Genomic DNA, 72,089 nt, shown 5'->3' on the forward strand with positions numbered 1-72,089 from the left:
GAGCAACATGTTGGCACTTTCCCCAAGTGCAGTTGGCTCTATCCTACGTAATTTACTGCCCATCTATGACCCTGTTTCCCCCCACCTCCCAGGGTGTGTCATAAATCACATTCTCCAACGAAGCACTTTCCCAGGCTGTGGAAAATATACCTCTCCGGCTGGGCTTGGTAACCTGAGACACAATCTGGAGAAAGGTATGCATGGAATGTGCTTCTGGTCATAGCAATGAACTGCTCCATCAGATCTCCACCCCCCTTCTTATGGCAACTCGAGAGCAAGCCAGGAATGCTTTATGAGTTGACACAAGGTTGGAGACCCCTGGATTAAACAATACCCCAACTCCTCCCTAATGGCGAGTCCCCCATGCACATTTTGCTCCCATCCTCCCATCTGGTCAGTTTAATTTTAGCTGCCTTTTAAATTTCAGACGTGTTTTGCAGTGTTTTAATGTTTTATATGGCTTTTTAAATTGAACGATTGTAAGCTGCCTCGAGTCGCTTTGGGCAAAACGGATGGCATATAAATTTAATAAAGAAATAAAATTTGACCATCCTGTTGTACTTGGTTACCACAGTCTGGCAACAAAACCGAGTTTACCTTCCAATGTAGCCTTTCTCACCAATTCTCCTTTCAGTTGACTTGCACTTAAACAATAATACCCTGTTTCCCCAACAATACGGCCTCCCCCAATAGGAAGTCCCAGCATGCTTTATAGGCATGAAATGAAATTAAGCCCCTCCCCCCAAATTAAGGCCTATATTAAAACATGCAAAATGGGGGGGGGGAATGGTGGGGGGGGGCTTGCCGTTAGGAAGTACTTTTGTTGCACACCCGGATATGGTTCTGCCTGCATTGACCCCCGATACAAAGTGCCCCACCAACGCCGAGGTCAACATCCAAGCTGTCGCCGCCCACCCGCCTGAAGATGCAAGGGGGGGAGAATTAAGTCACCCCCAAAAAAGACAGCCTAGCCATTTTTTCGGGGCTCAAAAAAAAAAAAAAAGACCCGGCCTTATTATATGAGAAACACGGTACCTACCCCATAGTCAAAACTAGCCTGGTTGAAGGGTTATGGGACTTCAATCTAAAAACATACGGAAGAGAACAGAATGAAGGAGGTTGCAGGGTAAACCTGCTCCCACCCAAGCCTTAAAGATTAATAACACTTGCTTTCTGCACACTATTTCATGAATGAATCCAAGGCAATTAGCACCTTTCTACAGTTTCAGCTGTACAAGCCCCAGCTGGGATGATAAACAGCAGCTCCTTGGTTGATTGATTTCCCAAACAAGCGATTGCGCACAGAGTATTTTGGGTGGTCATGGAGTTTATTCAAGCTGGGGGAAAAAGTGTGAGTGATATCAACTATGAGAAGACAATAATGAGTGTAATTTTTCAAGTGACAGTTCCCTGATCTCTTTCTCTCTTTAAAAAAAAAAAAGTAGCATACGGTGTTATTGCTGTGGAAGCTGGATAATCGCAGGCGGTGTTATGGCATATATAAAAGATTACAGCAAATAAAGTTAGGCTGATTGTAAACAAATGGCTGCTTTATTCATCAAGGGGATTTCAGTAGGGGTAGAATAGCAGATTTGGAATTACTGCTTAATTGGAAGATGATGACAAACGCACTAAATTTTTAAAATGTGCAATTAGTTGTGTGCTGTGGCTGCGCTTCTTCTTATTAAATATTATTAGTAATTTGCTTCATTCTTTGAGTGGAAGGCTTTTTAATTATATTCACAAAATCTCCTAGCTGTTTTATGGGAAGCTTAAAGACGTCAATTTTAATTGATAGGCAATTTGACTTCCTCTTTCATTCTTCACCTAGTATTTTCATTCTTCCTTTGCTCTGTGCTGATACAGTTCTACAGATTTTGTTCAACAAACTAATTTTTAAAAACTCTTTATGTGGGTTTATATTTAACAGATTATTGTTACTTTCTATGAAGTATTTACAGGTTGCCTGGAGCAAAATCCATTTAAGGAAATCTTATTTTCAAATTCTTCCCATAACCACCTTACAGCAGCTCAAGCCTTCCTCAAAACCCTTTCTAGACCATGGAAATTCATCTCTTGACTTCAATAAGCGATGAGTCAGATCTCAATGGAAGCAGGAGGAATATATTGCCTTTTCAATCTTGTTTCTGTTTTTTTTCTTTTAGTTTTCTTAGAAATCATTCTTGATCCTGTCTGCTGAACCTCTTTCACTGAAATAATTATTCAGAATTTCTTTTTATTATTTAACTTGATCTCAACACAATCCTTACTATATTTCTTCCCCACCTGGGTTGAAAACTACGTGCTACTGCTTGCACAATTTTTAAACAATGGAAGAAACAACGGTACAGGTAGTCTTCGGTTGTATGATTTCTGTTAAATGAGACATTTGTTAAGTGAGATTTGCCCCATTTTATGACTTTTCTTGCCACATTTGTTAAGTGAATCGCTGCAGTTGATAAGTTAGTAACCCAGTCGTTAAGTGAATCTGGCTTCTCCATTGCCTTTGCTTTTCAGAAGTCGCAAAACGGGATCACATTAGCCTGGGACACAGCAAAAGTCATAAATAAGAACCAGTTGCCAAGCAACTGACTACATGATCATGGGAATCCTGCAAAGGTTCTAACTATGAAACATGGTCATAAGCAGAGGTGGTATTCAGCAGGTTCTGACCAGTTCTGGAGAACCGGTAGCGGAAATTTTGAGTAGTTCAAAAACCTGCAAATACGACCTCTGACTTGAGATTTTACAGTATCCTTCCCCTGACACATCCAGCAAGCCACGCCCACAGAACCGGTAGTAAAAAAATTTAAATCCCATCGCTGGTCATAAGTCACATTTTTCAGGTATAACTTTGAACAGTCACTAAATGAACTATTATAAGTCGAGAACTACCTGTATTCCCTAGAGAAGAATGACTGGAGAGTAAGCCATCTGTTTACCTTTCCAGACTTTTAAAAATGAAATTTTCCAAACTCCAAGCAGAGTGTCATTACTTTGGGGGAAAACAAAGAGTTTGACTTGTCCCTCCTAAAGTCCTTGCAAAAATGGCTGTAACACAATGCACACACTGGTGGATGTTCTACTGAAGTAGCACGTTGTCCATGCAATGCCAAATTGGGAAATGATATATTTATTTATTTATTTTTATTTATTTGATTTGTCAATTGTTTACAAGATAATAAGTATAAGTGTATACATAGTTGTGAATACATGAGATGGGTACATATAAGAAAAATAAAAGAATAGAGAAACAATAGGACAGGGACGGTAGGCACGTTGGTGCGCTTATGCACGCCCCCTACAGACCTCTTAGGAAAGGGGTGAGGTCAATGGTAGACAGTCTAAGGTTAAAGTTTTTGGGGTTTGGGGAAGAGACTACAGAGTCGGGTAGAGTATTCCAGACATTGACTACTCTATTGCTGAAGTCGTATTTCCTGCAATCAAGTTTGGTGCGGTTTACTTTGAGTTTGTATCTATTGTGTGCTCTTGTGTTGTTATGGTTGAAGCTGAAGTATTCATTGACAGGTAGGACATTGCAATGTATGATTTTATATACCATGCTTAAGTCAGACCGAAGACGGCGTAATTCAAGGTTTTCTAGTTCTAGAATTTCAAGTCTGGTGGCATAAGGTATTCTACAACGAGTAGAAGAGTGGAGAACTCTTCTTGTGAAATATTTCTGGACTTTCTCAATTGTGCTAATATCAGATACGTAATGAGGGTTCCAGACTGATGAACTGTATTCGAGTATTGGTCTAGCAAATGTTTTGTATGCTCTGGTTAGTAGTGTGATATTGCCAGAGAAAAAGCTACGAGGATTAGGTTAACAACTCTTAATGCCTTTTGGCTATGTAGTTGCAGTGGGCTCTAGCACTCAGATCATTAGAGGTGAGTATTCCAAGGTCCTTTACAGAGTTTGGGTCATCAACAAGGTCTTGACTATTCAGCTTGTATTTTATTTTCTGATTTTTTTTGCCAATATGTAAGACAGAGCATTTATTTGTTGAGATTTGAAGTTGCCATTTGTTTGACCATTCGGATACATAGTCAAGATCTTTTTGTAGGGTAGCAGTATTGTCTGTAGTATTGAACAGCTTTACATCATCAGCGAAGAGAACGCAATTGCTCTTAATATGATCACAGAGGTCGTTTATGTAGAGTATGAAGAGAGTTGGTCCTAGAACACTGCCCTGAGGGACACCACTATTGACAGGTACTGGATTTGATAGGACTCTCCCGATTTTGACCATTTGTTGTCTGTTTGATAGAATGCTTCTATCCAGTTATTCAGTTGTCCAGATATACCATAGGATTTTATTTTTAGGAGTAGTTTGTCGTGTACCACTGAATCAAAGGCTTTACAGAAGTCTATGTAGATTGCGTCTATTGCTTTGCCCTGGTCGAGTTGTGTCGTCCATATGTTTTTGCAGTGTAAGAGTTGCAGATTACAGGATAGTTTTTTTCTGAAACCAAATTGTTTATTGGAGAGTAGGTTGTTTGTCTCTAAGTGGAGGATGATGGATTGGTTAATAATTGATTCCATGACTTTGCAGGTGACGCAGCATAAGGAGATTGGTCTGTAATTTTCAACTAGGCTTGGGTCTCCTTTTTGAAGATGGGGATGACTGTGGCTTGTGACCATAGGTTAGGCAAGGAGCTGGTCCTGAAAGATTTTTCAAAGATTATGCTTAGAGGTTTGGCTATGGCAGTGGATAGCTTTCTTAAGAAGTAGGCACATATTCCATCCGGTCCAATAGATAGGGATGGTTTTAGATTGCGTAGTGCTTTTTCAACATTGTCTTCTGTGAAATCGATATGTATTAGGTCATTGTTGTTATCTGTGGTACGGTTAGGAAATACTGGGCAAGATCCATTGCTGTTTACAAATACTGAGCCGAAGAATGTGTTAAAGATGTTGGCTTTAATGGTGTCGCTGTTGCAGTCTTTACCATCAGGTCCTATCAAGGGAGGGATGGACCTTGAGTCTTTTAGTTTGTTGTTTACAAAATTGTAAAAAGCACGGGTGGAATTGGTGCTTAGAAGGTTTTCTTCTTGTTTAATGTGATAATTGGTGCATTCGGTCTTTATCTGGTGGCATAAGTTTTTGTATCGGTTTTTGAAATTGGCAACGTGACCAGATTTGTTTTTCCGCCAGAGTGACCTCTTTTTGGATTGAAGTTTCCTTATTGATATGGGTAATCTTCTTTTTGTTTTGTTTTGGGAGTTGTTGTTGGAACATATAGTATGATGACTCTTTTGATTTCAAGTAAGAATATGTTGTAATGGTCTTCAACGGTATTGCATCCAGAGAATAGAGATTGCCAATCAAGGGATGAGAGGTCGTTGTCTATAAGATCATAGTTGCCTTTTTGAAGTTATAATTGGGGATTACATCATTGAGGTGAGTTTTGTGTGGACGTATGTTGAGACAAAAGTCAATCATATTGTGGTCACTGCTGGAAAAGGGTTCTTTAGTTTGTATTCCGTAAATTAAATTCAAACTATTGCAGAAGATGAGATCGAGGCAGTTGTTTAGTCTAGTGTTGTTGGTTACTAGTTGTTCCAGTCCCAGATTTGTAATAGCATTGTAGAAGGTTGTGTGTATGGTTTCAGTTGTACAATTATTTAGGGTCCAGTCGATATGAGGTAGATTGAAATCTCCAAGAAAGATAAAAGGGTATGGGCAGGATGTAGCCCATGTTAGTAATGTATTTAGCTTGTTTACATGTTCGATGTCATAATCAGGTGCTCTGTAACATAGTAAGAATCGAATTGTGATATTTAAGGATAGTTCACAGATGATGGTTTCAGGAAGGGCAAGCTCCTGGGTAACTTGGATATTTTTAGATGTAAGGATTTTTTATAGAATATAGCAACACCACCTCCTCGACGATTTTCACGATCTGATCGGTAAACATGATAGTCTCTTACTGTGGTAATGGAGTCGGGAGAGATGCATTGAGCCATGTTTCACAGACAAATATAATGTCAAGTTAGCCGTATTAAGGAGGATGAGAAATTCAGGTATTTTATTCACGAGGCTTCTTGTATTGAGTAGTTTGCATTTAAGTCCGGCAGTAGTTAGAATTGAGGTAGTTGGGGCGCGCGTGCCTAGTCTTGGGTGATGGTGGATGGGTTGAGGTAGGGTTGTGGTTGAGGGTAAAAGTTGAGAATTGGGTTGCGTGGCTTACTTTTGATACAGTCAGCATGGTAGTCAATGTACAGGTCCTTCTCTCCATTGTCTAGACGGTTTTTGAGTTCGAGCGGAGTACACGGGAGCGGCACGTTGCTGTATGGTTAGGTCAGGGCGGCAACGGAGGTTCTTGTGGTTGGTGTTGTTTTTGGCGAGTGAGTTTATAGTATAAATGAATTTACGTTTGCTTGATTCGTTTTGCAAATGACCCTGCACAAGCGTGGGGCCACAGAGCCGTCTCTATTTTTGAGCTCTCGGTCGATGCGGAAATGTCAAGTATTTCATCAGCGGAGATGGTTGATGCTTGATAATCTCTGATGATGTTTCGGACAGTTGTGATGTCATCATTGACATTGATGTCTTCTAGTCCAAATAAGATGGCGTTTGGACGTTTCCGTTCACGCTCAACAGCTTCTCTGATGAGGATTGGGATATCAATATTTGTCTGGGTTGTGTTTATTTGTGGATTGGGTTTTGGATTGGATTGTGGTTGATGGGTGGAGATGTGGTTTGTAGCTATTTGATGTTCAGGTTTTTGCGTTGTGTCTTTTTTTTCAAGGTTGGTTATTCTTTCTTTTACGGCATCCAGGGATGCTACTATGGTGTTGAGGGATGTTTTAATGGTTTCGATGATTGGGGATGTTTCAATGGTTTCGATGGTATCATCTCTTTCAGACAGATCCAGTTTGGGTATGCATGATTTGCAGAAATATGGATACTCATTGGATGATTCTAGGTATTTAATCATTTGCTCAGGTAATCCCAAGCAGTCATGATGAGTGTATTCTTTACACAGAGAACATATGATGGAGTATTTATTATCCTTTAGATTTTTGTAGCATTTAAGGCATGTGCAGGAGTCTTGTGGTTCATTGGTGGGGATTATCTTCTCTTTAGGTTGTGGTTTGACGTAGGATTTACTTTTTGGCATGGTAGGATTGGTAAAATAGTACGTTGATTGAATTAATTAAAGGAACAATTTTGGGTAATCTATATAGCCAATATTACATCAAACAATATCAAACAATCAATTGTAGTAATCTCTCAAGTCAGATAATATTCCTGAGCAACAATCAGCCTGATCAATTAATTACTCTAATCACTAATCAATTAATTACACTAATTATTAATCACACTGTTCATTTAAATTCACTAAATCAATGATTTTGTTATTCAATTAAATTACATGAATTTTGATATTTTAATCTAGTCAGTAATCACACTGTTTGCACTAAACACTCTAATCACACTAATCAATTAAAAACAATAAATTAATAAAACCATTAATAAAATATTTTATAGAAATTGATTATCTAATCGTTGATATAGGTGATGAGGTAGAAAAGTTGTAAGTTTTGAGGTAATGAGGTAGTATTAGGAGTCTGCAAGGAACGGGTTGATTGTTTTACTAGCAGCTGATGAGAGGAATTTATCGCTTTTTGAATAGCAGATCGCTATTACTCTGTAAACAGGAAGTTGTAACACAGTGTTCTCACTCAGCAGTTGAGGGAAAACTCTCAAAGTTGGGGAAAAAGCCACGTTTGGAGCGTTCTCGCTCAGGGAGCGATTCACCCGGCCGGCGCTCCTCGGGCTTTCCTCCTTCTGGCGCTCCTCGGGCTTTCCTCCTTCTCTCTCCGGAGCGAAGCGGTAGCAGTGGTAGTGGCAGCGGTGTCTCCTCCGAATTTTTCCCTCCCTCACTGCCCGTCGTCTCCCAACCAACTTCGGGACAGAAAATTCTAACTTGGATTTACAGCGGATCCCTTGCAAGAACGAGCCTTGCTTTTACGCGGATCCGCCGCTTGGATTCTTCTTTGTCTGCGAGGCTCGTCCCGGTTAAAATGGCGTCCCCCTCCACTCCCGGCCTTCGCCCGCTTGCCTTTGTTCTTGCTTTGATCCTTTGCGCCTCTGGGCTGTCTCCGGGCTGGCTTGATCTTTATCTTTCGCTTCTCCACGATATTTATGGTGCGGTAGATGCTGCACGCTTAGCGGGAGGGTGGGGGTGGGAGGTAGCAGGAACCGTCGCCGGCAATTTCCACGGCAAGGATAGATGCCGCCGCCGTCCGAAGCCAAGCGATATTCCCACGAGAAAGCGGCGAGGCAGGACTCCTGACCGGGCGCGCAAAGCGGATATATATATATATATATATATATATATATATATATATATATATATATATATATATATATATATATATATATATATATATATATATATATAGCCAACGTGTGTTGGAGTCCAACATCTACAAATTCCCTGGTTGGAAGGGAAGTGAGGCTACCATCCTTCCTGAAGCTAATGAGCCAAATGCCTCTGGGCAATTCACAAAAGGTAGCATTTTCCCTTTTGTGGTTCTCCACATTTGAAACTGGCAGACTTCTCCCTAAGCTGACAATTTCTTTAAGCCAAGGGTTGGACATAGCCGTTGGTGCAGGGGAAGCATCTTACTCCAAAGTTTAAACTCCTGATAGGAACCAGACAAGTCCCTTCAGTTTTCTTGGTCATTTTTTTGGGAAGTTGCTGCCCTGTCTTATATTTTTTTTAACCACCAAAAAAGGCACCAGGTCTTATTTTCGGGGAATGTCATCCACTGACTAACCTCACTTGCGCGCATCGCCCTCGGCTTCCTTTTCGCCGTCAGAGGCCTTCAGGAACTCCTTCTTCTACAACTGGCAAGGCTTTCCTTAAGGCCTCTGCAGCTGATAACAGAGCTCTGGATCGATCTGGAGTTTTGTTATCGGCTACAGAGGCCTTCAGGAAAGCCTTGCCAGCCTTGCTGGCTGCAGAAGAAATGGGCTGGCAAGGCAGGTATCGGGGTGTGTGAGGCCTGGCTACAACTGTCCAAAGATAAGGAGGACAGCTCCACACACCCTACCCCCCCCCCCCCCAGCTTAATTTTTACCTGTGCACTTTGGAGTGGGCGGGATCTTAATTAGGGCTTATTTGGGGGGTAAGGCTTATATTGGGCGCATGTGTAAAAATCAAGCTAGGACTTACTTTCAGGGTAGGTCATATTTTCGGGGAAACAGAATATTGCCCACTTCCTAGGGCTGAAATTGAGTGACTGGTCCAAGGTTTTGGGTCTGGCTTTGGGTCTAAGATCATCTTCTGGTTTATTTCTTTAACCACTGCACCAAATTGATGCATCTCAATCGGATGACTGCATTGTATTTTAATATTACTGCTCCTCCTGTCATTCACAATAACAATATAATTCACAGCAACTTTTGGAAGAGATCAGGAACCATACTTAAGGCTGTACATGTCTGAGTTAGAAGCACTGATGGGAGACATCAACCAAGAATAGGGCCAGGAATCAAATGAAGCCATACAATCCAGTTCAGCTATCCCACTAAGTAAATCAGAAGCAACAATAAATATGGATTTAGTTTTAGTTTACTTTATTGTCATTGCACCTCATACAACGAAATCAAACACCATCTTCAGTGCACATCATGACCATGACCATGAGCATGAAAATAAACACAAACACACATCCTTCACATTGAACTGGAAACCCCCGACACCACACCAACACTGCACTATACAGCAGAAATGATCTAAGTGCTAGAGCCCACTGCAACTACATAGCCAAAAAGGCATTAAGAGTTGTTAACCTAATCCTACGTAGCTTTTTCTCTGGTAATATCACACTACTAACCAGAGCATACAAAACATTTGCTAGACCAATACTCGAATACAGTTCATCAGTCTGGAACCCACATTACGTATCTGATATTAGCACAATTGAGAAAGTCCAGAAATATTTCACAAGAAGAGTTCTCCACTCCTCTACTCGTTGTAGAATACCTTATGCCACCAGACTTGAAATTCTAGAACTAGAAAACCTTGAATTACGCCGTCTTCAGTCTGATTTAAGCATGGTATATAAAAACATACATTGCAATGTCCTACCTGTCAATGAATACTTCAGCTTCAACCATAACAACACAAGAGCACACAATAGATACAAACTCAAAGTTAACCGCACCAAACTTGATTACAGGAAATACGACTTCAGCAATAGAGTGGTCAATGTCTGGAATACTCTACCCGACTCTGTAGTTTCTTCCCCAAACCCCAAAAACTTTAACCTTAGACTGTCTACTATTGACCTCACCCCTTTCCTAAGAGGTCTGGAGGGGGCGTGCATAAGCGCACCAACGTGCCTACCGTCCCTGTCCTATTGTTTCTCTTATTCTTCCTTTAATTTTTCTTATATGTACCCATTTCATGTATTCACAACTATGTATACACTTATACTTATTATCTTGTAAACAATTGGCAAATCAAATAAATAAATAAAATAAAATAGAATTCAAAAGAGCTACTGCCCTGGGATAGAAGCTGTTTTTCAGCCTATTTGTCCTTGTTTTTAATTTTCTGTACCGTCTGCCAGATGGTAATAGTTCAAAAAAAGGGTTCCCAGGATGAGATGGATCTTTGAGAATGTTTTGAACTTTCTTAAGGCAGCAGGAGGTATAAAGCTCTTCCAAAGAGGGGTGAGGGCAACCAATGATCTTCTGGGCAATGACATTAACCCTCTGGAATGCTTTCCTATCTGCCACTGTGCAATTGGCAAACCATACAGAGGTGCAGTATGTTAAAATGCTCTCTATGGTGCAGCAGTAGAAGATCACCATTAGTTTTTCATTCAGTTGTTGTTTTCTGAGAAGTCTCAGGTAGTATAATCTCTGCTGGGTCCTTTTGACCAAGGCTGCAATGTGGGCACCCCAGGTCAGGTCCTCTTTTAGGGTAACACCCAGAAACTTAAAACTGGCCGCTTGCTCCACTCGGTCTCCATTGATAAGCAAGAGCTGGATGTCTTAAAGCATTGACTTCGTTTAAACATTATATTAAATTAGAAACAAATTATTTATGACTTCCTAAAATGTTTGGCTTCAACAGCTGTTGTAAGGTATAATTGGCTTCAATTAGATAAGTCAAATTTCCATAGTTAATGCCCTCTTTAAATGCTACTGGTTTTCTGAAAGTCAGGAGAAATCTCTGTGCTCTGCTGGATGATTTGCCTCAAATGAATTGTAGTACTTCAGTAGAGATGACCTATTTTGCTTCAGCTGCTTCATACAGAGAGAAAAAGAAATTATCCAGAGTCAATGTTTATTAAAATGCAAATTGACAGATTAAATCAAATTAGTTTTCCCGTATTTGATTTATGTTCTCATTTACATAAATGACAAAAAATGTGAATTATTCATGTAACTCTCAGCCAGGTCAAATGTTGGTCTGGATACTGGACTTTTTATTGGGAGTGTTCACAAAGAAGTTTTTTTAAAAAGGGCCAGCTCTCTTTTTGCCTCATCCCCCCTAAAAGAGTAGCACACAATTTCTGATGCTCAAGGGTACCTTAGGGCAGGGGTCCCCAACCGCCGGTCCGCGGACCGGTACCGGGCCGCGGAACAAGCCTTACCGGGCCGCTGGTTGCTGGGCGCCGCCATCTTTTTAAAAAAGCGCTTCCGGTGAGCTTTTCCGGGTAGAAAGCTCACCAGAAGCGCTTTTTCGTCATAAAAAGATGGCGGCGCCCAGTTGACGCCGGTACCGGGCCGCGGCGTCGAAAAGGTTGGGGATCCCTGCCTTAGGGTTTGAGCAAATGTCACAAGACAAAGAGGATGGGAGCACTGGTCATTCTTGACATGGATACTCACATTCCGTACCAGAAAATGCCAAGCATGTCAATGTTTGGTCACTCTTGGGTGGCTCCAGGAACTATAAAATGATTGGTGGCCAGAAGTTTCTAGAGTCTGAGGAGCACTTTGGCAGCTGTGCATTGGCTCTTTGCCTGGCACACTGAACGTGTCTATTCATTTATTAAATTTATATGCCATCCATCTCACTGTTTCATCACTCTTACAGCATAATAAAAAAAAAACAATACAAAATGATTAAAAATTAAGGAATATTACATAAAGATTAAAAACCAAGAGGGCAAATTAGATAAACGAGGTGGGGATCGTTTATTTACCGTCAGCCAACCCCAATACTGAGTGTCCCTTTTGGAGCTCAGGTCAGCTGGCAGATCTGGGTTTTAAGCAGGGTTAGGGTTAGGGTTAGGGGTGGGCTTCAGAAAATTTAGCAAAGTGTTCTCTGCCCAGTTGCTGCGTGGGCATGGACTAGTTGGCCTCCTGCACCATCACGGGGGGGGGAGTGTTTTTGCCCTCCCTGGGCTCTGGCGGCTTTCCTCAAGCCTCCGGGAAGGCAAAAACAGCCTCCCCGGGATCTGGAGGCTCTCTGGAAGCCAGAAACGGGCCCATTTCCGGTCTTCTTGAACTTCCAGGAGGCCCGTTTTTTGCCCTTCCTGTGTGCGCCCTGCACTTACCTGCATCCAAAATGGACCACGTGGGGACCCCTGGGAGGGGCGGGGTGGATGGGGCCAGCCAGGAGTGGGATTTGGGGGTTCTCTGAACTGCACAGAATCTTAGCTACGGGCTCTTCCAAACTCCTGCAAACCCCCAGCAGCCCACCCCTGGTTTTAAGGCTCTTCCGGAAGGTCAGGAGTGTGGGAGATGACCTCACCTCCGGGGTGTGGGGAGAATGTTCCGGAGGCTGGGGGCCACAGCAGAAATGGTTCTATTCCTAGGCCCTGCTAACTGAAATTCTTTGGTAGACAGGATCTGAAATAGTCTTGTTCTAATGGAACAAGTGGGATAGGCCAATCCCTTTGGGGCCATTTTTTTTTTTTTTTGCCCTCATCTCCTTTTTACTCCCTCCACAATCTGAGCTCCCTTGCCAATTTCTGAGCTCCCTCCCCAATCTCCCTTCAGCCACATGCAAATCCCTTTCAGCAGGGAGGAAAGCTTACCCTAATCTATGTTTCTTTATCCAAACTAAGAAAAAATACTTCTAAATTAGAAAGAACCCATGGCTAAGTCCTAGTTTGAAATTTAGCATGCAGCAAGTTAGACGAAATGTAGATCTTTTTTTTAAAAAAGTCAGTTTTATAAATACATTTGTCATTTTGTTTGGAAGATTGTTTTAAATCAAGTGTTGTGCAAAACTGCTGCTTATAAGAGTGAATAAATTTGGCATTTTTCCATTTGGGAGAAAAATGAAGATGGCATCCAGACAAAAACTCGATTAAATTGTTTAGTCACCATTGCTTGCTAGTGTTAGGAGTCAACTCATTACTGTAAATTGTTTGCTGTCTTTCTGGGAAATTCTTTGCACAGCATGGTGTCTGTTTTATTGAAATAATGTCTCGGCTCATGGCTTGCTTATATTATCAGAGGCAATTGAGCTTCTTTCATGGTTTACATTTATAATGACATTGGCACGCACCATTTTTCACTTAACAGTTGTAACTCTCCAAAACATAGGCAGGAAGACTTGGGGGTGAGGTGGGAGAACACATTATAACTTTTTTTCATTGTTGAAGGTCACAAAGGACATGGCCAATGTATAATAATGTTACTGGAATGAGTTGAACTGAAAATTTTAGCTTGAAATTTTAGGAGCAAAGTAAAAAGGTATTTTTATTGATGAAAATGGAGGCTCCATGTAAATTGAGGGTACCCACCCCTGTCCTGAATTTAGGTAGCAGTTCATGGTCAGTCTGTTTCATAAGTTGTTTATGGAAGACAAATCAATTCATGGTACGATGTTGACAATGTGCAGTCTTAGATTCAGAAGTGGCGCACACATACTAGCAGTCAGTCAGCTAGAGGGGGGGGGGGGGGGGGGGGGGGGAGGTTTTTGGTGGGGGGGGGGGGGGGGGGGGGGGGGGGGTTTTTGGGGGCCCGCCCGGAGGGGGGGGGGGTTTGTTGAGATAACATTGGGGGGGGGGGGGGGGGGTTGTTTTTTTAATGGGGGGCGCCGGCGGGGGGGGGAAGGGGGGGCGGGGGGGAGGGGGGGGGGGCCCGGGGTACAATATGGCACCCACTGGCATCAAAATACTTGCCGATACCACCTAGAGGGGCACCGTATATCCTTATTTTTTTTTACTTTTTTTACTTAAAGTAAAAGTCAGATCCTTGTTCCCAAATTATGATGCTTGATCATAAGCCATAAATGGATAGAGTAAGTTGTGACCACTGTGCCCCATCCTTTCCCATTATTATTTTTTTTGCAATGTTAAGGAATCCTAAAGCCCAGCTTTCAGTCTTTTGTGGAGCTGGATGGGGAGATGATAATGAGCAAAATAGGTTCCTATGTTTTGTAGAGTCACTCTAAAATGTCAATTCCCTCCACAAAATCGGCCTGTTTTCCATGCCTCTCTCTCCAATGATATCATGAATCAACACCCCTCACCCCTCCAATGTTAGCCTAAAATATATCTTTTATTTTACTTTATGTTGGTGGATGCCTTTTTAAAGCACACACCCCACTTAACAGTTTTCACAAATACATTGCAGGTAATCCTTGACTTGTGACCAGTCATTTAATGACCATTCAAAGTTAACATGGCCATGGAAGGAGTGATTTATGGTCCGTAATGCACCCCCCCCCAAGCACCGTAAATGGGCATGCTGCGCTCCCATGGTCACATGACCACAGGTTTGGCATATAAGCTTTATGACTATCACAACTTTCTAGCTGAATAGATGAAGACAGGTGGTCTTTCATTTGCAATGTTTTGCATACACACACACTGTGGATTTGGATATGTACATTATACTGAAATGATGAAAATAGTAGTTGCTATGTTTTCCTTGCACTACATTAGGTTGCACAAAAAAGTGCTGAATGTTAAAAATCAAAATGTTCTAAAGTTCAAAAAATAAGCCCAAAATTAAAAACCAAGATCAAGTGTATTTGATAATGTTGAATTACTCCCACTGTTCTATTATTCAGCAGAAGTTCTAATGCAACAGCCTCAATCATTTTCTTTTATTCTTGAAAGCATTTGTCTTCGTATTTTCAGGTAGGAGGAAGCATGGCTCGCTTAACTTTGACTTAGCATGGTGCGTGATCCAGCCAATTGTGATCAAGCAGTTATGCAAGCAGGAAAGTTCTTATGAAATGCTCAACTACATTTAGTAAGGCTGTGCAGCTCTTAAGATTCAAATGGAGAAGATGATTCACAGCACGGATGAGTGCATACGTAACAGTTGTCGAGAATACCTTAACTAAAGGCATCTTTTCAGGGATTGTGACAGGACCGGTACAGAGTGCCTTGGTTTAGCAACTGCCTCAGACGGCAACCATTTGCAGTTACACTGGTGATGAAAATGTAAGCTTACCATCAAGGTCCACATTTATGATCCTTGTAGCATCTCTTCCTGAGTCACATGTTCAACATTACAATCAGTTGGTACACATATTGCCCTGTACCCAGTTTTTCCCCCTCCTTTTTCCTTGTCAGGGTGGAAAAATTGCTTAAACAAGGTATCACTTTGTGTGCTAAAGGCAATTTAATAAGCTCAGTTCAGTGATCTTAATTACAGTTGATTATAAACTTCCATCCAGGTACCAGGTATTGCCTGAAATTGACAAGACCCTAATCAGTTTCATATTAAAGGGTTTTAATTTCTTCTTAAGCAGCTTATGGAGGATCAACTAGGCAACCAGCTGACCCTAACAGATTTGATGTGTATCCAATGTGTATGTGCCTGCTTACTAAACTCTTGCAATAATTTCCTCTCCAATAAATGCAACCTCAATTATCTTCTTGTTAAGTATCCCAGGGACTAGGTGAGATTTCGAAGGGTAAGGGAGTGGGGGGAAAAGGACTATAAGATTTGCTTTTTTAGCAGGCATCCTCATGAAACAAGTTCCAGAAACCTTCCTTATTTGGGGTTAAATCCTCCTGATGCTGTAACGCAAGGGGAAGTAAAATCATACACATTCATGTGATTTTTCACTTAGAAATCACTTTGCTTAACAACTGAGTTGCTGGTGCCAATCCCTAAAACAAGGGTAGATGATTTTGCCTAACCTGAACAGATTCTTCCTGACTAGTCCTAGTGAACAGAGTGCCTCCTGGTTCCCATCTAATGAGAAGTACGAGTAGGAGGGGACTTAAAAGTAGGATTCACACCTCTCAGGTAAGGATAGCTCCCATTTTTAACCTAGTAAATCATGGCTATTCTAAAACCCAATGGCCCTAATTAGAAGGAAATAAATGATGCCTAGATGTGTAAATATTGTCATATTATTATATTTCTATAAATGTATTGTCGCATTGGATTGTTGCTGTTGTCCTTGTGAATTGCAGAGAATCTTTTAAGGAACAGGTGTCAAACTTGCTGCATCATATTGCTGTCACATGACATTTCACAACATTTCCCCCATTCGTGGAGCTTGGGTGGGCATGGCCTGTGTGGGATACATCCGGCCCACCTGTTTTCAGTTTGTCGCCATTGCCTGTTGTAAGGCAATGTGAATATTTTATACATAAATTGTGAATAAATGAAAGGCATCTATGTTAAGGTATAGATGTCAGTGTCCCAAATGTTTCCCTTTGAACACGACGTACTACATAGCTGTATAATTTAAAATTACTTGGATAAACTGTAGCAGACCTTCACCTTGAATTCTCTATGGATTGAGCAGAAACTCCTACTTTCATTTTAGATTAATCATCTCTTAAGGTATGTAATATAAAAAAAACACATGTAACTAATTTTAAACATGTCTGATGAAACTTGTGAGTCACACACAGCATTTTAAATTAAAGTTATATAGAATCATTCCAAAATTAGTTAATCATCTTGATTTCCAGCAAAGAGACAGCTGAGCATATTGTTAAGAGATAAGCAATTTGTGTGATATTTAGGATCACAAGAGAGCCAGTTTGGTGCAGGGATTAAGACTAGAAACTGGTAGGCTGTGAGTTCTAGTCCTGCCTAGGGCATGAAACTAGCTGGGTAATCTTGGGCCAGTCTCTTACTCTTTCTCTGCCCTAGGGAGACGACAATGGCAAAAACTCCTGAAATCTTGCCTAGGAAACTCACCAGGAGTCAAGACAATCCTGAAAAGGTGCAATGGGTCAGTGGCTTAAGGACACTGGAGATGATCTCAGTTCTGGTGGTTTGAGCCCAAAGCATTACATGGTAGATTGAACTCCAGTCACAGCTTCTGTATACCTAACAGTTCGAAAGTATGTTCTATGCAAGTAAATAGATGGGTGCCACTTTGGTGGGGAGATGAGCTTGGTGCTCTATGCAGGCAATCAGATTCCTGACGGCTCTGAACCTTCCCAGTTGGAATGCCCATGTGCAAGGCAGCTCTGAGAGGGAAGGGGGTTTTGGGGTGATGCTGCAGGAAAAGTCGCTTGACTTTCTCTCTGGTGCAAAAAAAGCCGGTTTGCTCTCCTGTGGAACACTTTGGGAAGCATGCAAAAGTGTCTTATAACAGGGCTGGTGCTTTGGCAAGCCAAACTACTACTTTGCAACAGCACTGTGGTCTCCTGGTTATTGTAACAATGCCATATGCTAATAACAACAGAACTCCATGGCATGGCCAATATTTAGGGATGGCCAATATTTAGTTGTTATATTCCAAATTCTGTAGAAAGCAATAAATTATACTGATGTTTCCAACCAGACAAAGACAGTAATCTCAAATTCAAGTTTTATGCAGTCGTATCATCCATAAATAGTCCAAACAATATGTACTTTTATATCAATCACTTTTGAAAATGAATATTCATTCTCTTCAAGAGTTCTTATAGATGTCTTTGTAATTCATCCCCCCAGCAAGATGATAGAATAAATGAAACAAAGCTTTATATGTTTTAATAAAAAAATCTTTACAATTTAACATGATTTTTTTTCACATTAGTTAAATAAGACAACCTACATTAAAAATCTGTTCAGTTTGATGATGTTAAATTCCTGAGCTAAATTGTATAGGTAAACTGAATGCATTAATTATAGCAGCAGACAAAAACAGTTTCATATTCACACTGCCAGCGAAACAAAACTATGATGAAAAGGAAGGAGTGCCAAAATATGAAGGCACCATTGATCTCACTGGAAATATGCATTTAGCTTTATTTCATCAAATTACATTCAGCCACTGTCACTCAGACAACGTAACAATGATGTAGAGATCCCTTGCTTTCAGGATCAAAATCACCAAATTTATAATATTCTTTTTCTTAATTTTAAATTTTTAGTGGGTAAAACCTTCACAAGACTTTTGGGAGTTTTCAACTATCCATAGCCATTGCATTCACAGAAACTGAGATATTCTGAAGCTATTTTACATTTTAATTAATGCTACAATGAAGACCAAAATTACATATTTGCCATCCTGGTTCTTTTAAGCATAGGCAATCCTGGTCTATATTGCAGTCAAAGTGTTTAGAAGACTTAGAAAAGAAAAACTACCTAAACCATCTTAGCAATGGTAAAACAGAAAATCTGTTTTACACCATCAGAGACACTTCAAATTCTTTAAATAACACACATGAAACATACAGCAAGAGACACTGGCTCCTAATTAAAGAAGCAAATTCCATACTTTTCCCTGGTTAGTTTAGATTTTGAAAGTATATTTCTGAGAAATCTTGTAGATGAACAATGTAAAAGAGTATTTAAATCCAATAAAATCTAATATACAAATCTAGGTTCCAAAAATTGTGGAAATATAAAACACAGAAACTCTAGAAGTTGCAGTAACACATAAATAAAAATAAAATTATAATTATAAATCAAGTTCTTCCCCCATAGAAAGTTTAAAACTCAAAATGTTCCCATAAAGGTACTTATTACTGTAATGTAAGCTTCTTACAAGAAGCAAAACACATTTGACTTCTTGGTTCCAGTCACAAAACCATATGCTATAAATTTATTCTGGCCAAGAAAGCAATTGTTAGACTAATTCTCTATTTATGTGTGCAAAAAAATCTAGAAACTGAATATAGGTAAAATCAAGATCAAGAATCATGTGCACTTTTAGTAATACCAAATAAATTAATGTGCCAAATTTATATTGCTTTGTTGCACTTGCATTCGATGCAACACTGACAAGAAATCAAAGATGCCAAAGATTATGAAAATATATCCACAAAATTGGACTTTTGATCAAGTCTGTTAGATACAACTTGCTTGATGGGAAATTCTTACAAGAGTAGCTGATCTGTTTCTCCAGTGCATTTGTGATGCATCAGCCTTGTCCTTATGACCCCTGAGCAAATTCATGGAGCACAATATGAAGATTTTCTAAAGCCTCTCTGAATACCTCGGTTTGTCGCAGCACAAACCACGTTATCATTCTTTTGTCTCTGCTTTTACTGTCTTCTAACGAAGTAGTTTACATGTTATCCAGAAAAGTGAGGCAGGAAGTAACTTTTTGCTTAGACATGTTCAGTCCCGGGACTGATAGAAAAGAATATAACCAGATTCCGAGTTTTTTGAAATGTCTGATGTCAACCCATAGAAATCTTCAATAGCTTGGGCATCTATTTTCTGAAACAAAATAGATGTGTATACATTTCTCAAAAACAATAATTTGTAAATTTGTAGCAAAACTATGACTGTAGCACAGGGGTGTCAAATTCGCAGGGTGCTTAGATCTGGCCTGCGGGGTCACCCTGGAAACAGCAAAGGGCCGGCCCCGGTGCCTCTGCCAGCGGAAGCAGAGCTCAGAGGGGGAGGCTGTGTGTGGCCTTCCCAGGCTCTGTTTCCCATCGCAATAGCCTCCCTGAAGCCCTTTGCCAGTGAAAATGGAGCTCTGTTTCTGCTGGCTGAGGGCTAGCAAAACAAACCTAAAAACAAAAGGAGAAATGTTTCCCCTTTTGCTTTTGAGCATGTAAGAAGGGACAGGAAAGGAGAAAGGGAAAGAGGAAAGACAAAGAAAAAGAAGGGAAGATGGGAAGAGAGCAAAAATAAGGAAAGAGGGGAAGAAGAATCAAGAAGGAAGAAGGAAGGAAGGAAAAAGAAGAAAAGGAAGGAAAATTATAATGAAAGTGAGGAAGGATCTGAAGGAGGTCCTACCTTAGCACTTGGCCACCACAGGTGCCGTCGAGCTGGCCATGCCCACCATGACCATGCCCACCTCAGCCATGCCCACCCTGGCCACCCGAGATCAAACATAACCCTGATGCGGCCCTCAATGAAGTTGAGTTTGATACCCCTGCTCTAGCACAAGTATATTAAGAATAATTTGTTACTTGCAGCAATAGATATTTACTGAGAAAAATATGCATAATTATCTTTTTTGGTAAATAACAGATCTCACGAGCAACAAATTAAGTTGCTTCCAGATATTTCTAGTTTTGATCATCTAAATAGCAAAAACCTAAGTTTAATGAATACATTTTACAAGCAATGAATCACAACAATTCTTACCTCTACAATGTCATCATCAAAGAGCAGCCAAAAATCATGACTCTTTACAATAGCAATATAGTGTCCTCTATTAGGTCCACTGCGAAAAGAAAGTAATTAATGTTATGTCATCTTCAAATTCAATATTATGTGGGGGAGGGATTACATAAAATGATACCACAGAGAATCTTTGATTAGCTCTATGGCTTTTTTCTTAATAAACCAATATAATCACTTTACTGAAGATTTTATATGAAGAAAAAAATGTGTCTCCATCCTTGTGGAACATTCTACTACTGAAGGTAAAAACTGTTCCCACCCGTTCAGAATTCCGGAAGGGTATCAAAACTTGGTTTTGTTGGTTGGCCAGGGGCCCCAAGGGGGACGCTCACCACTGGAGATGGCTGACCGGGTAAGAAGATCTTATCCCTATCCTGTCCATCTCTTGATTCTGGTTCCAGTGTGGTTTTAAAATCATAATCTGTGTAGTTTTAATGTTTTAATATCTTAATTATTATTTTTACTTAACTTGTAACTTGTAAGCTACCTAGAATCACATTATAGGTGAGAGGGGCTACATAAAAATGTAATCAATAAATAAAGAAGTAACAGCAAATAAGTGTTACGGAGAGTATAGAAAATTATACATCCAAACAATGTTAGTTAATATCTTTTAAAATGCAATTTTCAGACAAAAAGTAATACTCAAATGAAGGTAATTAGAAGGATCACTCATAAAAGCCCTTGAAATAGAGAATTAAAATGATCTACTAATACTTATGAGATTATTAAAAAATGAAACAGAAGTTTGTCCTGCAATGACACTTGTATGTTAAGAGGCGATAAGACTGTTAAAAGTAACATTTAGTGCAGTTTCAGTCCTTATGGTTGTGATCATTAGGCGAGGATTGTACATCATTACGTGAGAAGCTCATGCTTCTCTTGCCCCCCTGCTGCACTCATCTTCATTTTAACTTCCCCTTCCCATTTATCACCCTCCCCATGCCTCTCCTCTGGCTCATCCTGCACTCAACTACCTCCAGCTAACCTTCACCTTCTCTCTTTCCTCGGGTTGCACCAGGGTTGGCTTTTTGCAAGGTGGCTGCAGGCCATGCAGGAAAGCCCCACACAGCTGCCTTGCTCAGGACAGGTTGGGCTGAATGCATCTCATTAGCAATAGGAGGAAGAAGACAGTGAAGGTTAGCTGGTGGCCAAGAGAGGCCAGATACAGGATGAGGTGGGCAGCAAGGGGAGTGTTGCAGAGTGGCAGGCACAGCAGTGTATGAGGTGGCAGAGTGCAAGATGATGAGGGTGCAGGGAGAACCAAAGAGTGATGAGAGTGGCAGGGGTATTGTAATCCCAGGGTGGTGGGTGCAGGACAGTGAGGGCAGAGAACATAGAGCACCGGGGGCAGCACAGAGCAGGAAAGCCAAAAGGGCAGAGATGGGGAGAGGTGATATGCATTGTTAAATGAGGTCTACTGAATAAAAACACTGCTCTACTCTAAGTATGACTACTGCTTACTATTACTTTGAAGAGAAAATTTTTGAAGAAGAAATACAATTGGTTGCTCTGTCATAGGCAACCACCTATGTAATACATTGGCATTCCATATTACCCACCCCGTATGGTAAATTAACCTTTATCATTCAGATAAGAATAAGGCATGAGTTAAGAGGATAGAGTCATATGGATGCATTTCTTCATCTCATTTATACACCTAGCACTAATGTCACTTTATATATGTAATGAATTTCAAACTTTATGTTTAGGACTTTTAGCATATATACATAGCACTATTTTCCAATAAGTCAACAAAAAACAGATTGTAATATATTTCATTACCTTCCACAGTGAACTACCACTGCCACAAGATCATACATTCTGTCAGGATTTGTGGCATCACCAGATGTATTAAACAGTCGAAGTTCTAAAGGAAATACTACCCTATAGGAGAGTTTTGTATATCGATGTAGCTGGTCCATGTATTTAAATCTTTTCAGATGAAGAGCAAGAATCATAGGCAACTTTTTTACCTTCATTCTGAAACAAAATTAAATTGATCACCATATTTAATTAGATTTTAAAGTTTATTTTGCTACCTGTCTGCAAAGTCATAAAAATTAATAGAATTGTTATCATTTTATCTCAATATTACCATTTGTTGAAAGTTTAAACAAGGCAATTATATAATGCAAACACTCAAAATATGTGTGTGTGTGTGTGTGTGTGTGTGTGTGTGTGTGTATAGCCTGACTCACAGACAAACCCAATACACAAGCCTGATGATGGCAGATGAGATTCTGCCGAAACGTCGCTACAACTTTAAAAGCACAACTACAATGACGTGGGAAAATAGCCAAAGCTGAATACCACACACACACACACTGCTAACACTCCAAATAAATGCATATGGTACCTTTTGTGTGCTTCCTGTTTACTACGACATTCTTCACAGTAATATTTATATTCACTGCACAAGGTTTCTGTGTTGCTGAAACCCCTAAAACGGGAATAAAAAGAAAATTCCCTTTTTGAATGAATCATATTGAAAGTCCAACATCTATGAATTATCTCACTGAAATATTTTTATACTGAACTTTACATTGAATATTTGAAACATTATGCACTATGTAGGTAACTGTTCGAGTTCAATTAAGAAAGAATATAAAAAGTGTTATGAAGTCTATAAACATTTTACTTACTTTATCTCAAATAAATTTACATGCTTATGAGGGCAGAATCAGGGATAAGTTATTGCTCATACCTTAAACAATGTGTGATTGAAGTGTTTTGTTCCACATCAACAGAAAGATCTAAAAAATCTTCATCTTTGCTGCTTATCTGCATGTTAAAAATAAATTATATAATTATCCATTTATGTACATTTTTGAAAGACCTTAAAACTAAAAATAGATGAACTAGCAATAAAAAGCAATAATTGTAATTAATAATGGTAACTAAACTTTTAACAAAATTCACTCTTTTTAAATAAAGAATATTATTTTCATCTCTCCATTTGTTTATGTTCCGCTATTAAAAGCACAGTAAATGACAAATAATTTCAGTGATCTTCTTTTAATTTCTCTTCTCACACTGAAAAAAACTGATTCACTTCTCTTGGCAATACAGTGGTGTCTCGATACTCATCGTAAATGAGTATATACTGGGTGTTGGCAACCCGCAGCTCCAGAGCCGCATGTGGCTCTTTGCTGCGGTTCCCTGTCCCATCACTGGCTGGCCACGCCCCTCACCCTCCCTTCCCTCGCCTGGCCTGAGAAGGTAAGGGCGATGGCGGGGAATGGAGAAGTGGCTGGGACTGATTCTCTGACGCTTCACTCTTGCTGGAGCTTCTTCTGGCCCTTTTTGGTACTGGGCATGCCTCGGTTGCTTGGGGAGATGCGCAACCTGCTCTCCGCCCCGAGACACTGGCCTGACCCAGCTGCGACCAACGCCAGCCTCGCTAACATGAGGGTTAGCGGGGTGGGAATGGGATCCGGGAGGGGTCGTTGGAAAGGGGCCCGCAGCACCCACTCTCTCTCTCTGTCCACACACACACACACAAACACAATTTCAGCACTGAAGGGAAGCAAGAATACACTTCCCTCCTCCCCCCCCACCCTTCTCCTTTTTGCGATCTCCTCCCAGGTAATTCCATATTATTCCATATTCACTTTTTCTACATGCCATTTGTCACCTAACTTTTTTTATATTAAATGTTTAGATTACATTATGTTACTATACAAAAGTATTTGCACAAAAATAAATGATTCAGTTCTATTAAGTCAGACTATGGAAAAAAGATTACTGAAATCACACCCAACACAAATTCGTATCAATATTTTATATTCAGCTTTTGATCCACTGCCAAAAACTATATTTTGTTTTTATATATTATCCATTCAGGCAGGGAAGGTATGCTGTGGACTCATCAGCCAAAGAATTCTGACTGGTAGGATCCAGAAAGTGATTTGTCTGGAACGTTCTCCTTGCCCAGAGGTCAGGTGGGCCTCCTCTCTCTGGGCCTTTTGGAAGGTTGTGAAAACAGGGCTCTGAGGTCTTGCTTTGGGTGCACTCTCACTCCTGAAGGCACTCTCCCCCTTTTAATTATTTTTAATGTTGAATTTTAATCAGCCTTGGCTCTTTTTAAATTTATATATTAATGTTTTAATATTTTGTTTGTACATCATCCAGAATCCCTCTGCAAGGGAGATGGCTGGTTTCAAAATTTTATAAATAAATACTGAAAATTAAGACAAATTTGTAGAAGATGCTTACAGTTTCACAGGTGAGACACCTTGTTTCATTGGTTAATGTTCCCTGGAAGATTTCATGAACCCATGTTGGATCTGGGGAATTATTGTTTTCGCTGTCGATGCTGCCATTAGGTAGACGACCATTCTGTTTCTCCTGTTTTTTCTCCTCTTGCAAAATATCTGCCACTGTATTCAGCAAATAGTTCAAAAATTCATGTGCATCTTGCTGCATATAATTGTCAAACAGCTCTACAAAAAAAATTGATATGTTAGATCTACTTGGATAGATATTATACATACATTTCAAAAACAATTTCTGGAAACAAACAATGTCGGAAAGCTATTACACACATCCTGCCTAACCAACTTTCTATACCAGTGTTGGTGAACCTTTTCGGCACTGACTGCTAAAATGGGAGCATGTATGCACATGCATAAACTGGAAGAGCAGCTCCTTGGGAAGCGCGCACTGACAGAACCAGTTGTTAAACAGGTTGCAGCCCACCCCTGGACAGAGCAACCTGTATCTTTGAGCTCTTATTTTCAACAAGTTATTCAGAGGCCTATTGTGATCGCATTTTACTAATAGGAAAAACCTCCAGTATCTACAAATCTATTTCTAAACTCTATTCAAAACATTGGTGTTTACAGTAAATCATAACAACTTTGGCTTCCTTAGGGATTTTCAACATGTTATCTTCTGTGTTACCATTTAGGCACCAAGTTAAGTCTGGTTTTGTTTACCAGAATGTTTTTATTATATTAACTGTGCTAATCAAATTCAATTATTTTGTAGTCCTACTAAAGTTTTACTGACCGCTATTTTACTAGAATTGTGTCTCCGGGAAATTTCAATCTTTCTTAAATCAGATGCTATTAAGCACTATCTTATTTGTTTAAAATAAACATATTGTAAGGAAGACTGGACTTACAAAGAAAAGAATAGGACTATAAGACAAAATTTTAAAGGTTTGGATTCTGAAGATCAGTCCAAGTAAGAATACTGGAAACAGATCAATGGAGAGAAAATGCCCATTTTATGATTAAATAAGTTAAAGGCAAAGTCTTTACAACAACAAAATAAAACTTTACCATTTTCTTTTCGTAGCCTTGTTATGAACTTTTTAGGAGGTATCACTCCAACTTTCTTCTTCTGGGTGGCTATACTGTGGAAGAGATCAGCTAAGCAGGTGAGAAGACTCTCTTTTTTTCTAGGCTGACTCTTGTATGCCAAGACTTTTTCTCGAAATGGTCGACAAAAATAAAGTGCCTGAAGAACTGAATTACAGTAGCATGTATTTCCAAACTAGAAAACAAATTGTCAATTAAGTTAGACTGAGTAAGCAAATGGCATATAGAAAGAAAGTTTCTAAAGCATATTAATGATTTTTAGATTCTGAAGAATAACATAATCCATGAGTTAGGGATAAATATAATGGTCAGCAAACATGCACTTTTTACTGCCACCTGGCTTACTGTATATTTTACTTATATTTGATATAATACTTTTATATTTCTACAATTGATTTGCCAAGTAATTCTGAAAAATCTACCATAAAAATAGAGAAATTTCTTAAAATTCTTGATATCCAGCATGTGTAGGCTGGTATAATACTATACCATACTATACTAATGTTTTTTACATGAACAAAAACCAAAATATACCCAATATGTTCCTGAAATAGGCAGATAATTTGTCTATAATTATATTTTTTACCTTCATTAAGGATTCTTCAATTGACTTGTTAGGAATTATACTCTTTTGAAAAACATTACCTTAGCACATAAATTGGGGTTACAGTTATGAATAATTTGTGATCTTATCAAAATTAAATATATTAAACATTGTTCATTACATTGAATTAATTAAAATTAATTAAATAACATTATACTCGCTTTTATTATTATTTTGCACAAAGCTATCAATCTCTAATATACTGGCAAACTATTTTTCAACAACTTTCTTATTCTACATTATTAATTCCACTTCTTTTTCAAAGCAAGCAAAATATGAAACTTACATTTACTAAACCAAAATAATGTTCATTGACTGGGAATTGTTCTGGACCAATTTCTTTCTCTAAGGCTGAGGCATTAGCGCCCTAAGAGGAAAAAAAAGTAGTATTTAGGAGCAATTGTTAAACTATTTTCACAGTTTGATTATACAAGTTAAGTAGTTTACTGAAGAAAGAACTAAATAAGTTGTGGGAAGCAATAATAATGGTGCACTTGTAATATTTTGTAAGATATAATTGTTCAAGCAAATTTGATTAATAAATAACAGAGTTTATAGTGTCCCAAAAATGAAATTAGACTAGCCTGGCCATCGTTCCCAGATTAATTCTTCCTATAATTCTAATACAAGTCATAAATTGCTAATATTTAATATAAGGTAGAAAGAATATTCACCCATATAATTAGCATTTGTGTGTATGTAGATGGATGAATCTTATACCAAGCATCTATAATTATGGTTGATGTTACTATTGTAAACTTTTTTTCCTTAATCAGCTATATACCTAACATTAATATACATGCTTTTTTAAAATTAAAAAAGTTCAAAATAGATTATAGAGTTAAAAATCAGAATCCAAAGCTAAAAAATACTACAAAAAGAAATTATGGAATTATATTTAGTATGGAGCCTCTGTGGTGCAGTGGTTAGAGTGCTGTACTGCAAGCTATTTCTGCAGCCAGCTGCCTACAATTTGGCAGTTCAAATCCCACTAGGCTCAAGGTTGACTCGGCCTTCCATCCTTCCGAGGTGGGTAAAATGAGGACCCAGATTGTTGGGGGCAATATGCTAACTCTGTAAACCACTTTGAGAGGGCTGGAAAGCACTATAAAGCCGTATATAAGTGCTATTGCTATAATGCAGCTGATATGGATATCATTTATACCAGAAGGTATTTTCAGTTATACATGTATAAAGAAAAATGAAGGTACAAATTGTCAATTAATATGAATTTTTAGATTAAATAAATAAAAATAATCCAAAAAGTAATGTTTAAATTAATAAAAATATTTTGAAATATAAATATTTCAAATTGTTGTTTTGAACCTTTTTTTTCTAATAACGTGTGTGCACATATGTATCATTCTTGCACTAATGTTTCTGGATAGAACGTAAGATATCAGGCTATCCTCAAAAAATAAATATTCTTCTAAACTTATTTCTGATACCAGAGTTTTAGAAGAAATACATTCAACAGGTAGCCTTTGACTGATGACCACGATTGAGACCAACATTTCTGTTGCTGAGAAAGACAGTTGTTAAGTGATTTTTGCCCCATTTTATTATTTTTCTTGCCACAATTGTTAAGTGAATCACTGCAGTTGTTAATTAGTAACATGGTTGTTCAGTGATTCTTGTTTCCCCATTGACTTTGTTTGTCAGAAGGTGATCACACCAGGGCACTGTAACCTTCATAAATATGAGTCAATTGCCAAGCATTTAAATTTTGATCACATGACCATGGGGATGCTCAAGTATGAAAAACAGTCATGAGTCACTTTTTTCAGTGCTGTTGTAACTTTCACTAAATGTAAGTTGAGAACTACCTGTATTAGGAGAAGAATAAAGACAAGATTTGTAAAAGGGCAGTTTCAGCAAAATGCTTAACAAAGTCTCACATGATATTCTACTAGAGAAGGTCACAAATGTGGATCAGGCTTTACTATCATTAAATGATACAGACTTGAAGGCCATTGTAAGTTCAGAACTGAACTGGATGCACAATCATATTCAATGAGTGTACAACAATACCCTGCTTCAAACTGAAGGAAAACATTATGGGAAATATCAGAGCTTTGTAGAACCCTGAATGAATGAGGAGCCAGAAAATATGATAATCAATTCTGCAAAAATTTTGGTATGCAATAGAATTAGACAAATGGCAGAAACTATGGGATAGAAATGTTAAATTGACTATGTCAACTGCATTTAAAGAAAATTTGTATAAAATGTTTTACAGGGGTCATTTTGCGCCAACAAGATTGGTGAAAATGTATAAAGATTGATCTGCTAAATGTTGGAAATGTAATCAAACACCTGGTTCATATTACCATATGTGGTGGACATGTCCACAAGCTAAAAATATTGGACAAAAATACATACCTGATTGAAAAAAATGATAAAACAGCATACAGACATGAAACTAGAAATATTCTTATTGGGCATTCTACCAGAAAAATATGATAAAGGGACTATATACTAGGTTTTACATGTATTAACCGCAGCTAGAATTGTATATGCTCGACAGTGGAAGTGTGATGATATTCTGGCAGATGAGAATGTAATTAAGAAAATACTAGAATGTGCAGAAATGGATAGACTAACGTTTACTATTAAGGACAAAGAAGAAACTAAATACTTTTTGACATGGGACTCATTTTATCGATGGCTAGACAATAAAAACAGAAGTTTGAAAGAAAGGGACATAAACGGGATAAATGTTAAAATGGAAATTTGTTAAAATGGACAAACAAAATATACTAAGTATTAATGTTATTGTGATAAATGTTATTGTAAACACCTTGATTATGATCGCCTAAAACAATTGTACCCAGACAACACACTGTTTGATTGAAATGGAATTTTTATATAATAAAACAAATAAAACTTGGAAAAAATTCTGCAGATAACACAAAATATGGAGAAGGAAAGGTAGCTTACATTTTAGAGGACAGCATTAATAAGTTGAACACCAGAAAAAAAACTGAAACATGAATTTTAACAGCAACACATGCAAAGTTCTTCATCAGGGACATAAGTACAGGATGAGAAGGGCACATCAGAAGTGTATATGCAGAAAAAAAATATCTGGGCACCTTAGTGATCACAACCAGAACACAAACTAACATTGTGATTCAGATGTAAAATAAGCAAAATCCTTGGCTGCATCAATAGTGGTACTGAATCAAGACCAATAGAAGTTATTTTTTTCTCCATTTTGCAGTAGTCAGACCACTCCTAGCATACTGGATTCAACACTGGATTCAACTCCAGGCACTATATTTTCAGAAGAACATCAATAACCTAGATTATGTCTAGATGAGAGCCATCACTATAAGGGACTAGAAGAGAAATTGTTAAAAGGTATTGGGTGTGTTTAGCCTAAAGAAGCTGAGAGGGAGGAGAAATATGATAAGGGCAGCCCTTGTTCAGTGACCACTTTTTCAGCAACCATTTGGAGCTATGACAGTGCTGAATGAGGGGGACTTACAATGTTTCTCATAGTTGCAGCTGTCACAGCATCCCCATGGTAACATGACTGCAATTTGGGCACTTGGCAACCGGTTTGCAATTACAACAGCCAGAGAATTCTGCAGTCAACTGATCACCACTTGCAACCTTCACTGCTAGCCTTCAACAAGCAAAGCCAATGGGGAAGCCAAGAGGACGTGGAAAATGGCAACCATGTGACTACAGGATGCTGCAACAGTGTTGGATTTGCTTAATGGCAGCAACTGGATGCATATAATTTGGAAATTATGCTTCCATTAACCCAGCCTAGAACTACATTTTTGCAGTTTCATCACACCATTAGCATATTTTTGGCTCACAATCAACTACTTAACATTATTACTAAGTCAACCTCTTCATTCTATACTTCAATTTATTTCCTGCTTGGAAAAAGTTGTAATGGTATATGGCAGTGATGGATAACCCTTTTGTCCTCGTGTGCTGAAAGTACGTGTGTGTGCATGCATGCGCCCATAATGCAATGCCTGCGCAAGCCCTGCACCCTGCACATGCGCATGTGCCTCCCCTGCATGCCCCACCCGTGCATGCACGGCAGATACCCAACAATCAGCTGGCTGGCGGGCAGGAGGTGTGCACACATGTGCAGTGGACTCGATCTGGGGCAACAGCTCGCATGCCGGCAGAAATGCCATAGGTTCGCCACCACAGGTATACGGTAAATTTCATTATGTTACTTCAGTCCATTTCTTTAACCTGCTAAGATCATTTTGAGGTTTGTCTTCTGAGTTATTAACTCTCTTTCAGTTTTGTACCATTTGCAGCTTAGTAAGCATTCCTTTCATCCAATTATTACAATTATTGATGAAGTACTCAAAATTTATCTTTGTGGAAACCCAATTAATGTAACTTTATTTTTATTAAACTTATGTAACCATACTGAGGTGTTCTATTGTCTTCTGTTTTTTCCTAATTGGAATTCTTGGCAATTGTGTGCTATTGGTCATAACTGCATATCCATATGCATACTCATCTTCACCATTTTTTGGGGGGACACCCCAATAGGAAGGCTTTTATTTTTTCTTATTCCATTTACAGGCTCTATTTTAACCAAGTATGGTTAACTTTTTATGTAGAAAGAAATCTTAGGGATTTTTTACCTAAACTTTTCCACCAATCTGCTGTTATTCACTATTTTCTCATTAAGTGATCTCATTCTCTGCCTTTTAAAATCATTATTAGTCTTTGCTTATTCAACAGGAAACAATCATTCAATCTCTATTTGGCAATCAGCAACTCCGAGGACAACTTTACTTACAATCCACAGCTATTCAAGAAAATCACCTTTTCACAGTTCCTCACAGCTCAGCACATATCGTTAATCTATCAGAGCACAAAGTAGTTTTTTTTTGCAGTCCCTATCTTTTCTTTTTCCTGTTAGTTCACTTGACAAGCTCCTGTTACAGTAGTTATCCTTGTCTGCTTGGTTACTTATCAAGCATTTTTGGTATTTTATTTATTTTATGGAATAACTAGTCAGAACCCCTTCTTGTTGTTATTCTGAAGATTACAAATAGCTGCAGAAAAGTGATAATTCAATATAACAATTTACAAGCCACTTTGACCTGGATAGCTGACTTGAGAATATTGATTTTCATACAATATTGCTAACTAATTTGGGAAAGTTAATACTAACCAAACCGATTATTTCATTTTGTTTTGGAAAAAGTAATCTAAATGAAGGGCACACAACCTACAATATTTATGCATCCCATTTATGTTTCTTGGAATCTCTAGGGTGTGGGATTTGTCAACCTTTTTTTGCATTAGAAGAGATTTAAAGAGCAGAATGAAAAAGAGAAAGTAATTTGTCTCAGAAATAGGGGACTGTAAGGTAAATGTATTATGAATCAACTAGATCTAGATAATGATTTACAAACTTCTGTAAAATAATAACTTTTGTTTCCTGAGGAAAAGGAGCTTTTAACTTGGCTTCACAAAGAACTTTTGCATTACGTTGAAAGAAGAATCAGTATAATAGCTCTAAGCATCTGCATACTTATTTTAAACTACACTGCCAGAGGAAAGGATGAAATAAAAAAAACAAAATCAACATACCCAAAGGTATATATAATATCTCCTCTAAATCATATTTCATAAGAAGGTCAGCAACAAAGACACTTTGAACTGATTAAGATGAAACTTTAAAAAGATTACAGACTGGGTTAAAAATCCACAAATGCAGTATATGTAAACATAAAAACACTTTACTGTTCTACTGCACTACTGAACCATTTTCAACCAGTTGGCACAGATCCCATCATCATTCTTGTTTAAAACTCGGTATTGCTAACCATTTGCTAAATATGTTCTGCCTAAACTTTTTTCACCACACCCACCTCCGAAATTCTTTTCCTTTCCTCAAGTTTTTCTGTTTTTGTCTCATTCCTGCCTCTTTCCCGGCTCCAGAGCTTTGAGCCAAATTAACACCTGGCTCTCCTGGGAAACGTTCTTGATCATCAACAAGTTATTTTTTTTTTTTGCCCCACCAAATTTCAATACTGTTATTCCTCACCCACTCCCTGGCCTTTATTTGTCTAAAACTGAATTCCTAGAGACGACTTGGAGGAGGAAATCTCGAAAGATCCGCTCCACACCAAATTGCAGGCTGAGATTTCTTTTTAGGTACAACAAGCCTTTTGCCCCAAGATCAGGTACTGCATCCCATCAAGCGTCACTGCACGCCTGTTTCGAAATCGCCTTAATATTAAGTCCCAGCGTGCCCTTTCTGACAGGTATGTAAGTCTGGTCTGATTCCAAGGGGCTTTACTTGGGAGTAAATGTACACGAGGACACAAGTCTCCCGTTTGTGCTGCCTGGAAGGAGCCCTTCTCAGGGAAAAGGGGATCCCAAGCGCCCCCCCCCCCACACACACATCCCCTGGACACACGTCTCCCGCCCTTCTCAATGGAGCGTCAGGCACACCTTCGGCCGGGCTCCGCCCAGATTCCCCCACCCGGCGGCCCGCCTTTCACCCCGCCGCAACGTCTGGGCCCCAAAGGGCGAGCGAACGGGGGAGGGAGGGGGGAAACACTCCCCTCACACTCACCATGGTACAGATGGAGGCTATTTTGGAGACTGTCATTAGGATTTCCATCCGCGCAGCGCCATCTTCTTCCACCCAATCACAACGTCGGGCCGGGCCGGGGGAGTCCCGCCTGAGGAGGAAGGAAGAGGGCAGCCCGGCGGCGCCACCCTCAGCAGCTTAGAGCGGAACCCACCAAAGGCTCCGCCCGCTTAACGAAACGGCCCGTCGCAGCTCCCGACCGTCGAAAGGCGAGCGTGAGGCACGCGCCGCTTACGAGTCCCGTCCTGCCCTCGGGACCAACCGTCCCCTCCCCGCTTTCGCTTCTGGCAGGATCCGCGCGCGCACACACACACATATACACACGCGCCGCTGCTGGGACCGGTCCTTCTTCCGCCCACACACGCGCGCGCGGCCGCGCCCGGTCGCCTCTGCGGGCTGTACCCAGATTTCGCCAGCCCTCGAACTTCAACCAATCGGGTTTCGCTATTCACGCACCAGCTCGCTCAAATTTGCTTGGGTACGTGGGGTGTGTAAGCCATGATTTATGGCTTAATAGGCTATGGGATAACCGTCCAATTGAGGGTTATCTTACCATGGCGTAGCATGATGAAAGATCACAGCCTGTAAAATCCTCACAAGGATTTACTTCTACCAGAGCCAAAGGTTTATTTTTTCCGTTTAGCTTCGACTTATATAGACTTCTCCGGGGGTGGTTTTTTTTTTTTGCAATAGGTTTGCACTCTTGAACTATAATTGCAAGTAGTTTACGTTACAGCTTAATCATGGTTTAATCTTATGTTTTATACAGATTGGCACAATATATTCCAACGGTTTCATCAAATCTGATTAATTAAACAGGATAACACATATCAATATATGCATATTCGTACAGAAGGCAGATTTTGGGGTGATAGGGATGATAGCCTCAGGTACTCCAAAGTTTAGCAACATGAAAGGCTTTAAATGACATTTATACCACCTGTGTTTATACCTTCTGACACATTGCATCTAGTACATAATACAAAAAGTAGAGAAACCCAACATATTTAAATTTTCTTCTATTTCTATTTTTTTATTGTTCATTATCAAATAACACAGGTTTGGGGGAGTGGCTATTCAAATTGAATGGACAAAATGCTTGTCAAATAATTGTCCCCAATATTTAAATAATAATGAAATAAGGCAAGAGGCAGTTCTCTTTGCAGATTTGGAACAGTTACATGCATGTAAATGCTCTCTTCCTATTGCACTTCTACCTCTTGAAGTTTTCCCGTTTCCTTCTGTTCTAGAGCAGTTTTGAGCATTGTTCAGATTCTGTAATCTATAATAATGGTTACTTATTGTGTCAACACTTTGAAAACTTTGAAATTTTTGTGTGTACAGTAAAACATAAGGTCCTAATGGAAAGAATGTAGAAACTCTAGAATTTTAAAAAAAGCAGAAGTCAGGTAGTGTAATGGGTGGGCAAGTGCAAATAACTTGGGAGGAACTGTGATTGAGACTTTAAAGGTAGCACTTAAATCAGGTAATCCTGTCCAGCTCTGAATATAGCAAAATACGGCAAAATGTTTTAAAAATTCTCTTTATTTTATTTTATTTATAGTAGTGCATTACTGGAATAATTAAAATCTAAACAGAGATTAATAGCCACTGACAGCCCTATTCCTATGTTTGTTTCATCATTTTAAATCTTTCCACAAGCAATCCATGGTTTTGCACTTGCTCAGTTCCCATATCACAGGGCCCTTATTTTCATTTCCCAAGCCTCAAAAACATCATCACTGACCTTAAAATGAAAACACCACATGAGGTAATGAATGATCCTCTCAGCTCACCAAGAAAGCAAATACAAGACAGTCAACCATGGCCTTTCCACATTCTTAATTCATGGGAGAGGGAGGAGAATACCTGTAATTAAGATTTTCCAATGGAGAGAGAGGCGGCAAAATCAATAGCTCCTGTGTTCAATCTAAAACAGCTGAAAAATTATTTTTCAAGAGTTTAATATGTGGGGAATAAAGACAGCTAAACTGTTTAAACTTGCAAAAAATAAATTTGTTTATCAACAAGTATATTTTTGTTGATTAAAAGGACACATTTTTTCCTTATAATGCAGAAAGGGCAGCATATCCTAAAAATAGGGAAGGTGTATTTCTCCAAATAAAAATGGAGTACTGAATGTACAAATCAAATAATTATTATAAATTATTACAATATTTTTTCTTGAATAGAATTTTAGAGGAAGGAAAGTTTTAAGATATTATGAATAAACATAAAAGCATTTATGAAGAGAGGAATGTGAAATGAACAGATTTCCAAAAAACACAACTGAAATCTGATGAGCATACCCTATAATATAGATATATAATATAATATGAATAGAATAGTGGCAATATTTAAAGACACATTGATATATACAGATTATAGCATTTGTTAGCAAAGAGTAAAGATTTTAGATATATCACAATGAAAGTGAAAATGTTAACATTAAAGACCTGACAAAAACAAAGATTCTAAGTGGTTAGTGAATCTAGTGGATAGCAATAATTTTGATTTTGAGGATTAATAGAAAGCTGAACAATTTGCTGAAGAAATAAAAATGATTAGAAGAGAAAGTACAGGTAGTCCTTGACTTAACTACCACAATTGAACCTAAAATTTCTGTTGGTAAGGGAGACAGTTAAATGAATTTTCCCCATTTTATGACCTTTCTTGCAACAGTTGTAAGTGAATCACTGCAGTTATTAAATTAGTAACACGTTTGTTAAGTGAATCTGGTTTCCCCATTGACTTTGCTTCTCAGAAGGTTCCAAAAGTGATCACATGACCCTGGGACACTGCAACTATCATAAATACAAACCAGTTACCAAGCAGCTGAATTTTAAATCACATGTCCATAGGGATGCTACAATAGTCTTAAGTGTGAAAAACGGTCATAAGTCACTATTTCCAGTGCAATTATAAGTTCAAACCATCACTAAATGAACTATTGTAAGTTGAGGGTAATAATTTTAGATAAGATCATGAATAATAAGGACACTTCAATGACAACAAACATCCAGTGTTTTTCCAGTGTTAACATATAATTTTGAATATTGCTCACTGAAAACAGCAAGACAAAGGAGATACTCTGGTTGAATAATAAGATGGAGGACAGATTCAAAAGTTTGCTTAAATATCTTTGGAAAAACTAACAAGATCATTTGTCCATACAATCATCAGGTATCAATTCAAATTGATAGCACCTAATTAATTTAAAGCACTAGGGATTATTTAAATTTATTTGGAAGTGTCAGTAATTGAGCATAACTATTGCAACAAATATTAATTTATTTTGCTCTTTACATCCTAGATGTACTCCAAACAAAATATGTACTGAATTATATGGTCATGTATTTTTCCTTAGTGTTATTTTATTTTCTTTGGAATATACATAGGATTATGCTATATATTCAGTAAAATTTGCTACTTGGATAAAATGCTGATGTTTGGCATAATTTTTCCTGTAATACAAAACATGTTAATTAGGAGCTTGTTCTTTGCTGTTCATTCAGCCATAATTATGTTTATGCGACAATAAATGTTTAAGCAATGCTGTCTTCCTCATCAAGAAAAATGGAAGACTATTTTGATTGGCTTCCTTTCTCAGTACATTATACTATACTATTTCCTCTCAAAAAAATCTGTAGTTTTGTTCCTAATTACTTGCAGATGGTCAGCTAATTTAAATTTCCCATCTGGCTATATCCAAGGAAAAAAATCTCTATTGGTTATGAATACACCCTGATGAACAGATTCCATTTAAGTCTTCTTTACATATCTGTATCAGAAATGCTAGTTAAAACTAAATGAAAGACCATCAAAACACTGATTGGAAAGAATCAAGTATTGCTTGTGCAAATTCTTATTTATACTAAATACCTCTCTAAAATATTGGAATGTTTATATGTTTTTTCTAGTATTTTAAAGATTTTGAAATTGACTGAAAGACATTATGCAAAAAATGTAGCCTTTTTGGCTTTATATACAATGCTTGAATGAAGTAATAAGTTCTCCTTCTTAAAATAACCTATGTGATGCAAATATGGATATATTCCTTTTATTTTTCTATGCAATGGAAAACCATTGACAAAATTGGGATGTTTTTCAATTGTACAAGCAATTCATAAGTGTGCATTTTAATCAAGTCCCAACCCCCATTAAAGATACGCTCACAAACTTGCTATAAAACCAACTTGAATTTTCCAAAATCATATGAACACTGAGTTGTTCAGTCAGATGAAGCTGTTACATTTATTTAACATTTTAATATTAGACATGGAAAGAATAGGCTATATATTCTCATGTACACTGAACTGGGAGAAAGCTTCACTGAACGATGCATCCCTTTGCTTAACTACATAAAGACAGATCTACAATTAATTTAAAAAGACAATATTTCAAGGCAGTGAATGGCTTGTGTGCTGCTAGCATGGTCTGTTTTGTTTCAGCTTCCTATGTTATGTGAATCCTGCTTTTTTAACATGGTCTATAATTTAGCATTATATATGAATCTGTGTAATAGTTTTCATTAATGAGTAGTGGATACAATGAAATGAACAAAATCTTAGTATGTTACTTAGATATATATGGTTTCAAAATACCAGGATGTTGTTATGATCCTTTTTTGTTGTGAAACATTCTCAATTGTATAATTATGACAGGCATTTACAAATACAAATCTGAAATATTGTCTCCTGACACTACTTTTCAACTAGAAGTCCACCCAGGATATCAAATTATTTGACATTATTTAACACCTACCTAAACACTGTAAGTACTGCTAAATCTTAATTGAATTTCTGCTCAATCTTGCTGTAAAACCTGCACTGGGGATTCAAATCACTCTAACCCATTGTTTGTCAGTTAAAACATAGAAATCTGATTCAATGTCTGAAGTCATAGTTTATAAATTACAGTGCTAAGCCAAAAATAAACATTAAAACCTCATATATTAGAGGTTTGAGGAAAACCTCCAATTTTCAATCTCTAAAAGCCCATACTATATTGTATTACGCTGGATTCACACATTAGAGTAAACCATACTTGATTTTGGCATAGCATTGTAGAAAGTTAGCACCCACCCCTCTCCTAGAAAAATAAAATATCCTGGGAAATATTAAAAAGGCAGAATATTTCCTCTAAAAAGAGTAGAAACTCAGAAGCAGAAACTCACCTCAGAAGTAGAAGCTCACCCCCACCTTTGTTAATGGGTGGGCCATTAAGGCCTGGGCCAAAATACTTTACATAAGAAAGATCTCCAGGTAAAGCTATAGCAATTGCTCAAAAGCCCTTTCAGTGCATCATCATCCAGCAAGGCTCAACCAAGCCTGGAACTCAGAACAGCCTACAGAGTTGCCCCTGCATGGCCTCATGGGAGTCTGACAACCAATTAGAAACAAGCTCCAATTCAAATTTCAACAAAGGTTATAAAACCCAGGCACTCTCATCACCTCAGCCCCTTTTTGATCTCTTCCTTCACCTTGAAAAATGTGATCATCCTTCCTTTTCACTCTGGAGCTCCAGGCCATGTGGTCCTGTCCACCATTAAACCTTCCAAACAGCCTCCATGTTTCCATTGTCTCTTTCCCCACTTGGAACTGAACCCAGAAGGATAATTCTTCCAACAGCATATTGCATGAATCTATCCGTTGCAATTTGCATGCCATGGTTTTAAACTATCTCAAAGGTGCTTTTCAAAAGGCAACTGGGCTGGCTTTTTCTTGAAGAGGTTTCCTTTCTCATCAAAAAAGCTTTTTCAGTTCTGACTGAATGGGGAGGCAACCGAAGGGTTTATATTTTTTGCAATCATCTTGTTAGTTCTCCGAGAGTCTTCTAGGTCACTAGGTTTATCTATTTTTTTTTTTTTTTTTGTTTTTGTTTTAGATATGTTTTTTTTATTTTTTTTATTTTTTTAATTTTTTTGTAATATTTTTAAAATATTTTTTTTTATTTTTATTTTTTTTTTTTTTTTTTTTGTTGTGAATAAAAAAAAAAAAAAAAAATAAAAAATTTTTTTTTAAAATAAATTTTTGGGTAACCATATGATTTGGGTGATTGTGGATTTTTTTTGATAATTTTTTTTATAATTTATGCTGGGTGAATCATTCAAGTGCTGCCTTACTTAACCCTGTCTGAAAGATCTTCAACCTTAATCCACTAGGCAAGAAACAGAACTGCAGAACTGCTCCCCATCGCACCCTATCAAGTTCTCCCCAAACCTCCCATCTATTGCCAACAGTACAAACATCCCGCTTTTCTTAGTCTCATGACTGCCCTCTCAGAAAGCTGTCTAAAACAGTGCCTGCTCCGGTTCAGCATCGTAAACATCTAAGAAACCCCAGAACATTTATTTGGGGGCGACTTAAATGTTTACCTCCTTCCTATTTTCTTTAACTTGCTGCGCGAATATATTGATTTTTTTCCACACACACCCCACCCAACCAGGTACTTCCGCCAACGGCGGCCGTTTTTCAATCGGGCGTTTTTATAGGACAGGCGCGGGATCAGATGAGGCCCCCTTCCTCGCGCTAAACCGGAAGGAAGGCGCGGAGACCTGGGGAAGCGCCGCCTTCTTTCTTTTTGGCCTGTGGACGCCATCTTGGAGGTAGTCACCGGAGTTTGGCTCTTGCTTTTTTCCCCCGTCGGGTCCGGTATGCGGGAGGGTGGCGAGAAAGGAACGGTAGCCTTGGGGCTGGCCGGAGAAACGGGGGAAAGAAAACTCGGCTCGCTGGAACCCGGGAGGCCTTGGGCGGTTTTGAGAACGTGGGCTCGGGGCGGCGCGGAGATGATAAGGGGCCGGGCGAGGAGCGTCGGGAGACCCACAGGGAGGCGAGGGAAAGGGAGGCTAGGAAGGTGGATGAGGGAGAGAAAGGGGTGAGCGAGAAGCGGGCCAGAAGCGAAGTACCGGGGGTCGGGAGCGGCGGGACAAAGGATGGCATCCAGGCGCACGTGGCCAAGGCTGGCGGTCGGCCTGCTCCTCTTCCTCCTCCCCCTTTGGTAGCCCAACGCTTGGGAAGAGCGAGGCTTTACATTTAATACATGCAACAGCTCTTATCTGACTAAAGTTTAGTAGCTTGAAGCGCGTGGTTTGAATGCAGGGGGCCCGGAGCTTGGGGGGGGGTTAGGGGAGAGAGAGAGAGAGATGTGTCCCCTCCAGCTTCGAGAACTTAAGAAAGCACAAAAATCGCAGTCTGCACAAACACGATCGGTCCATCCCGAGTCAATCGGCGATCTGGCGTGGCAGAGCTGCGTCTGTTTTCCCCAAGGAGTTTAAAACTGGTCGATGTAGGTTTCTCTAACCTGGTGCCTGCCAGATAGGTTGGGTTGCGGCTTATTTATTTTATTTTATTTAGTTTGTCGAGCATGTATGAGAAAACAAGTAGAAGTATGAACATGACATATAAACATATTAGTATAAACAGGTATAAGTAATACTCATAATAAATGAGTATGAATAAATGGGAACAGTAGGACAGGGACGGTAGGCACACTGGTGCGCTTATGCAGGCCCCCTTACAGACCTCTTAGGAATGGAGTGAGGTCCACGGTAGGCAGTTTAAGACAGGGATCCCCAAACTTGGCAACTTTTAAGACTTGTGGGCTTCAACTCCTAGTGCATAGCTGGCTGAGGAATTCTGGAAGTTGAAGTCCACAAGTGTTAAATTGGAGACCTCTGGTTTAAGGTTAAAGTTTTGGGGGTTTCAGGATGTAACTACAGAGTCATTTTGGAGAGGCCATCAACTGGGTGCGTATTCCTTCCGGAAGACGTGCAAGGACATTATCATCTGTCTTGGGAAGTGATCTATATATTGCATGGGTTTAACTTTTTAAAAATTGGGCTTAATAATATGGAGGTTCTTAACGCTTCAATCCACAATCTTTTGGGTTGCTTGAAGTTTAGTTAAGGTTCCCTTGCTAATTAAAAAAAAGCATTTTTTTTTCTGGATTGTGTTGCAGTAGTGTGGGGAGTGGTTAGAAGAGGAAATTTACATAGATTTTCACATTCAGAAAAGACAACACTCAGATCTTTTTAATGTTTTTTTTTCTAGGCCATTAAAGGCTCCCTCTCCTTAAGATAGAGGCTACATTTGTAACCCTTTGCTTGTTAGTCTGATGTGATTGGATCGGAATGGACATTGCTGTTTTAATTTCAGAAATACTTGTTGCATTCAGTTGAGTCCTAATTATTGCTGCAATTCTGGTGTTGTACATCAAAGTAACTACAAATAGATTACTAAAGCAAAAACTATTTTTTTGTACTTGCATTTTATTAAGCTTTGTCCTCTTTTAAATGATTCAGTTGGATAGTTTGAGATGGAGATAATTAAATTTTGAACAGTATATCTTGAACAGATTGTTAACATTTGAGATGTTTGCTTTACATACTAGGCTACTCCATCCTGTCTGCTGGGTATGTATGGTAGGTGAGGTAGGACAACAAATGTCCAGGATATCGAATAGGGAAATGTTTGTCTAGTGTTGGCTGTCACAGGCAAACCCCATGTGTATAGTACATCCATCTTAGCTGAGAAATAAGAGGGTAAATCTGACTTTGCAATAGGCCATCTTCATGCGTTCTGAGAAAGCCGTAAAAATTGCCCAATCATACTTGGGGGTCCAGATAAGAATTTGACACTGTCTCAAATGATTTTGCTGTATTTTGGCAGGGCTTGCTTATTTCATATGCAAATTACCACGCTCAGTCTAATTTAACAAGATTTTGAGAGCTGAAAATTTTTTTTTTCTGACATAAATTCTCTTGATTATAGTCATGTGTTCAATAACAAGGAAGCATCACTATTTTAGTGTTTACTACAAAATCCATTTAAATTTAACAGTTATCTTCATATTTCTTTTGTCTGAATTGTGAATTGGTTGCTCTTACAGTGATCAGTCAAGATGACAAACACAAAGGGAAAGAGGAGAGGAACACGTTACATGTTCTCAAGACCCTTTCGCAAACATGGTAAGTAAAATTTATTGAGTTAAATTTGATGAAATGATGGAAATAAAAATGTTAGTTGAACCTGTGTGAATTATATAACGTGCACTACAGTTAAAGGCATACCAATATCACATAATTTAAAGTTCACCATCGTCTAATGCCTACTGTTGATCATTATTGGGGAAACAATTCTTTAATTCTATTTTTTAATTTTAATCCTTAATACAGGATTGGAGTATTAAAATGCATAAAATTAAATTAATTAAAATATAAATAATTGTTGCATTTTTTAAAAAGGTGTTGTCCCTCTTGCTACCTACATGCGAATCTATAAGAAGGGTGATATTGTTGATATTAAGGTACGTTTCTTTAAAAATTTTCTTGAAACAAATTATATTACACAGCTCTTATTTATTTAAATAAAAGTGTAAAATGCCATAATATACAAGGATAAACAGTTGCCTTGAAATTATATTGCTGAACTTTGTGAGTGTGTGGGTTTTTAATATTTAATTTGTTGTATTAATTTAACATGTATAAGTTTAATCAAACGGCCTGTGTTAAAATTTTGCTGAATTCTTACTGCAAAGCCTAATTTGACTGTCTGATTTTGTAATGCTGCATTACAGTATTTTAATGCTCTGGTGCTTGATGATGACTGTCTCCTATGATTGCTTTGTAATAACTAAAGCAAACTGAGCAAAACATTTCACCGGCACTGAAAGCAAACCAGAGACATTATCTAGCTCTCCGGGAAACTTAGGCCTCAGATAAAATAATAAAATTATGATAGGGGTTTATGCTGATTTATAATGTAATAAAGATTTGATGTGATTAGTAAGCCATGTGTGATTCATTGGGCTCATAAATTATGCCCATCCCTTTCATAATTTGGTGGCTGTTTAATAAAATTACTGGAAGATTGGGGTTAAGTTAAAACGGAAAATAGTCTAATCATTCTTGAGTAGCTTACTTAAAGAATAAGCTTGTTCTGGTTTGACTACAAAAGCGTATATGGGGGCAAAGCAGCAATTATATTCATGAATTTAAGAATACTGGCATTCAGTTGTAAATAATTCACTTGATGTCCTTTCTCAATAAACATTGCCAGGCATTTTTATTTGTAGCTATTTATGGTGTAACTTTCTGTACTAACAGGGCACAGGAACAGTTCAAAAAGGCATGCCCCACAAATGTTACCATGGCAAGACTGGAAGAGTATATAACATTACTCAGCATGCTGTGGGCATTATTGTGAACAAGAAAGTTAAGTAAGTGCATTCCTTATTTTTGACTTTATTCCTTATTACCGAATGTTACGTTAAAATATGTCTGTTTCCCCCTTCACTTTACCAATTAGACTTTTTCTTGTCTTAATTGGTCATTCGGGGGGGTTACAGCAACTATCCTTTTAAAACCCAGCCAGATTATATTTAACTGGCTTGGATCCTGTCAGAGGAAACAGATGCTAAGTTTGTTCTGAAACAATATATAGTTTGGAAATGTCAATAGAACTTTGCTGACTTGGTCTCAGTGATCTAGTTCTTGGTTATTAAAAAGAAAGAAAATGGTAAAACTCTGACTTTTTTTCTCCTAGAGGCAAGATCCTTGCTAAGAGAATCAATGTGCGCATTGAACACATTAAGCATTCTAAGAGCAGAGATAGTTTTTTGCAGCGTGTGAAGGAAAATGAAAGGAAGAAAAAGGAAGCAAAGGAAAAGGGCACTTGGTTTGAGTTAAAACGCCAGGTAACATTGAGAATATATTTTAATGTTGAGAGTTGTTTAAATTTGTAGCAAGACAAAAATGTTACATTATCTGATGTCATATATATTATTCCTGTCAGATCTCATGACATACAGGTAATGTTCAACTTGCGACCCTAATTGAGCTTGGAAGTGCAGTCATTAGTCAAATAACCAGACCATTTTTTAAAGTAAATTCTATGGTTGTTAAGCCAATCAGTTTCGCCCAATGGTGTAAACTGGTTAAAAATGTTGCAATTAGTGGTTAGGTGACTATGGGATGCTATAAATGGTCGTAACTATGAACCAGTTACCAACTGTCCAAAGTGCAATTGTGAATGGAGTGTGTGATCCTAATTTCAAAAACAGGCCATAAGTTTCCCTTGGGAGGATTCTATTGTAGCTTTGAATGGTCATAAGTATCTGGTTGTAAGTTAGGAACTATCTGTAAATATAATATTCTGTCTTTAATTTATATAGTGTTTAAATGTTTCTGCATGAGTTTATTGTCTACTGTCAATCTAAATCGGAAAAAGATCAAAGGAAGCATGAAAAGTCAAAAAATTGATTTTAGAGTTGTCAGTCACCTTGTTAAAAGAACTAGCTTAATTTGTCAAATGTAAAAGACTATATAATTTTTTAGTCTTTGCTCTTAAGATATGGTTTAATTTTGAGGAAAGACAAGTGACCTAATTATTAAGTGTATAGTGGTAGAAAACACTATAAAACAGTTTTTTAAATATCTCGCACTGTTATAACTCATACTTCTTTTGTATTCTTGTTCACAGCCTGCACCTCCAAGAGAAGCTCATTTTGTTAGAAATAATGGCAAAGAGCCAGAGTTGCTGGAACCAATTCCTTATGAATTCATGGCGTAGTTTGTATGAACAAAATAAAATACCATGAAAAGGACTGAAGTACTTGTTTGCGTATTCAAAATTATTATTTCTGAATTGAAAGTTATATATTCCTATTATTTACTATATATGTTATAATTCAGCGTACAATTATGTGCAGAAACTCATCTAAGAGGCAGCTATTTTTCTGTGAACCATGAATTGGTTGTCTGTTAGTAGCCTACAACTAGTTTTTATATATAAACAGGAATATTCTTACAATTAATCCCCAGTAGTTTCTGAATTTAAAAATATGTTAGAGATAGAAAATATTGGAATTACAAATCTATAAAGCATGTGAGGTTTTTTTTTTTTTTTTTTTAAAAAAAGCTGTTTCTGTTTAAATTGTTTATGCCAAGTAGCACATTCCTCAAATTCTTTTCTTGGCTTTCTAATAAGATACTCTCCATTCTTGATGATTTGGCACTTTGGCTTTCTGTTGTTTCCACAAACTACTAAAAATATCTCCCCTCTCTCTTCCTTATCCACCAATGTCAGGGAATCCTAGTAGTATGAACTAGGTTTATATGTTAACCTGAAATTCAGATCACAAGTGTTCATAAAAAATCTGACTTTAGAACTACTAAATTGAAGATTGTCCACTTGTATTTTGCACTCAAAAGTTGTTTTCCTATTTAAAAGCTTCATACTCCTCACTGATGAATATGAAAAACTCACAGATAGCTCTACTTTCTTTTTAAAGTTTTTAACACAATGGAATGAGATGAGAAATCCTGAGAAAATGGATTAATTTTATAAATTAAGAAAAATGTGGATAAAATATATGTGTTGTTATAAGTTTATCTGATACTGTTACTAATCAAATAATAGGTCATCTATTATGCTTGGTATCAAATGTGACAGCATTATTTGATAGCCCATCTGGGGACAGAAGATTCCTTTGTGGTAACATTTAATCCAAGTCAAAAGTGGTAGCACATATTAACTTACCTCAAATACTTTAATGGAGGACTCTTCCCAAGAAATTTTAGAGTAGACACTAGACTAGAAAGCCAAAAAAATATTCCAGAGTAAAGTAGTGGCAAACTAACTTTGCTGACAAAAGACAGGCATTTTCATAAAGTGGAGCTCAATTGAAATCTACAGTTAAACTGCATGTGTTTGGCCTGATACTGCATATCTAACGTGTAAACCTGCTGATTATACTTTAGTGATGTGTATATAAACCAGGTATGCTGACTGGTTACTGTACATAAGCCATTCTCTTCACACAAATTTCAATTTTTCTACTGCAGGACACCTAGGAAAGGTTTCTGATCCTGAAACTGTTTGAAATCAGGCAGGATTCATCTAACTGCAACTTTGATTTCCAGCAAAACAAATGCAGGTCTTTGGGTTTTGTGCCTTGAAATGGTGGGATTTCAATGGCCTTTACAAACTGCTTGACAGTGAGTTTTGGAACAGGCTTTAAGAGTTTGAGAGTTTGCTTAGTTGATTGGGGGGGTTGAGTAGATAAGAGCATGTCAGAACAGTATAGAAATTCTATAATCCCACAAAATTTCAAACATTTAAGTGCAGAGAAAAATAGAATGGGTGGGGGAGAGAGCACTTCTCATCTATGTACGTATTTCCTCAAATATGTACTTAGACAATATATGCATATACTGACTCTCTAATCCGCTTAGAGAGGGCTATAAAGCACTGAAGTGGTATATTAGTCTAAGTGCTATTGCTATCATAGTTGTGTCGACAAATAAAAAAAAATGAAAGGTTTGGACAGTTGCAAGAAAAGGTAACATTTTATATTAGTCAATGGGCAACCAAGTCACAAGAATGAAATTGATGGTAAATCCCAAAGGTGCTTTTTCAGGAGGCAACTGGACTTCCTTGTTTTTCTCTTGAAGACGTTTTGCTTCTCATCCAAGAACCTGCTTCACCTCTGACAGGATGATAAATGTTCATGATAGGTTGTGCATAATGCTTTACCTTACAAGTAGTCCTTGACTTAACTGGTTGCTTAGCAACAGTTCAAAAATACAACACCTTGAAAAACATACTTATGACCTAGATTTGAAGTTCTGGTATCTGGCATATGCACGCACATGTCACATGACCACTTTTCCACCCACATTTACAGCTATGCCCCATGCTCACATGATGGAAACGTTTACAGCAAAAACGACCCCATAGCAAGCAATGAGCTTGCTTAACGACCATGGCACTTGCTTAACAACGGCCACAAAAATGGTTGTGAAATCTAGGTCTGCTTTTCAATTGTCACTAGAATCAGAATTGTGGGCTTAGTCATAAATTGAAGACCGTTCATGGTTTAATGGTGTACACCACAATTCATTGGGTTTATTCAATACAATCATAAACTGGTTCATGAATCACTGATTGGGTTCACCAAAAAGTTTAAACCAAGGGTGTTCAAACTTGGCAAGTTTAAAACTTGTGGACTTCAACTCCCAGAATTCCTGAGCTAACATGACTGGAGGAGGAATTCTAGGATTTGAAGTCCACAAGTCTAAAAGCTGTTTGAAGACTCCTTGTTTAAACCTAAATCCAGTAAACTGATTATGCATTTCCTATGCTTTGTGAATTGGGACACTGCCGTTCTTATCCCTAACCAAGATCACAGGCCTCCATTTGGTTCATTTCAGATAAACTCTTGTTTCAGTTAGAACTTATGTAAGATTTACCTTTGATGTGCACCTTAATTTAGATATATGGCCTCTAAGGAATTTCTTTCCATTGTTGCCAAGTGGTAACAAAATACCACTGCATTGAGTTATGGCTAGAGTAGTGGAAGTGTTCATTCTTGGAGCCACAGATCTTTTAAGATAATTGTTATACCTTTCCCAACAATAGTGGGTTTTTTTATTTTAGAAATGCTGATCTGGTTGGAATTGAATATCAGAATAGGCTCCAAAAGTTGCTTCCCCCATTACTAAAAGCCATACATATATTAGTCCCAATTGCCATGAATCATTAATGAAAATTTGGACTGGTGACTGCAAAGAAGCTGTAAAGGAAGCTTGCAGGAGAGGTTAATTTGTAATGATTAGTCACCGAACTTTGGATGTCATGTTTTGTAACGTTGAGAGTGTACATTGTCACCTGTAGGCTTTTGTCTCTGAATCTTTTGCATTGTTCACTGAACTTCATATTTTCAAATCTTTTTTAATGTTTCTGAATCTTCACAGGCCCCTCCTTATTTGTTCCTATTGTATATTTCATCTCATTTTGTATCAGTTCTTCTCACCCCCACATCTGTCACTTAACCTTTTTTGAGCTTGAGTCATTGTTCTTTCTCACACAACAGACAGCTATTTTTGTTAGTGTGAAACAGCAATAAAAGAAAAGGCAGTTTTTCCTGGGCTATGCATGTTTCAAGAACATCTACCTACAAAGGCAGCTGTTGAGGTCAAGTTGGATGGAGATTTGTAAAAGGGAAGAGCTTTTTCTTTGGGGAACAAGAAGATTTTAGACTCTAAACTTGATATAAGTGTAAAGAATTTACTTCCTTCATTATTAGGTGACTTACAGCAGCATTAACTGGGCATTTGCAATGCTAGCATGATGCACATCTGGTCTATTGCAAAGGCTGTGTTCATACAGCACACTAAGCCTGCTTGCTTAACCAGAGTTCACTAAATAAGCCATGATTTACTGAGCTTACTGAGCATAATATACACTAAGCAATACCTAAACAAACCAAATCATGGCTTATCTTATGCATCATTCTATGTTGATGTTTTAAGTCATGTATTTCTGTACCTGGACAATTCCTGGTATAAAATATTCCAAAATGGTCATTTGACTTGAATCTTTGGTAACAAGATATATTGAATCTGCTTGCGGAGAGAAGCAAGTGGATGCTGACTATAAACTAAAAAAAAAAGATAAGATGTTTTAATGCTTCCAACCCTTCTGCTCTCCCCCCACCCAATTTTTTACAGCAAAAGAAAACAGAATTCCAAAATACATTTTAATTGTCCAATCCCAGAACACTATCTCAAACCCTGTACCATGGCAGAAAAATCAGCCATGTACTACAAACTGATTTTACATTTAGTTTTCATAGTATTTATTACAACACATCAATTAATGTAGATGCCCATTCAAATATATGACTGGATCACAAACCATTTAAAACAGCAAAACAATTCAAAAACAAGTTACAAATAAAAATATAAGTCTCACACTCATCGATAATACTCAAAACAACCTGTGTGGAGAGTCTGCCCCATATTGCCTTGCAGAAGATAACAGCAAAAGTATTTTTGCCCTTTAATGCTCTTTCCGATTGCACTGCAAACAGTATCCAAATAGTATAGGATTCATTTAGTCAAAACCAAAAAGCTGTATAAAAAAGCTAAGAAATATCCTGTTGTTATAATCCATCAAACACAGCTGAAAAATTGTTGCCTCACTCTTTCCGCCCCCCAAAGTAGCTGTGTGAAATTAGTTGAAGAGACAAATGGGTATTCCCTCTATAACAGGTCTTGAAACTTGGCAGCTTTAAGACTTGTGGACGTCAACTCCCAGAATTCCTCCCCCCTCCTCATGTTAGCTCAGGAATTCTGGGAGTTGAAGTTCTAAACTTGCCAAGTTTGAAGACCCTTGCTCTATAATATGGCTGTTTCTTTCCTGATATTGACATTAGTAATATTGATACTACTGCTAGGAGCAATAGCATAATAGTAATGTAATTCTGATCAAGCATAAAAAGTAGAGAGCAACTAATGGCTTTGTATAAATCACATTCATCTTAGTTGAAGGTTTTCTCCCCTACAGATTATTTATTTTTATTTATTTATTTATTTCATTTTATTTTGTCAAGCAATTATTAGATAACAGGTATAAGTATAAACATGGTTATGAATACATGAAATTGATTATGTATTAATGTGTTAATTGTTATATAGTACACAGTACAGTCCTCCCTCTTGTATTTTTGCTTACATAACTTACCTGGGGTGGGGAGGGAATGGAGATTTTGCAATATCCTTCCCCCAGGAGTGGGGAGGAAATGGAGATTTTGCAGTATTCTTCCCCTGCCACGCCCACCAAGCCATGCCCACAGAACCGGTAGTAAACATTTTTTAATCCCACCTCTGATAATGTGGCCTCTCTGTACCACAGGCCAGTGTTTCTCAACAGCTTTAAGATATGTGGACTTCACCTTCCAGAATTCCTCATGCTGGAGAATTCTGGGAGTTGAAATCCACACATCTTAAAGTTGTTAAGGTTAAGAAACACTGTTATGGGCTACTATCATCCAGCCAGAAAATGTTCTGTAACCATTTTATAAACATATAAAAATAACAAAATGGAATAATAAAACCATACTGTGCAATGACTTCATTGCTGGCTCTGCTTTTGGGACAGACACACTGGAACTATGAGTGACTGAGCAGTTCAAGAGCATGACCCCAATAAGAAGCCCCAGTTTTAGGTTTAGGAACACAGTATTTGATCTGAAAGTGGTAGAAAGAGGCAGGAGAGCAAAGGAAAGTAGGATGGCACATGAGCATGAAAATTTGACATGGTGGGAACTCAAATATTTTAACTGTTCTCATAGTCTGTGTCAGATGAATAACCCTAGAATTAAACATCCATAAAAGTCTGGATGTACAGTAATCTTTATCATCAATCATACTTTGCAAAATGGGGCCCTTAGGCTGAAAAAGGTTGTTATTCTTCTGATTAGCCCAATGAAAATTAGTATTTCAGTAGCCATGAAATACTAATTTCTGGAGAGCAAAACCAGATACAGGAAAATAACTCTAGAAGTGCCCGAGAAGAGGACTCAGGTGACTCATTAGAATCGGGAATGTGAACATTTCATACTGCATTCTGTTGAAGAGTTTTCTTCTTTGTCTCTAGAGATTTCTCCCACCCCACCCCCATTTATTTGGCAACTGCTAATACTTCCCACATTTGCAGCCTACTATCATGATTTCCATTGCCAAACACTGCGTTCATATTGAAACAATTTGGAACAGGAGCTGATAAATTATTAGGGCGCCTCTCCGAATACGAGTCTCTGTGGATAATGATGTTTGATGTAGATCGATATTATGATAGCTCCATCCATCTTAGATTTACATTTCCTGAAAATTTCAGTGAAATTTGCTGCTACGAAGTGCATTTCTCTGGAGGGTGATAGCTTCACTTATTATGATTGGATGTGTGCTTATTATCTTCATTCATAGGAGAAAATGTGATTCGTTATTTTAATCCTTCAGCAAAAAAAAAATTAGCTTGGGCAGTGATGATTAGCCATGTGATATATCTCTTGTGATAGGTTTATTATAAAATGAAAGCAATATGATTATGGGCCATCAAGTTGTTGATCTTTAGTGACCACACATTTATATTTTCTACATGACAAACTGATCCTAACTGGATCTGGTCCTTCAGAGCTTCCAACAATGTACAGGTAGTCCTCAACTTACAGCAGTTCATTTAGTGACTGTTCAAAGTTACAAAGGCACTGAAAAAAGTGACTTGTGACCGTTTTTCACACAACCATTGCAGCATTCCCCATGATCACATGATCTGTGTTTGGATGCTTGACAATTACAGGATCCTGGGGTCATGTGATCAGCTTTTTGCAATCTTCTGACAAGCACAATCAACGAGGAAACCAGATTCTTACTTAACAACTGCAATGATTCACTTGACAATTGTGGCAAGAAAGATCGTACAACGGGGCAAAACTTAAAACTTTAACAAATATCCCACTTAGCAACATAAATTTTGGGCTCAGTTGTCATTGTAAGTCGAGGACCACCTGTACCATCATAACTATTACTGAGTCCATCCACCTTATTGTTGGCCATCTTCTCTGTTTCTACTCAACATTTATTTATTTATTTATTTATTTAGTCAAGCAATTACAAGATAACAGGTATAAGTATAAACATAGTTATGAATACATGAAATGGATACATATAAAAAATATATAAAAGAAACAATAGGACAGGGACGGTAGGCAGGTTGGTGTGCTTATGCACATCCCCTACAGACCTCTTAGGAAAGTGAGGTCAATAGTAGACAGTCTAAGGTTAAAATTTTTGGGGTTTGGGGAAGAAACCACAGAGTCAGGTAGAGTATTCCAGACATTGACCACTCTGTTGCTGAAGTCGTATTTCCTGCAATCAAGTTTGGTGCGGTTAACCATGAGCTTATATCTATTGTGTGCTCTTGTATTCTTATGGTTGAAACTGAAGTATTCATTGACAGGTAAGACATTGCAATGTATGATTTTATATACTATGCTTAGATTGGACTGAAGGCGGCGTAGTTCTAGGTTTTCTCGGTCTAGAATTTCAATCATCATCAAGATTTTCAACCTTTCATAGCCCTCTGTAACTTCTGTCAGAGGATGACTCAAAATAATCTAGTGCACAGAAGACTAATTTCATTTCAGACAGTTCTAATCACTGTACTGTTATTAAGCTTTGTAACAGCGTTGAGGGACTCCCAAGTTAAGCCAAAGGATGGCAATGGGGAAGCCAGGTTCACTTAACAACCGTGTTACTAATTTAACAACTGCAGTGATTCACTGTGACAAGGAAAGTCGTAAAATGGGGCAAAACTCACATAATAACTGTCTTGCTTAGCAACAGAAATGTTGGGCTCAATTGTGATCTTAAGCCAAGGCTGATTTGTATAAGGTGATGTCTGTGTGTGGTCTTGTTAACTCACTACCTTAGATGACATGTTGCTTCAGCCAAAAGCAAATCTGGATGTTGCTTTCTTTGCCAGATACAAATAGCATAGGATTGGTTGAATTTCACCTAGTGGCTTAAACCAATTTTGCAAGCCAAAAGGCTGTGTTCATGCAACACATCTATCATGGCTTAGTAAGTGTGAAGCTGGCCACAGTTACTCTTCAAATGGTTGGGGCTGCTCTCTTCAGGATTTTTGATTGAAACACTATCTCCTCAAAGAGGCTACAAGTCAAATAAAACTCCTGTTTTATAAATTCAACATGGACATCTGAACCAGATTTTAATGGCAGTTTCCTCTCTCCATCAGATACTTTGCCACATGATCATGCCAAGATGCGAAGAAGTTACAAACAGGAGAAAGGTAATTGTGTTTTTCCCAACTTTCATCAACTGGAGTGTTACACATATCTTTTGAATCAAGCAATGTACTTCTGTGGGTCAGATGGGATATACTTTGCAGAAATGGACAAACACCCTGCCAGAAGAATCTGCAAACAAGAGAGGAGAGAAAGGTCAAATGCCCGTCATTTCAAGAAAGTGCCAGCAATAACTCTATGCCATCACTGTGTACATACAGGATCAACAGACTCACAACAAAGATGATATGAATTGGCACATTTGCTGCACTGTACCAGAATTCAATGTTGTAACTGTTCAGTCAGCTTAACTTCTGATATGACTTCACCTGATACCACAATCAACTACAAGCAGGGTTTTAAAATAATGTTTTAATTATCCATTTTATTACTCATCTGGCTAACTGTATTCTGAATGATTTGGTATTTTAATTGTAACCCAGCCAGGGTCACTTAGGAGTCAGGTGGCTTATAATTACATTGACTATGTGTTTTTTATTATAAAGGATGGCTCGTTATTCAGAAGAGTGTATTTTAGATTTATTTATTTTTCAAAAACTCACTTTTGTCCTTTATTTTTGTCATTTGATTTTTACCAATAAATGGTGCCACTTAATAATGTATTTAGGCTTTCACATTCATGTGAAAAGCATGGAAACTGAATTGTCTTTTTAAAAACAAATGTACACATGCAGTTTGATTTTAGATATTTTCATTAGAATGTTTTTATGTTTCTTCATCTGGATTTTTCTTTTATAAAATTAAGTTATAAACCTTTTAAAAAAAATTTGAATGAACCTCTTTCAAATTTGCCCCTTTCAAGTTTATCTTTTATTTTTACCCAAGAAAATATGGTCATCATATGTATAAATTAAATTAACAGGGAGTGTCCCATCCCAATACACATGATTCCTTTTGGAATCCATTTGATAAGGTTTTGCCAGTAGGTGCTAGAAAAATGCTTTTTGTGAATGACCTTCAATTTTGGTCACTGTAGTAAGATTCTCCTCTCATGAATGCATTACTAGGCTTTTAATTTGTATACAAATGGTATTCTGAGTATCCTCTCTTCCTTCCACACACGCACACCCCAAGGCCTTTTAAAGCCATGCCTACTATTGTTTCCATGGCAATTACACTATTTGCAATGTTGAGGTACAACGGCAATGGCAATGCAAGCTTTGCAAGGATGTTTGCCTTGTGCGTATTCAGACTCTCAGGGAATTTAGGGAAAAGGTGGAAATGAAACGTTTTGAAGGTTCCCTGTGTGACACACATCTTTGCACCTGGCAAAAGACACTCCTCTTGTAAAAGATTGAAGAATCGTCCCAAAGAAAGCTACACCTCCTCTCTCTCTCTCTCTCTTTTTTTAAAGTCGGGTGAAATCGATGACAGAACACACATTACCAGTGGTGTCCCCACAGATGAGCAACAGAACGCGTGAACAAAACGGGCCGAGATTCGTTCGTTCGTTCATTCATTCATTCATTCAATCAATCATTCATTCATTCATTTATTCATGTGAATTGGGGAGCGAGAGGAGAACCTAAACGGCCCGAGGGTGCGATCCCACCCATTTCATAGCAATGGAAAAGGGAAAAATCATTTGTGGGTTTCGGAAGGAGAGCCCCTTCAGCCCCTCCACCGGAAGCCAACCCAAATATACCGTAAAAAAATAAAACCCGGCTTTTACGAGGCGCCGGTGAAATCCTTGGCCAGGCGATTGTCCCATAAACCCGCCCGCTCTCTCTTGACCATCGCCAGCTATTTCTATTGTCTAGGGCTGCTGGGCACTGAGAACCGGGGCTTGCGTACAGCTCGCCGCCCTTGTGCGTACACGCGGGGCCGGGCCTTCCCAAAGAGGGGCGGGAGCGGAGGTGGCGCTTTGTCGCACTTGGGGGCCGACTTTAAAAGCGCCGCGCGCTCCGCCGGCAGCTCCTCGCTGCAAGAGCTTCGCTTGGATGCTGCTGCACCGGTTCCTCGCCTCCGCGCTCTGACGGCATCTGGAGCAAAGGCTTCTGCCGCCGCCGCCGCCGCCGATCCCGTGTTTCTCTTCCTGGGGCTGGAGGGCTCGCCTTTCCCATGCGGTTCTCGTCGACCATGTCCCAAAATTATCTGTTAGCGCCCATCCAAGAATGCCCGTCCGATTTCCTGGTCAAGGAGGTGAAATTGGCGGTGCTCGGAACTGGGGGCGTGGGGAAGAGCGGTAAGTGCCGAGGAAGCCAGGTGCGGCTCGGTTCGGCTGCTTGGGGATCTGGGGATCTGGGGTGGGGGCAAGCGAAGGGGAAGGATCCCCGCGCCCGGGGGATTGAGATCGGGGCGCGCGGACAGAGGAGAGAAGATGAAAAACGACGGTCTGCTCTAGAAAGAATAAAACAAGGTCCCTTTGGGGGAAGCATGGAAGCCGGGAAAAGGTAGAGGAAAAAAAAAAGAAAAAACCCTGAGAGATGAAGTCCTGTCTACTGTTTTCATCCCAATGCCGTCCAGATATTCAGGAATGCAAACGCCCATCAGCCGACGAATGAAAACATAGAACAACAGAGTTGGAAGGGACCTTGGAGGTCGTCTAGTCCAACCCCCTGCTCGGGGAAGTGGCTGGAAGAAATGTTGGGATTTAAAAGAGATCATAGACCGGAATGTTTCTGATTGGGAATTATACAAAAAAAAAAAAAAATTATAAGGAAGAGCTATATTTGATTATACGTGTTATCACTGCGGCAAGAATGGTATTTGCTCAGAAATGGAAGGAGAAAGATACACCGAGTGAGGACGAAGTAATAGACAAAATTCTGATATGTGCTGAAATGGATAGGCTACCCTTAGAGATGAAAAATAAGGACAAATCGGAATATTATACAATTTGGAATAGATTTACCATTGATGGGGACAGAAAGGGAGGGCTTAAGATGGGAAAGAGTTGTTGAGAGGGTAAACAAGAGTATGAGATGAAAATAAGACTAAGGATGTTGGAGGATGTAATGTAAGAATGAATAAATATGTGTGTGTGTGTGTATATATATATATATATATATATATATATACATACATACATACACACACACACACACACATTCCTATATACATTTGTTCATTATATATATATATATATATATATATATATATATATATATATATATATATATATATATATATATATATATATATATTATTTTCCCACGTCATAGTAGTTGTGCTTTTAAAGTTGTAGCGATGTTTGGCAGAATCTCATCTGCCATCATCAGGCTTCTGTATAGTGTTCATCTGTGAGTCAGGCTTTTACAGTGGTTACAGACTCACAGATGAACACTATACAGAAGCCTGATGATGGCAGATGAGAGTCTGCCGAAACGTCGCTACAACTTTAAAAGCACAACTACTATGATGTGGGAAAATACCCGAACAAAGCTGAATGCCATACATGTAAGTACCCGCGAAAACTTAAGAAAACAAATATATATAGGAACAAATGTATATAGGAATGTATATACTTATATTATACTGACCAAAAGTTATGTCAAAACGACTTTACCACATTAATGTTTTTAACTGTTATGTTTAATAAAAATTTAAGAAAAAAGAAAACATACAGAACAAGTGTTGGAAGGGACCTTGGAGGTCATCTAGTCCAACCCCCTGCTCGAGCAGGAGAATCTATTTCAAATACTAGCCTCTACTTAGGGTCAAACTCATAGCCTCCTGATTGTGAGGAGGCTCCACCTCTAGGCCACCACACTCTATGGAAGAACTTTGGGGATGGGAGAACAGGAGCTATGAGCTGGTTGGGTGGGTTAAAGACTTCCTTTTCAAGCAGAACATCATTTACTCTTGGGTTAAAGCAGAAAATTCTTCCACACTTCCATAGGCATCTTTGTTTGTTTTCCTAATCCAGATGCCATCATAGCTCAAGTCACCACTTGGGAAGCCATGCTGCTTGCTAAAAATGGTGACTTGATTAGCCTTTTCCCCAGCTGTTTTCAATTAACAAACAAAATATTCTCTCTTTTTTTCCTCCCCAGCCATGATTGTCCGGTTCCTCACCAAAAGGTTTATTGGCGACTATGAACCCAATACTGGTGAGTTTTATTCTTAAGAATTTTCCCTTCCCACAAGCCAGCTGTGAGGTCTGAGTAAGGAGATCGCCTATTCTATGCCATAAGGCAGGGGTCCCCAAACTTGGCAACTTTAAGACTTGTGAACTTCAACTCCCAGAAGTTGAAGTCCACAAGTCTTAAAGCTGCCAAGTTTGGAGACTTCTGCCATAAGGAATCTGCTTTGGCCCCCTTCCTTTAGGGACTTCTAGATAGCTTAGGAGTGGAGATGTTTTCCTATCTAGAAAAGAGCAGACAGAAGAAACAAGGCTCTGAAAACTACTTACTAAAGCCCCATAATCCCCTTCTGAAGCTTAGTCCTCCATTACACCACATTGGTTTTTCTGCATAAATTGGAAAGCAGGTTTATGGGGGCTGGGGGCTGCACTTAATGGTTTGAGGGTTGAACAAGAGCTGCAGCGGTAGGACAGTGGTCTGAAGTAAGCTAGGGTAGGACTTTCCTTCCCTTTCCCCAAGACTTGGATGGAATTTAGGAAATCTTGGTCACATGTTTCATGTGTAAGGTTTACACCAGTTTTCAGGTGTTCCACAACTCAAAATGGGGAGTAATTAAGCCAGTACAATTGTTGGCAGTCATATTCTTAGGTAGGTTTAAGGACCCCAATCACTATTGCAAGGGTCTTCAAACTTGGAAAGTTTAAGATTCATGGACTTCAACTCCCAGAAATCCTGAGCTAATATGAGAGGAGGAGGAATCAGTTGAAGTCCACAAGTCTTAAAGCTGTCAAGTTTGAAGATCCCTGCACTATTGGGTTTCTGGGCTTCCCACTTCTGGGGTGTTGTGGGCCAACCTAAAGGAGATGAGTAGCTGTCCTATTTCTCTAGGTTATTTCTTGCCACCAATATTCACTTTCATGTTCATTTTTCCAGGAAATCTATATTCAAGACTTGTTCATATAGAAGGTGATCAAATGTTTCTGCAGATCCAAGACACACCAGGATGCCCGGAGGTACAAAATAATTTTAAAATATGTTGGTTCTGGACTCCAAATGGCATTTGCTTCTCTATGTTGCAGAAATGCAACGGGCTCTTTATAACACAGTAGTTGCATATTTGTTCACTTTATTCTTATTTGCTTATCCTGCCTCATTTATTCAATATTTCTTGCTACTTAAAGCAGTATACCATTGCTAAAAAGTCTCCAGCTTATGATCATAACTGGCAATTACAGTCATAAGTTCTGACACTAATAAAGCTGGTCATCATGTGACCAGACCTGATTTCATGACCTTTTTTTGCAGTAGTTATTATGTGAACACATTGGTTGTTAAATGAATGCTGTCTTCATGAAGCAAACCCATATTTGCTATGGGTGTTTTCTTATGGAAACAAAAAATAAATACCAGTTTCCAGAAAAAACTTGTTAATTGTGGTCAGATGACCATGGAGCAAATGTGGGCTGGTTGCCAGGTACCCAAAATTCTGTTATGTGACCACTGGGGGCAGGGCACACCAGACATTGTAACTTTAGACATGGGATGGGGGAGACTGTTGTAACTTTGACTGGTTGCTAAGTGACTAGTTGTAAATAAAGATTACCTGTAAAGTTATAATTCTTACTGCTTTAACAAACAACCAGGAAGTCAAATATTGTTGTCACTGCCAACAGTTTTTTACCACTTCTCAGAACTTTCAATTTGAAGTATCCCATAATAATTGGGATTTCCAATCAAATTAGGATGTTATTTGCAGACACACATTCTACATCAAGGGTGTCAAACTCGCGGTGTCACGGGGGCATCATGTGACATATTGGGACTTTCCCATTCGCTAAACTGGGTGTGGGTGTGGCCAGCCCGTGACACATCCAGCCTGCAGGCTGTGAGTTTGACAACCCTATTCTAGATATATTAGAAAGAAATCTCACATATATCAAAGTGCCCCAGATCAATTTTTCTAGGACTGCAATCCCTGGAATATCTTACCATTTCTTGGGTTATTTAAAATGTGTGGCTTAATAGGTACAAAGTTCCTGGGCTCAAAACAAAAAAATACTTGCATTTCATTACAGCATTAATGGGAGTTATAGTTATGTGTTGTTCTGTGTAATGCTGGAAGAAATGCATCTGACCTTTTAATGATCCATTTGGGATTAAGTGTGATCACTCCCAAAAGCATTATTTCTTTTAATGCTTCAGGGCTGTGTCATCCAGGCATCCAACTGCATTGTATTATGGTGATCAAGGTTGAACACTGAATAGTTCAATTGCGAGATGAGCTTCTATATTGAAACTATGTCTGCAACGGAAACCTTTTCTGTTCTTTATAAATGTATGTAAACAACCATTCCTTTTTTTCAGATCCAAGAAGACTTACCACAGATGCTGGATTCGCTTTCTGGGTGCCTCAAGTGGGCAGATGGTTTTCTCTTAGTCTACTCAATTACCGACCGTCATAGCTACCAGTTCATTCGGCCACTTTTTCTACACATCCAGAAGATTCGCCCTGATTCAAAAATTCCAGTCATCATTGTAGGGAACAAAGGGGATTTGATGCATTCCCGACAGGTTGCAGCAAATGATGGCTTACAATTGGCCAATGAACTGGGTGTTGTGTTTCTGGAAGTCTCGACGAGTGATAATTATCAAGGTGTATGCGATGTATTTCAATACCTTTGTAAAGAAGTTAGTAAACAGCACAGTTATGGCAGCCGGGACAAAAGAAGGTCATCCATCATCCCGCGTCCCAAATCTCCCAATGTGCAAGATCTCAAGAGACGTTTCAAACAGGCTCTTTCATCCAAAGTGAAATAGACTTGAAGTGAACTTTGCTCAAAACTGTTTTGTTAATTAGACCTTTATAAGAAGATTTTTATTTTTGTACTGATGCTGTTGGTATATCTCTGAATAAAAATATACAACTTTCTTGGCATTTCATAGGATTTTTTCTTCCTCCCCTACCTATTGGAACAAAAAAAAATAAAATAAGATTGAATTAAAGCTTTCTTTCTGTTCCATAGAGATTTACTGTTTAAATAAGGAAAGGGAACTATTTATTTACCAGAATTATATCCCCCAAAGCCCTCTCTTTTCAATAATAACTAATAGATCACTCATAACATTTCCATTAAAGGACAATATTTGTAACTCAGGGTTGAAATGAGGAATCCTTGGTGGTCTCTGAGTTTGCTTGCTTTCTTGCAGACGTTTCATTCCTCATCTAGGTCAGTGATCCCCAACCTTTTTTACGCCGCGGCCCGGTACCGGCATCAGCTGGGCGCCGCCATCTTTTTTTGATGAAAACGTGCTTCCGGTGAGCTTTCTACCCGGAAAAGCTCACCGGAAGCACTTTTTCATCAAAAAAAGATGGCGGCGCCCAGCAAGCCAGCGGCCTGGTAGGACTTGTTCCGCGGAGCGGTACCGGTCCGTGGACCAGTGGTTGGGGACCCCTGATCTAGGTAACATCACTTACTTAGTGTACTAGTACTGAGTTACCTAAGTTTGAGTAATGAAACGTCTGCAAGAAAACAAATAACTTCAGAGAGTTTCCATGATTGGCAGAGATTAAAATTTGGGTCTTCCTCTTTCTTCAATGATTTAACTGCAACTATTATACAATTATAACTCATGTCAAATTCTGATAATTCCAAAATATAGGATCTAATATTTCAGTTTCCTTTGACAGCCTATAGGATTAATTTTTCTCTCTGTTTATAAGATACATTTATAACTTGTTTATTTTGACTGATTATACTTTAAACTGGTTCCTCCCTATGGAGAAAGAAATGGCAACCTATATGATGCATATTTTACAGATTATTATGTGAGCGGTATGGTATTTATCAGCTTCATTTATAGGGTGATTTTATCATATTTGTGCAGGCTTCTCTAAAGGGAAGATTAAAAAGGTTATTTTTTAATTTATGTGCCCCATGACAATGGAACTAATATCCAAAGTCAGCAGACAGATGAGTGCAAAATTTCTAGATGTAAATATATTACTCAGGAGTAAATTCCATGAACCAGTAGTATTTTAGTAGATTTGTAGAGTATACTGAATATTACTCCCATAGTTGCTGGTTGGTTTCATTGAAATCTGCAATGCCTTATCAAATTCGGGAGAAAGCTGAACTATTTTATTTTCCTTTAAACAACCATGTTCATCCATCAGGTCCTGTACATAGCCTTTGGTAAGACTTTAATCTTACCAGGAATATAAGAAGCTGGCTAGAGCTAACTCTTCCTTCTTTTTAACCATGATTTGATGAAGTCATTATTATAACTGGGTATGCACTTACAGTAATATTAAAACCATAAACCATACCATATATAAATAGCCTTCAAAAAAATCACTCTGAAATAGAATGTTTTGTTTTGCCTCAATGTGTTGGAATATCCATCTTGCCAAGCCATTGTTTCTAATAAACTAGAGTGTTACAGATTGTCATTATCTGTTATGCAGTCAGTGCTTTCTTCTTCCAACCATGTCTTAGAACTGTATGTGAATACTGAATCAGTCCCTTATTTTTGTAGCTCAACATTTTCAACATCTGCTCTTGCAGCTAGTATCTATAATTTCCGGATGTGTTGGAATGCCCATCTTCCCTAGACAACTTGCTGCCCAGGATAATAGGAATTAGTCTAATATAGCTGGCTTAGAAGACATCTAGATAGACAAACTGGCTCCATATGCTGCTCAATTATATTCTTAGAATCCTTAGGAGACATGGCCAATTATTGCTGTCTGGAATTATGGAAATTATAGTCTAATATATTTGAGTGGTGTTGAGAACTTTAATTCAGCAACATCTAGAATGCCAGAGGTTGCCTATATTGGACAATACTAAAAAGCAGAATCTGTTCAAAGAATCAAATAGGAATGATTCTGTAGAAGATGAATAGGTTGAGCCCAAGGGTGGGGTAAAATGCATCCTTAGTTTGGAATTGCTACGCTTCCACAAGCGATCCAAGTCCAACCCCCTATGAATTCCATTGACCCTCATTTAGTGCCAGTTTGATTTGACCATTAGTAGATCAGATTCTTGTGTATAAGTTGCACATAATAAACTTTTAGTGCTTTGAACTGAACTTTTATTCCAGGTTACTCAGATTCTAGGATTTCTTTGTCAGTGGACAATCTGTGCCCTGTTGAATCATTATTTCAGGGATATTTCCTTATCTAAACAGAAAAGAATGATAACAAGTGGGCAAAAAGAAAAGCAGTGGGAGTAGGAGCGACTTCCAACTTCTTGCTGGCCTGCACATTGATTTTCCTTGTGAGAAGTTGGCAGGGATCATAAAAAAATCTTTCCTTCCTTCCTTGGGGTAATGTGGGTCAAGAAGAATGCACAGGGGGGTCATCAGTGTGTGTGAGAGGTGTGCTGGGGCCTGGTATGGTTTAAGTACACAAGGGGTGCTATGCAGGTCAGGGAATGCATGTGGGAGGGGCAGTCAAGAAGGATGTGTATGCATAAGAAGTAGAGCATGGGTTAGTGCATGTAGGAATAAGGATTTGGGAGTGGTGTGCAAGATGTGCGGCATGGATCAGGAAAGACATTTGGGTACTGTATGGATCAGGGAGAGTGCTTGGGAGATGGCATGGGTCAGGGAAGGTCCTGCATGGGTCAGGGGAGGCATTTAGGTAGGTGGCATAGATCAGGGAAGGCCCATTGGGGATGGCACAGGTCTCCGAGTGCATATGGGAGTTGGCATAAGCCTGCAAGGTGAACAGGGTTTCCTTCCCTCCCTTCCCTTCAACAGGTAAGCAGTTACTGCTTGGTGGGGGAAGGAAGTGAGGGATTGCAAGACTGGCTGGGAAACTGTCACATAATGTTGAAAATGAAAACCACATGACTGCACCAGGAGCCCAGCAGCATAACAATAGCCAGTAACACTGAAGTAGCCACTACTTCCCAACTTTCATTCCCTTGGGAGTCATGGGTCTCAGATTCTGCAACATTCCATAAGTCAGTGATGGCTAACCTTTTGGGCACTGAGTGCCCAAAGCGCGTATGCGTGCATCCCCAAAATGCAATACATGCATGTCCCCTGCGCACGTGCCCTGCGCATATGCCCCATTCACCCATGCATGCACCCCACCCCCGCATGCACCCCACCCCCCTTGCATGTGCGGCAGAGATCGCAAAGACTAGCTGGCCAGTGGCAGATGCGTGTACACATGCATGGTGGAGCTGAGCTGTGGTGATGTCTCACGTGCCCACAGAGAGGGCTCTGCATGCCACCTCTGGCATGTGTGCCATAGGTTCGCCATCATGGCCATAAGTTATACCATTCATAATCATTTAAAATTTGTTGCCCTGTGATCCATTGTTTCACCCACTTAAAGGTCATGACAATTAGATTTTCAATAGTATATAAATGTCCAAGGTTAAATATAGATCTATTTACATTGTCACAAAGCTGCAAAGTCTTAACAAAGTTGATTTATGTAATTAACAATTTTTGTAGGAGGTGATATTTAACAATAGTATATAATTATATATATATAAGTACTGCTTCCCTGAAAATAAGACCCTGTCTTATATTTTTTTGCCAGCAAAGAAAAAGTCACCAGGTTTTATTTTCAGGGGATGTCATCCACTAACCTCACTTGCACGAATTGCCCCTGGCCTCCTTTTCGCTGTCAGAGGCCTTTAGGAATTTCTTCTGTGGCCGGCAAGGCTTTCCTGAAGGTTCCTGCAGCAGATAACAGAGCTCCAGATTGATCCTGAGCTTAGTTATGAGCTATAGAGGCCTTCAGGAAAGCCTTGCCAACCTTGCCAGCTACAGAAGAAATAGGCCAGAAAGGTGTGCAAGGCCTGGCTACAAAAGGTAAGTAGTAGGGCAGCTCCACACACCCTATTCCCATCCTAGCATAATTTTCACCTGTGCACTCTGGAGTGGGCGGGATCTTAATTAGGGCTTATTTTAGGGTAGGGCTTATATTGGGCGCACGTGTAAAAATCAAACTAGGACTTACTTTCGGGGTAGGTCATATTTTTGGGGAAACAGAGTAGTCAAATGGCATTATTAAATTCCCAACCTAATCCTTGGTTTTGTCTGTTGCTGTATGAATCATTCAGTTGAATGAAAGCTCGGAGAATTAACAGACAGTAAATCCTGTCATGGTTTCTTAAAGCTAATCTACTGCAATGTATTTATATAGGGCCTGCTTTTAAAAATAATATGGAAATGCCATTGATACTGTATTCTCTCTTACTGTTAAGGGATTTCATCCAACTAACTTTTCCAGTAAATTTGTAGTTTACAGATCCAAATGCTGATTTTAATCTCTAGAACCCTTCCTGGTGTGATTCTCAACAATAGTCAAGACTGCCTCTTTCAAGTAGAATTAGCCTGCTCCATATGGTTAACTCAGAAAGCAAAGCTTAAAATCTTACCACACATGGAGGCTCTGGAGGCAAATTTCCCCCCACCCCTCCTGTTGTAGCCCTTTCCCTCTGGCACCCCTATCCTGGAAAGGCTGTAGAACAAGACTGTTCTGCAAAACATTTGAGAGTTAATCTTATATATATATATATATTATAACTCTGGAACTCCTTGAGCAATTTCAACCAAACTTGGTACAGATGACTTACCTTCTGGAAACAAATACTATGGGGGTAAGACACCCCTAACACCCCTTGGGTGTATGTGTGTGTGTCTTAAAATGGCTTCTACTGCACAGCACAGTGGACTTGCCATGGTAACGGCTTCATAGTACTCCACAAGGGGGCTCCCTCTCAGCCCTCCAAGGAAACGTCAGGCGATTGGCCAAGTGCAATCAAATGCTACAAAAATGAAACACCAGCGTAGATAAGAAACTCCAGAGGAGAGGAATAGGAGAGACAGTACAACAGCATGAGTCCTGACTACAGGATTTTCCTGTCTAATACAGGATTGGGATAAAGAAATATCTGGGCAACGCCGGGTTATCGGCTAGTTGACAATATTGGGACTGGGCACCATTGTTTAATGTGCTGTTTTTAACCGTTCTTACCAATCGTCTGTGTTATTGTTTTTAATTATTGGGAATCATATAGTCCCCATGGCAGTATGTAAATGTCGTAAACACAGGTAGTCCTCAACTGATAACAGTTCCTTCAGTGGCCATGCAAAGTTACAACGGCATTGAAAAAAAGTGACTTATGAATGTTTTTATGACCATTGCAGCATCCCCATAGTCACATGGTCAAAATTCGAAGGCTTGGCAACTGGTTCATATTTATGATGGTTGCATCATCCCAGGGTCATATGACCACCTTCTGATCAGCAAAGTCCGTGGGAAAGTCAGATTCACTTAATAACCAGGTTATTAACGTAATTGCAGTGATTCACTTAACAATTGTGGCAAGAAGGGTCGTAAAATGGGGCAAAATTCATTTAACAAATGTCTCACTTAGCAACATAAATTTTGGGCTCAACTGTGATTACAAGTCAAAGACTACCTGTACATAAATCAATACATACCTTGAATATACATATACAATAAGATTTCAGCATTGTGGTTATTTTCTAACCCATTGCATTTTATACAGCATGAACGAAGGAGAATGCATTGCTTGGTCTTCTCATCCTTTTATCAGCAGTGTTCAAGGCTTTAATAGCTTGTTGCCAATCAAATCTCAAGAGATGAAAACATTTTCTAATTTGGGATATGCTGTAGGGTAAAAAAAGACCTATTCATTTCTGTGTCTTATGTTAAAAAAAAAAAAAAAGAGCACTGCCTTCACACACCTCCAAAAAGGCAAGTTAGTTATGAAGATATTTATCTGCTTAAAGAGAGGGCTCACTCAGAGGCTTCAGTTCATTGGCTGGCTTCAGAAAAGGACAATCTAATACTAAAATAGAAGGAAATGATCCCACTATTTAAAATTTGCCTGTTCCCTCCCCCGCCTCCCATCATCTATAAAAGCCAAGTACCACTCACTAACTATAAAGCCTACAAACTTGAAATTTGGCACGTTATGTTCCTTTGGGCTTCTAGGTGCTCACTAAAAAAGGAGTTTTCGAAATGACCTTTGGATCATTAGTATTTATTATACAGTAATTAACACACTCTAGTGCTAAGGAGTTCTACTCCCCCTCCCCACCTGAATAGAACTCTGTTCCAACTGGGGACTTCCGGTTTGTCGGCTTCGCGCGGCAGGGATTTGCGAAGCTGCGCGATCCCTGCCGCGCTAGCCGTTTTTGGGGCTCCGACCCAGCCGGGTACGGAGCTAGGCTGCCCTGCAGGGGCAGCTGAAGGTAGGGGATCCGGAGAAGGGTTTGGGGTGCTGCAGACCCCCTCCTGGCCGGCAGAACCCCCTTTTCCCAGGACGGTGTAGCGGCGGTCCGTAATGGCCGCCACAAAGAAGCTGGCAGCCGGGTAAGAATGCGCAGGAGGAAGTGGAGAAAGTGATTGAGAGGAGAAAGTTTTTCTTGGCTCCTAGGACTCTAAGACATATTTAATAAAATTCCTGAAAAGTATGACTTTCTGAATAATACCTGCCAGAAGAGGAAAAAAGCGGCTGCTGGAAGGTGCTGAAAGGATAGCTTTCCCTCTTTTCCTACGGAATAAATAACTGGATATTAAGAAACCTATTTTTTAGGTGGAAATTGGATTTAAGCGATGAGTGGGAAGAGAGAGGATTAAAAAGAAAATATTTGTATGCTAAGATTTGTTGGAGCAGATGCCTTAAGGATTTGAAGACTAGAATATATTGTAACAAGACTTTAAACAGATTTGGACTTTCTTTCTCTTTGATTGATATCACCCCAGAAGGAGAAAGTGAGAACTCTGCCTTGGTTTGGACTGATTGATAACTTTGGGACTGTTTTATCTTTTTTATTTTCTTTTGAATATTCTGGTTGTTGTAAGAAGAAAGAAGGAGAAAAGAAAAGAAAAGATTTATAATGGCTCTTTCTGTTGAGGAACTGAGAAATGGTGTGGAAGAAGCTTTTCTTTTCTTAGAAATGGCGCTTACTAATTATCAACAAAAATTACAACAGATGAAGACAGCAGAGGAACAAGAAAGAAAGGAAGGAGCCATCTTTAATGAATCTCAGAATTTGATCCAGAAAAAGGAAGAGAGAAAGAAAAGAAAAGAAGAGAAAAGAAGAAAACTAAAGGATTTAAGGACTTAAGATCTAAAAAACATTTAAGAAAGGGAAAAATAAAGTGCAAAACCAATATGATGAGTGTAAACAAAGGGGAAAAGAAATACGACAGAGAAGGGAAGCCGGTAAGGCAGAGGCTAGAAGAAGGGGGTAGAAAGGTTTGTTGGGAAAAGAAAGAAAGGGAAAAGGTGGAGAAAAGCTACAACGTTTTGAAATTGAATGGAAAAAAGGAATTTTTATGGATAATGGATAAAGTATAATTTTTTTTTTAAAAAAAAGATTTTGCAAGGTACATAAGATGAGATGGTAGTATTGCAATGGTTTAAGAGTTGATAAGAGATTAAAATGTTAAAATGTTTAAAAATGATTGGTATTAAAACTTAATAATAGGAGAGGTTTAGAATATTGTTTTAATTAAAGAGTTTAATAAAATTATGGTATTGATGTTATTATAAAATTTTTATTATAGTATTTCTTTTTAATATTTGGATTTATTCTCTAATTATGCATTTAATTGTGTTGGATGTATTAGTTAGATAGAATGTACCAAGCAAAATCTGATTGGGTATTAGATATTATTTTAAAGATTAATTTGATTAACTTAGGGGGAGATAGAAAGGCATCATACTCTGATTAATGATTTCAGGAGAAACTGATTTTCTTTTTTTTTTCATAAGGGATGAGACAAAGGGATGATAAAAATGGACAAAAGATACAAATATAATGATTTAAACTAAGATGATTAATTAAGGTAGAATTAAGAAGTGTGAAATATGTGGAGAAGTTAATATAGAAGGCTTAGAATGGTAAATAAAATAAGTAATGATATGTAAGATGAGCATGAATATAATTGAAGTCCATGAAGAGAGAGACACCTGGGTCCAAGTTACTTTCCAAAAGATATTTTTTTATGTTTTGTGTGTTGTGTGTATATGTCTTTTTGGGGGAGAATTGGTAAAAACTTGTAGAAATATAGAATGAGAATAATGGTAACTAAGTCAGAAAGAAACAGATGAAATAATAATAATGATATTGAATAAGAGTAAAGAGAAGTAAAGAGAAATTGAATAAGAGGTTTTGGTATATTATATGGAAATGGTTTAAAACAGAATCATAATTTATCTGACTTGTTAAATTTATAAGGGAAAAAGGTTTAAACATGTAATGAATAATGATAATTTGTGTGTTTTAAAAATTAATAAAACTTGTTTAAAAAAAAAAAAAAAGAACTCTGTTCCAACTGCCAGTTGCCTCACATTCCGTTACCTCAGTTCAAACTGGCAGACATTCCACTCCTTCACTCAGGAGCGGTCTGGGGCTCCTTACAGCAGGGGTCCCCAACCACCGGGCCGCGGACGGTACCGGGCCGTGGAGCACTCTTTACCGGGCCGCAAAGAAAAAAATTTAAAAAAATGGCGGCTTTCTTCGCCTTCGGTGAATGCTGCTGGGATCGGGGATCAAGGACACAAATGAAAGAAGGGGAGGGAGGAAGCAACCGAAGCCTGTCCTGCTCTCTGGCTCAGCTCTCTCAGTCGCTTTCTCGCTCCTCCTCCAGCCCAGGAAGAAACTGCTTCAAAGAAGCGGGGGGCTTTTCCTGTCGCCGCAGCTTCCCGAGCGCCCGTTTCACCCCACCCGCCCGCCCGCTCGCTCGCGGTTCAATCCACAGTGCTCCGTTCTGCCTGCCTGCCTGTCTGGTTGTTTGGGAGCAGCTTCGGCTGAGAATAATAACTATTCGCCTCTTTTTATCAGCGAAGCTGCTCCGAAGCGAAGAAGGCAGGCAGGCAGGCAGGTAGAACGGAGCACTGTGGATTGAACCGCGAGCGGGCGGGCGGGCGGGTGGGGAGAACGGGCGCTTCGGGAAGCTGTGGCGACAGGAAAAGCCACCCACCCCGGCTTCTTTGAAGCAGTTTCTTCCTGGGCTGCTGTAGGAGCGATAGAGTGACTGAGAGAGGAACGAGGCAGACACCTGAGGGAGGGAGGGAGGGAGACACCTGAGGGATGGGGCTGAGGGAGGCAGGACCAAGGCGCTCCCTGAACTTGGTGGTTTGCTGGCAGACGTTTTATTACCCGACTAGGTAACAACATCAGATGTTACCTAGTCAGGTAATGAAACGCCTGCAAGCAAACTACCAAAGTCGGATTCTCTCTCCTCCTCCCCCGGTCCTTGAAAAATGTTTCTGCTTGAAACCGGTCCCTGGTACAAAAAAGGTTGGGGACCACTGCCTTACAGTACCAAACGTTGGTACCTCATCAAAATGTTACACTTTTCACCTATGAAACTGTTTCCAGACTCAAGGCGGTGGGAGCAATATTCCCTTATGTGTTTTAAACCCCAACCACCACTGAGCCAACGGATTGTGAACCAAATTTCTCCTGCATAGCCCAATTACAAAGTTTCATCGCGAAGCACGGGTATTCAGCTAGTACAAATACTTGTCTGACAAGATAAAGTGCACAGGTTTCTAGCATCCATTTGACCTCTATTATTAGGTCTTGCATTAGGATTGGATCCATAGCATTAAAAAAAAGTCAGAGACAAGCTTGCTGTTCTATAGAGGAGGGGGGGGAAATCAGAAATCAAGTCTGAACAGATTTCCAGAAAAAAAATGCAGACTATAGGAACCATTTGTGTTTCAATTTGGGATGCAGATAACATAGACGCATCCCTAACAGTCTGTGCCTATGTTCAACGGTGAAGGACACAGGGCAGAAAACATCCTGCAGAAAGCATAGCTCCACAACACAGTCCTTTCAGCAGTTCCAAGAAGACTCCACACCCATTTGCACCACTCAGGGGACCCTGAGACACAGACAAACTTCCAAGTGGCTTCAAGGACTCTCTAAAAAGAATGCAAATGACTAGCTGTCTGCAAGGAATATAAATCAATCCATTCCCCACCATCAAGTCAGAGCTGAATAAACTTCTTGGATGAGAAGTGAAATGTCTTCAAAGAAAAACAAGAAAGTCCAGTGGCCTCTTGAAAAAGTACCCTTGGGACAAATCCAGAATGCCTTTGTTACCCAGTAAGAGTGTGAAATTCTTCAGAATTTATCCCCATGATGTCTCAAAAGAAAAATACGAAGAGGCAAAAATGGTCAGTTAGATGTTTCAAACCATGAAGTCTGCAGTGTTATAACTTGTTTCAAGATGGAAACCGTAGAATGAATGAGTTAGTCAGCAAGAGATACTGCCAATGTCAGGCTTCATTTGGAGACAAGAAATACACGATGTACATAAGTTCTCCATGTAACAAAAATCCTGCTTGTTACAATATAGTGAAGGGAACGAACATGGATGATGAAACCTCGCCTGCCAAAGTAACACCTGTTCAAATGCTTTCCCTCTGCAGAAAAATAAGGAGTGAAGGAAGTCTGACCTGGTTTGGTTTAGACTGAATAAGGATTGGAGAGACAGCAAAGAACTGCATATATTTTTTTTGCTGGAGGATGGGAGAGGACACTGCCATTCCCCAAATTCTAGTGCTTTTCCTAAAAGCTGTGGTGTACAGTAAGTTAAGCTTCTGCCAACCTACCAATTCGAAAGCATGTAAAAATGCAAGAATAAAAATAGGGACCACTTTAGTGGGAAGGTAACAGTGTTCCATGAGCCTTTGCCATTTAGTCATGCTGGCCACATGACCACGAAGACGTCTTCAGATAGTACAGGCTCTTCGGCTTTGTAACGGAGATGAGCACCGTCCCCTAGAGCCGGAAACAACTAGCATGTATGTGTGAGGGGGCACCCTTTTATTCAGAAATGCTGAATAAATTTTCATTAAAAAAAAAAAGAAAATCAAAGCTTCATTATCATTTGTATGTATAGGGTTGATTGTCCTTTCTAACCTTGTTTGAAACCTCTGTGAAGTGTTTAGAAGCAATTCTGAGAAGAATAAACACCAGGAGGAATTGAGTGGGATATAATCATTGTTTTAACAGCAGGTTGTGTTGTTGGAAGCTCTTGACAGAAAAAGTGTTCTCCCGCCTTTCTTCCTGTCACTGAAGTGGAGTTCTTATTACTGAAGATGGATGAGAGAATGAAACAGGTGAAACTCTCTGCAATAATAGAAGAGCATCTGGTTTACACTCATGATACCTTACTGTCATCTTTTACTGTTAAATAATTGTACTTTTTGCGTGTCCCATTTCAAGTCAGATGTGAGCGTGGTTGCTTTGGCTGTTCCCCAATGGGAAATATAACTTAGCAGGCAAGTCAGACATGTTTTTGTTTTTTCTTCCAGAAAATAGGAAATAATTTAGGAAAGAGGTATGGCTGATGAGTCTGTGAAGACACGCTTCATTTATTCCCTTTACTAAACTCTTGCCAAAGATTAAGCTGTGTGGACTTCAACTCTGGCTGGGGAATTCTGGGAGTTGAAGTCCACACTGTCAACCCTGAAGCTGGCCTGGCCGAAGCCATCTTGGAGCTTCAGTGCTGCCACACTGGAGCCGAGGGATAGGGAGGAGGGGATTAGAGATAGCTGGGGTTGTGTATTCAAAATGAAATACTTTCTCTTGGGAACCAAGGACATTTTCATACCTGGTTTGGAGGACAGAGGAGTGATGTCACCAGACTACTAGACAGCCTCTTGATAGGGCCATGTGGCTGATTGTTTGGGGTTGAGAGGAAAACTTTTACTTTTAATTAGGTGAAAAACTGTGGGACCTTTCAGAGTCGTTTTTCACCAGATATGTGCCAATATGATCTTTCCAATAAAGCTATTCTTTGAGGAATCTATGTGCCTTGGAGTTTTGCTTTATATGGATCTATTACTTGAAACTCTGACACACACATTTTAAAGTTGGCAAGATTAAGAAACACTGTTGTATTCAAATGATATTTGTCTGACTTGAAAAATTACCAGGAATGGATACAATTCTTGTGTTAGCTGGATACATTGTGTAAGTCAAGGTGGATAATTCACAGTTTATAGCCCATTGTGACTCTGGAAAGACTAACTTGTTTTTCTCTCTGATCTACAGAGAGTATAGTCTGATAGCTGATAGGATTGCTTCTATTGCTTCCAAAAGAGTGTGACTGGAAAGCTGGGTCCCAATTCTATAAGTGAGATAATTTCTTTCTACTTGCATATTTAAAGAAGCAGGGAAACATGACTAAAATACTAATATTTGAAGTGTAATTCAATACAGGTTACAAGAAAACTTGGTCAATGACATTCAGCATAATGTTTAAAGCAGTGTTTTTCAAATTTGGCAACTTTAAGATGGGTGGCCTTCAACTCCCCAGAAGTTCCCCAGAATTCAATCAAAGTTCTGAAGCCAG

General features: G+C 38.9%; 3 protein-coding genes and 2 non-coding genes across 7 annotated transcripts; 4 read left to right on the plus strand and 1 right to left on the minus strand.

Annotated features, from left to right (window-relative positions):
- Positions 1-17,871: 17,871 nt before the first annotated feature.
- On the minus strand, positions 17,872-33,383 carry USP12 (ubiquitin specific peptidase 12). The gene is made up of 9 exons (XM_026675053.2): positions 32,994-33,383; positions 26,703-26,783; positions 25,774-25,987; positions 24,704-24,930; positions 23,193-23,269; positions 22,845-22,928; positions 22,271-22,468; positions 20,447-20,525; positions 17,872-19,564 (listed from the first exon to the last, which is right to left on the minus strand). Exons 1-9 carry the CDS (start codon positions 33,039-33,041, stop codon positions 19,463-19,465), a joined length of 1,110 nt encoding a protein of 369 aa, XP_026530838.2. The 5' UTR covers positions 33,042-33,383; the 3' UTR covers positions 17,872-19,462.
- A 6,140-nt stretch (positions 33,384-39,523) lies between these two features.
- RPL21 (ribosomal protein L21) lies at positions 39,524-44,620 on the plus strand. 3 transcript variants are annotated; one of them, XM_026675054.2, is made up of 6 exons: positions 39,524-39,618; positions 41,901-41,979; positions 42,256-42,317; positions 43,117-43,229; positions 43,556-43,706; positions 44,492-44,620. In XM_026675054.2, the coding sequence occupies exons 2-6, from the start codon at positions 41,913-41,915 to the stop codon at positions 44,579-44,581; spliced, it is 483 nt and encodes a 160-aa protein (XP_026530839.1). In that variant the 5' UTR covers positions 39,524-39,618; positions 41,901-41,912; the 3' UTR covers positions 44,582-44,620. The 3 variants fall into 3 exon arrangements, with proteins under 3 accessions (XP_026530839.1, XP_087822444.1, XP_026530840.1); XM_087966318.1 differs by having other exon boundaries at positions 39,615-39,693; XM_026675055.2 differs by having other exon boundaries at positions 39,615-39,664.
- Positions 42,604-42,685, plus strand: LOC113416958 (small nucleolar RNA SNORD102). The gene has a single exon (XR_003371555.1). It is a non-coding gene; the product is annotated as a small nucleolar RNA SNORD102 (small nucleolar RNA).
- On the plus strand, positions 43,293-43,425 carry LOC113416959 (small nucleolar RNA SNORA27). Its single transcript, XR_003371556.1, has one exon. It is a non-coding gene; the product is annotated as a small nucleolar RNA SNORA27 (small nucleolar RNA).
- A 9,963-nt stretch (positions 44,621-54,583) lies between the features above and the next one.
- On the plus strand, positions 54,584-59,629 carry RASL11A (RAS like family 11 member A). Its single transcript, XM_087967677.1, has 4 exons — positions 54,584-54,867; positions 56,678-56,734; positions 57,641-57,720; positions 59,072-59,629. The coding sequence occupies exons 1-4, from the start codon at positions 54,744-54,746 to the stop codon at positions 59,522-59,524; spliced, it is 714 nt and encodes a 237-aa protein (XP_087823803.1). The 5' UTR covers positions 54,584-54,743; the 3' UTR covers positions 59,525-59,629.
- The last annotated feature ends 12,460 nt before the right edge of the window (positions 59,630-72,089 follow it).

The sequence above is a fragment of the Notechis scutatus genome, chromosome 5 (genome assembly GCF_049901735.1).
Source record: "Notechis scutatus isolate UNSWTSFEM ecotype Mainland chromosome 5, rNotScu1.2, whole genome shotgun sequence".
Classification (NCBI taxonomy): domain Eukaryota; kingdom Metazoa; phylum Chordata; class Lepidosauria; order Squamata; family Elapidae; genus Notechis; species Notechis scutatus.

Bases quoted from the DNA above. Each gene is read 5' to 3' on its own strand.
- USP12 (XM_026675053.2), bottom strand. From the start codon at position 33,041: ATGGAAATCCTAATGACAGTCTCCAAAATAGCCTCCATCTGTACCATG. The intron at 26,784-32,993 runs GTGAGTGTGAGG...TTTTCCTCTTAG, and splicing joins TAGCCTCCATCTGTACCATG to GGCGCTAATGCCTCAGCCTT. The intron at 22,469-22,844 runs GTACCATATGCA...ATTTTGTTTCAG, and splicing joins AAACAGGAAGCACACAAAAG to AATGAAGGTAAAAAAGTTGC.
- RPL21 (XM_026675054.2), top strand. From the start codon at position 41,913: ATGACAAACACAAAGGGAAAGAGGAGAGGAACACGTTACATGTTCTCA. The intron at 41,980-42,255 runs GTAAGTAAAATT...TTTTTTAAAAAG, and splicing joins AAGACCCTTTCGCAAACATG to GTGTTGTCCCTCTTGCTACC. The intron at 42,318-43,116 runs GTACGTTTCTTT...CTGTACTAACAG, and splicing joins GTGATATTGTTGATATTAAG to GGCACAGGAACAGTTCAAAA.
- RASL11A (XM_087967677.1), top strand. From the start codon at position 54,744: ATGCGGTTCTCGTCGACCATGTCCCAAAATTATCTGTTAGCGCCCATC. The intron at 54,868-56,677 runs GTAAGTGCCGAG...TTTCCTCCCCAG, and splicing joins TGGGGGCGTGGGGAAGAGCG to CCATGATTGTCCGGTTCCTC. The intron at 57,721-59,071 runs GTACAAAATAAT...CCTTTTTTTCAG, and splicing joins ACACACCAGGATGCCCGGAG to ATCCAAGAAGACTTACCACA.